Source organism: Nelumbo lutea, chromosome 1 (assembly GCF_056320005.1).
Source record: "Nelumbo lutea isolate HS-2025 chromosome 1, American lotus-T2T, whole genome shotgun sequence".
NCBI lineage: Eukaryota > Viridiplantae > Streptophyta > Magnoliopsida > Proteales > Nelumbonaceae > Nelumbo > Nelumbo lutea.
Window position 1 is genome coordinate 151662829 of NC_142684.1, and position 72089 is coordinate 151734917.

General features: G+C 39.1%; 3 protein-coding genes across 5 annotated transcripts; all 3 read right to left on the reverse strand.

The window, feature by feature from the left end:
- Nucleotides 1–2678: 2678 nt before the first annotated feature.
- Nucleotides 2679–35081, reverse strand: LOC148878396 (serine/threonine-protein phosphatase PP-X isozyme 2-like). Of its 3 annotated transcripts, XM_088954171.1 has the most exons (9): nucleotides 34621–35060; nucleotides 34355–34417; nucleotides 14066–14218; nucleotides 4503–4565; nucleotides 4330–4415; nucleotides 3841–3916; nucleotides 3494–3762; nucleotides 3333–3411; nucleotides 2679–3048 (listed from the first exon to the last, which is right to left on the reverse strand). In XM_088954171.1, exons 3-9 carry the CDS (start codon nucleotides 14183–14185, stop codon nucleotides 2998–3000), a joined length of 744 nt encoding a protein of 247 aa, XP_088810297.1. In that variant the 5' UTR covers nucleotides 14186–14218; nucleotides 34355–34417; nucleotides 34621–35060; the 3' UTR covers nucleotides 2679–2997. The 3 variants fall into 3 exon arrangements, with proteins under 3 accessions (XP_088810297.1, XP_088810277.1, XP_088810287.1); XM_088954151.1 differs by lacking the exon at nucleotides 34355–34417 and having other exon boundaries at nucleotides 34621–35081; XM_088954161.1 differs by lacking the exons at nucleotides 14066–14218; nucleotides 34355–34417 and having other exon boundaries at nucleotides 34621–34907.
- A 14562-nt stretch (nucleotides 35082–49643) lies between these two features.
- FTSZ1-1 (homolog of bacterial cytokinesis Z-ring protein FTSZ 1-1) lies at nucleotides 49644–56985 on the reverse strand. Its single transcript, XM_088954125.1, has 6 exons — nucleotides 56347–56985; nucleotides 56003–56102; nucleotides 55585–55814; nucleotides 51205–51372; nucleotides 50884–51117; nucleotides 49644–50141 (listed from the first exon to the last, which is right to left on the reverse strand). The coding sequence occupies exons 1-6, from the start codon at nucleotides 56611–56613 to the stop codon at nucleotides 49875–49877; spliced, it is 1266 nt and encodes a 421-aa protein (XP_088810251.1). The 5' UTR covers nucleotides 56614–56985; the 3' UTR covers nucleotides 49644–49874.
- Nucleotides 56986–68411: 11426 nt separating this feature from the next.
- Nucleotides 68412–69286, reverse strand: LOC148878398 (uncharacterized). The gene has a single exon (XM_088954186.1). The coding sequence runs from the start codon at nucleotides 69026–69028 to the stop codon at nucleotides 68702–68704; it is 327 nt and encodes a 108-aa protein (XP_088810312.1). The 5' UTR covers nucleotides 69029–69286; the 3' UTR covers nucleotides 68412–68701.
- Nucleotides 69287–72089: the final 2803 nt, after the last annotated feature.

Here is a 72089-nt window from a genome sequence, read left to right on the forward strand (position 1 = left end):
CTATATAAAGGCACCAACCGCAATGACACAGGGTACGCGTGATTTTTCTACTCTCTATCTCTCTAGCTCTCAAAACTTTTCAGCTCGCAACACAGTTTACTAACTTAAGCATCGGAGCGACCTCGCCAGGTTAAGCCACCCCGGGTTCTTTGATTCGCTGTCTTGTAGCTTGGTCCAGCTCGCTACACGACTAAGGTCTAGGTCATCTTCCAACTAGGAGCTTCCAGATTGCACATCATCAATTGGCGCCGTCTGTGGGAAACGCTACAAGAAGCTAAGTTCTAACACTCTAAAAAACTAAGTCCTTATTTTCTAGAAAGCTAAGATCTCACCTTTTAAAATTTTAAGTTTTCACTCTCTAATTTTCATTTTTTATGAACTAAAAAAAAGCATTTTTGAGAAGCACCAACATCTAGAACGAATATCAATTACTGGGGTGAAGAACATCTGTGATAAACATTGAGAACTCCCCTGTGACAATCAAACAAATTCAGGCCAAACCCAACCTTCCCAGTGCCCCAGATAAATATACCGCTACCGCATGTGAATGCCCCTCTCTTCATGGTAGAGCTATCAACAGTTCCCGCTGGGATTGAAGCATAGAAATTCTATGAGATGAAGCATGAATTTCCATATCTGAGCATGGGAGAAGCCCGATGTAGATAGCAACAAAACGACATCAACTCATCATCAATAGCAATCAGCCAAGACAAGGCCTCATCAGCCCTGTTTCCCGAGGTCACGTCTACAAGTCAAGTTCTTCGTGGCTCCAATAGGAGCCGATGGCCAACGAACTGCATGGATGCCCTTGCAGGTCGAGCCTTTCAAGGCTCCCATGCAAGTTGGTGACCTAAAGTCAGTAGTGCTGCCCCCACAGGTTGAGCTCCCAGTGGCTTCTTGTAGGAGTGGATGATCGGCGTCACTATGAGGTTGATGCAATGCAACCGTGGCCCCGAATTGCCGACTCACGCCGACAACTTTATGTATCAACAACCCTCACAAGGGGGCAGAACATGTACATTGTGGTCTCGCAAACACTCACACATGAAGATAATCCCACGGGGTAACGTAGAAGCAGTCATATGAGAAGTTACTACAGAATGACCACCCGCTTATGCCGAGAGGTCAAGCCACACATCGGCTAAATAGTATTATGAGAAGTGGACTATGAGTCGCTACCAGAGCCCAAGAGCCACGACGCCGAACAAATAGTGACCTCAGCGCTAAACATGAATAAGACCCAGTCGCCTCTTCGCCACAGGCAGAATAAAAAAATAGTTCGTGTTCAACCCCATCGGTGTGCAGACAGGTCGTGTACATACTGTTCCACTTTAGCCTCATCGGTGTGCAGAAGAAGAAAGAAAAAAAGAAAGAAAAAAAAAAGAAACAAAAGGAAGGAAGACTAATTTAGCACAAGAAAGAGAAACAAAAGAAAGACTAGACCATGATAGACGCAAACTTGGCCGGTCTCTTCATAGTAGACCTCCACTTCGGTTTCAAACTCCACATCAAATTCGCTAACTACTCTTTTGAGAACCAGCTTGAGGGACACTGCATCGAAGTCTACTTAGGTGGAGCAACCTGATAAAACAGTCACACAGAACTCCTTAAGAACGACATGATGAGTTTTGCTCTTGAAGTACTTAGTTGGATTGTAGAACCCCTTGATGGTCGCATCCCTAATAAGATAGATGTTCTCGGGGTACCTGTTCCAAATCTCCTCGAGCGGATGAATTTGCTCTTATGCCCCGATAATCAAGATTACAAGGCCCTGCGTATGATTGCAAACACTTGGACTCTTCCGACCTGAGGAGCAAATTGGATTGAAACCAACAACTACAAACTCATCAAACAATCCTTTTGCCGAGTTGCCTTCAACTCGGAAATGAGAGGCAATTGATGAGGGCAAATTTGGCCATCCAATAACCTCATGACACATGGCATCCCGAAACAACTGAACGACACCTAGATTCCACTTAAGCGATGATTTGGAGTCCCAAATCATAGTTCATCTTCGCCACGACCTGGCAATCTGCCTTTATCGTTGACTTGGTGACCTCGACACGAGGCACCTCTCGAGGGCTTGCCGATCTAACTGAGGACCAAGTAGTGACCTACGAGATGTGCTCACTGACAAATTTGGCATGTACACCCCGACACTCCCAGGTTTCTTTGAAATTGGCCCGTGTACCGAATGTTCCAGAGGATGGTCAACGTGCATAGCGATTACGTCCAAGGATTTCAGACCAATAATGCACGACCTCCTGAAAATCTTGGATGCAGTGCACAAAACTTACACCAAACAATGCCTATATAAAGGCACCAACCGCAATGACACAAAGTACGTGTGATTTCTACTCTCTAGCTCTCAGTTTTTCAACTCGCAACACAGTTTACTGACTTAAGCATTAGAGCAACCTCGCCAGGTTAGCCACCTCGGATTCTTTGATTCGTTGTCTTGCAAATTCACCTACCTTGCTGCCCAACTGAAAGCCAAATTATCCTCTAGCAGAGTAGTCATATCGTGCTACATCAGTTATTGTGCTGTTGATAACTTCCACATGCAAGTTTTCCCTATATTGCGCTGTTGATAAGGCACCTCCATTTGATGTACTTTGTCTACAGGATCGATGTGTAGGAGATCTGGGCTCCTTCCGTGCATATTTTCACATCCGAGAGGCAAGAGAAAAAGCTTCTTTTTTGTATAAATCTTGAATCTCCTAGCTCTGAGCTGAGAGGGACCGACTCTATATCAATGGCACAGACATGTAATGGAACATATTTTATACTCTTACAAGAAAACATTAAAAAAAGGGAAAAAGAAATTACAATCACAGTAAACCAAATCGAGGACCCAAAACTACCAAGTTGTTGGCCATTAAAGGAGCTGATGCTTTACAATGCCGATTGCCGACCCATCATATGTCGTTTTCTATCGTCTTTGTAAATCAATTTGTGCACTGGATGATTTAGAAGAAGAGCCTCTTAAGTGGGATCTCAAAGAAAGTAATCCGGTGCAGGTTTCTTGGAAGGAGCTCCTCTTGATTCCTGCAATCCATCCAAAATCTTTGAGTATGCTAAAATGCACGTTAACAAGTAGAAACTGGGAGTGCAATGCAACACTGAACTTTCTGTTCATTGGTTGAGGACTACCACCAATGTGATTGTTAGGTAGACTATTTGGCTGAACCTAACAGTCGAATGTCAACCATTTTCTGCATGTGAGCCAAAAGGCTAGCAGCCATGTACTTTTCATGCAGCTACCTTCGTTTATCTAAATAATAGTAAATGGCAAGTTAACGTATAGAAAGAAAAAGTTAATGTATACAAACATGTGGAGCTGCTTCAAACACCCGGAATTGCTTGTTCAAGTTCTCATCCAGTTCAAGAATTGCAGCCACATTACCACATCTAAACACATCCAAAAGTCAGATCGAACCACATCTAAATGAAAGGAAGCATAGCATAAAAGAGGACCTTAGTCACTATCTACCTGTAGCAGTAATTTGGAGCCGACCAGACTGTAACAATCTGGTTGTTAAACATCCATTTATATCCTTCCATAACCAACTGATGTGCACGGCATATGAAATCAATGTTATTTGAATGATTGAAGGAAGCGGCAACATTGCCTCCAAAAAGGTAACCGGCACCTCGAGGACTCAAACCCCAACCATCTACTATGTCTTCGGGATCTGACCATAGAAGGTCGCACATGGCACCATCATGGGGTACTTCCTGCTTCCTATCAATTGTTCTAATCTGGAAGAAGGGTTTTCATTAGTACTGCTTATAAACTTAAGTTAGATATTGACACATGTCCTATGTGGATTCTCTAACCTGATCTAATGTGGATATGGCGGGAGAGAGGCCACCGTGGACACTAAAAATCCTGTTCTCAATGAGAGCTGACAGACTGTAGGAAACCATCAAACAAATTCAAAACAAAAATGTAAGATGATACAACCGAAGAAAAAGTTAATATGGAAATGATAAAACCTAAGCACTTATTGATTTGATCTTACAAATAGTACTAAATGCACAGTACCACATGCAAACATGCATGTGGACGAGACTGTTGTCAGAGGGACCCTAACAAGAATTCCTCCTAGGCCAAAAAGAAATAATAGATTTAATAGGATGATCCTCACGAACTCATTTACTCGACATTTTTCCTGGATCACCCAATCCTATTTTTTATGATCATTTTTGGCCTTTTGAGTCTACCCCAGCATGTGCAGCTCAAGTCCCACAATGCATCTGATAAACCTACCTTACTTTTCCATCACCCACATTAACTGTACTTCTAATAAGGAAATGGAGACAAACCTTAAGTAATCAAATATATCTGTACAATATCTCCAGACATTCACAGAACCATATTTACGTAGGCACTCATCATAAAATCCATATACCTGGTAAGAAAGAATTAGCCAGTAAGATTGGGAAGCAGATGAGATTTCAGAACAAAAATCACCAATCAAGGAGGTGACGTTTTAAACCTGCGTGATCTGGCGACTCTCATGATTCCCTCTTATGAGTGTTATCCTATCTGGATACCTCACCTACAATAAGCACAGAACAATGTTTCTTTTGTTGAAAAATCAATAGAACCAAAATAATTTTTTTTTTTGACAAGTAATAGAAATTTATTGGTTAAAAATCACAAGTAAAAGGCTACATAGATCAAGCTCCCCATAATGAGGCACGAGATGCTGCCTCTAAACTACATCACACAGCTTACAGTTGAGCCCAAAAGAAATGGGTCCTATATACCCCTTGTTTGGCTAGAAAATCTGCCATCCCATTTGCTGATCTTCTTTGCCATTGAACTCTGACTGTTATATTAGTAGTTAAGCATTTGAACCTTCTTATAGCCCCCTATAGGGCCAAGCTACAGTTTCCGACTCAGCCATCCAATAACCAGTTTAGAGTCGCCCTCAATTAATAAATGTCCCACACCCAGATCCTTTGCAATCTCTGCCCCTTTAAGTACAGCTTGAGCTTCTGCATTAACCGAGTCTCCCTCACCTATAGGATCAGAAAATAAGGCTACAATCTAGCCCTTGGTATTTCTGAAGACTCCCCCAATTCTAGATGGCCCTGGGTTACCGATACTACTGCCATCAAATTTAATTTAATAACAACTTCTTCAGAAGGCCTCCACTCCACCAAAGGTTTGCTTCTTGCAGCAGAACTGTTGGAAACAAGCTCCCAATTCCTCCAGATGTCATCAAAGGAAAAAGGTGAGAAGAGGTCCAAAGACTTTACCCAATTTATAGCCCTATTTAGAATGCTTTCCCAAATACTAGTCTCATCCCTTTCCTTGTTGAAGATTCTAGCATTCCTTTCCTCCCAAACAGTCCACACTAGAGCAGCTATAGCGCACCTCCACAAGACTCTACCCCTTCTCTTTGGCCACCTGAAGGTTGATTGGTCAAAAAGACCATTGATCTGCACGGGCTCGGTTCACCTGCAACCAAAAAGACCAAAGAGCTTCTCCCAAATACCAGCAACAACAGAGCAAGATATCTGTTATCGATAAAAAAAAAACAAGGCAAGATATTAGTAAATGGTGGCAACTTTCTTCATTTGCTTTGCAAAGGGTACACCAGTTAGGGGAGATACAAAGACCAAGTCTTTTAACTTGCAAGACATCCAAGGTATTCAATTTTCCAAGAGATACTTCCCAACAAAGAGAACCCACTCTTGGAGGGATAGGTTTGGACCAAACTTCCTTGCTATAAAAAGGTTGGGGATCAGGAACTGAGAACAAGGAAGAAAAGAAGGAAGCACAAGGAGCCCGGATAGCTAGGAATCCAAATGTGACCATCAGGTTTGGAAGTATCCAAATAAACTAGATCCAAGGTTTTGAGGAGCAAAGCAACCTGATCATGCTCAAAGTCTCTCAAATCCCTCCTAAAACCCAAGTTCCAGCTGAGATCAGAAGAGATGGAAAAGGAAACAAAACTTTATCTCCATTACAAACATCATACCTGACCGAGTTCAAGAACAAGGGAAGAATATTACGGATGACCTTCCAAGGAGAACACAACATAGCCCACCGAGATAGACTAGCATCCTAACCATTACCTACACTTCCATGAATACTTTCTATAACCTTGGGTCAAAATTTGTTGCTTTCCAGAGGCCACCTCCACAACCATTTACCCGACAAAGCTGTAATTTTCTTCCTTAAGTTACCTAATCCCAAAACCCCCTGCTCTATCCTACACACTAGTTCCCACCTCACCACATGATCCTTTCTACCTTCCCCAGATTCCCAAGAAATCCCTCATAATTTTCTCTACCTTCACAACCTCCCTTTGTGGCATCCTAAAGATTGAGAGGAAATAAATATGAAGCTTTTCTGGAGTAACCTTTATTAATAAAATACAACCCCCAAGGGAGATATAATTTCTCTTCCAAGCTGCCAACTTCTTTGCGCACTGTTCTACTATGGGGTTCTAAAATCTTCCTTCCCTAGGATTATCTCCTAACAAAATCCCCAAATATTTCAAAGGCCAGCTAGAGGTGGGGCAACCTAAGTATTCTGCTACCTCATTCAAGATTCCTCCTGCTCCAAATTCAGACCCACTACACAACTCTTTTCAAAATTAATCTTCAAACAGCTTTATCACATATTTCTAGTTTCTTGCCTTCCATGGGTCTCCTATCTCACAGAAAATGATTGCATTCATCTGCGAACTATAGTGTGTTACAATAGTTCCCTCTCTACCTACCCTCCATCCTCTAATCAAATCCATAATATCAGCTCTCAAGCATCTTTTGACATTAAATAAAATCGAATAATGGCAAGTTTTCAAGCATCCTTCGACCCACCCACACCACCTCTCCCCAGAACCAAAATAATTATATTATATATGCACAAATGTACTTTTGCATAACTGACAGTAGGAGTATCTGAAAGACCACTGGCACAGATGACAAATAAACAATATCCTAGTAGACTGCAACCAACTTTTTTGTAGGTTGTCTTTTTTTTTTCTTTTGACTGCAATGTAGACCAAGTCAAGACATGAGAAATAGAAGATGCAACTCTCTCCCTCTCCCCCATCCCTTATATGATTTTCTTTTTCATATCCTTATTTTGAAGGATAACTAGAACAGCTTGTATCAATTGAATTAAATGGGATAAGCTCCATATACAAAGTACACAAATGTGGAAAATCAGTATCAAACATCATCTGGACAAAAAGCTACCCATCAAAAAGTGGGTATTAGTCTTTAAAATTCACCAAAATAGATTACCAAAAACAATAAGTGATTAGAATTTTAAAATTGATGAAATTCTTTGTTTTGCTTCTATCCTACAAATTACGATGATTAAGTTCCACTTAAATGCTTCGTGCACCGCAAAGGGGCATTCCATAGGAATTTTCCTATAGGATAAAACCACATGCTAGCAAAGCTATGATATTCATCAAAAAAAAAAAAAAGCTATGATCAACTTGGTGTGCCCAGGAACATATCAAATTACTCTGAAAGGCTATACCAGACATGAGAGTGAAGGTGGAAAACATAGTTGAGTCTTAGTATTCTTTTTCTTTATTTCTTTCTAAGTCTAGGGTCATAGTTTGGTGAATGGTAAAATCTTGGGCTGATGATCACGGGAAAATGAGTGAGCATGAAAGTGGTCAACTGGACACTTTGTGCCAAAAGAAGGCCAAATGTTTCCGCCCTACCCAGTCTACCCCTCCGAAGATGTTGTATATTTGAGACCATCATTGGGTAACCAGCCTACCCAGTCTACCCCTCCATTCATCTTCCGCATTTGCAGAAATATACTTTGTTGTATATTTCTGGTTTCATTGTGAGGAATGAGGACTGAGGATGGTGTTTCTAGTTTCTCTTGGATGGGTTTTTGGGTGGGGAAGAGGAAGATGAAAAGGGAAGGAGAAAATGAAAACAGGAATTAGAAACAGTCGGTTAGGGGGGGCGAGAAACTTGAGTAGACAAGATATGGAATAGCGTAGATCATAAATGCCTAATTGCCTAGCTGTAGGTAATTTATAGATTACAAGCTACAAATCTACAATTAATAATATATGTGTGTATCAATATATTATATATATTACATACATAAATATATAATATTATACATATATCAGTCGGTTCGGTTAACCAGAACTTTTGGTTCAGTTTACTCAGTTCGGCTTTTCAGTTTTTCATGAGCACCCTTACCCCCCACCCAATAACTTGGCTCCACCTCTGAATAAGGCGAAACAGGATTCATGTAGCTGACCCCATATAGTTGGGACAAGGCTTGGATGATGATAATTTATATTAATATCTCCTGAGAGTAATACTAATGGTACTAGCAATATCTTGTTCATCTATAAATAGGGCAAATTATAATAGAGGAAAGTAGATTGAATTGATGAAGAAAACTATAAGATGCAGGATGAAGAGGAACTGATATTAAAAGATATGTGCCAATTACTTAGGCCCCGTTTGGTTTGTGGGAATAGGGGTCTGGAATCGGAACCGGAATGGGCTATTCCGGTACTGTTTGGTTGGGCAGAATCGGAATCTCATTCCCATTCCTGCTGGAACGACATTCCCCCATTTGAGGGAATTGCCATTCCCTGCCCCTCCCTTGGGAATGAAATCCCATTCCTGTCTGAACCAAACAGACTATGGGAATAGACCAGTCCGATTCCGATTCCAACTGCGTACCTAACAGACCCTTAGGTCTCAACCTGAAGTAGAGAAGAGAACTGTTTTGGAATTGTCGCTTCTGTCTTGAATTTTATGCATCAAATCTTTCCTTTTGGAACAATTTTGATGTTATCAGAAAGATTATCTAATTACCATGCAACAGCCTAATACCATAAAATTCAGATATGAACTAAGCTAGTTATGACCGATTTATGGACAGACAACAAGTTTGCAAGAAAATCTCTGAACTATTTGAATCTTTAAATTAGAGTTTTGCTATCTTTTAGATTTATTTTAATTGGAATTATTTTTAAAGTTGCTTTTTTTCAATAGAAACTTGAGTAAAATTTTAATGGACCAAAAGTTGAATTTCAGAAATTCAGAAAAATTGTTACTAGGGTGGAGTTGAATTGAACTTAAGATAGAATTTGTTGGGAATTTCTTCTAAATAGAAAGATTATCATGTTAACATAATTTTTTTTTTATCAATAACACTTTCATTAACTCATCAATAGAATATTTACAATAGGAAGACAAACACGCTTATCTTCCAAGAAAAACAAAGAACCTCAAGAAAAGGAAAAAAAGAAAGAAAGAAAACACACTATAGTTACAGCTTAGCCCAAAACAGTGAGTCCCTTTCTGCCCCTCGTTTAGCTAAATCGTCAACTAGGGAGTTAGCTGATCTTTTAACCCAACGTATCTTAACTTCCATCTCCCGTACAAGCCACTTGAATTTCCTCCTCTCATTATTGTACTTCTATAAGCCATTGTGATCTTTAATCAGCCACCCCATCACTACCTATGAATCCCCTTCAATTAAGAGTTTCTTGATGTTCAACTCCTTAGCTTTCTAGACTTCTTCCATAACTGCAAAGATCTCAACTCTAAGGGAGTCACCCACTCCAATTGGGCCTGAGAACAATGGCAGAAATGACCCCATTTTCATCCCTAAAAACACCCCCAATCCCCGATTGTCCCGGATTTCCCCTGCTACACCCATCAAAGTTTAGTTTCACGAATCCACCAGGTGGAGGGGTCCAAGTCACACTCATAACTGACTTGGACTGTGTGCAACTTGCAATTTCACCCCACTTCCTCAACATGTCATCCACAGTGTAATCTGTGAAAAGCTCCAAAGATTTCAGCCACTGTACCACCCTAATATGAATGAAAGCCCTCAGATCTGCTACTCCTCTCTGAGCTTCGAAGATATCCTGGAGTTTCTTTCTTCCCAAAGTGTCCAACATATTGCAGCCCTTAGTCCTCTCCACGTTGTCCTTCCCCTTTTTATCTGCCACCTGAAAAAAGAAGGGGAAAAAAATGCCCTGCAAGTCTGATGGGGGATTCCAGCTACATCCAAATAGGGACAAAGCCATTCCCAAATTGACTCGCAAAATGGCAAGACACCAGTAGGTGAAAACCAATCTCCCCATCCGCTTTACAAAGAACACACCATTGAGGTGACAAACAAGTATTGGGTCTCTTCTTTTGGAGTAGATCACCAGTGTTGATTCTTTCCAGATAGACTTCCCAACAAAAACTACCAACCCTAGGAGGTATTACTCTGCACCAAACCTCATCAACAAGAAAAGGGGGGAAAGTAGGACTAGTGGACTGACTTAAGAATTTGAAGAAAGAAGCACAAGAAAAGATGTCGTTGGGGGTAGGTGTCCAAATTCTATAATCTGCCCTAGTGGGGTCTAAGACAACGTTATCAAGAAGTGCTAAAAGGCTCAAAATATTGTCAAAGTCTGAGTCCCTCAAATCCCTTCTTAGACCCAAGTTCCACCCAATCCCAGAAGTGGAAGAGGACGGAGTGGTGAAAGACGAGATTGGCTCATTTTTCAAATCAGAAAGAGCATACAAAGAAGGAAACTGATCCTTTAGAGGGGCACTCCCCACCTAGGTTTGTTCCAAAAAATTTATGGAGTTACCGGAATTCAAATCATACCCAAATCATACCTGATATTAGAGGAGAAAACTAGTAGAAGATCATGAATGGCTTTCCAAGGAGAATTGCTTGTGGTCCTAGCTCTGATTCCAGCGTCCCATCCATTATGCTCTAGCCCATGTATACTTGCTACTATTCTAGCCCATAGCTTCTCCTTCTCCAAAGGGAATCTCCACAACCGCTTTCCCAACAGAGTCATATTCCTTCTCCTAATATTCCCAAGCCCCAAACCACCACAGGTCTTACTCCTACAAACTATCTCCCAGCTAACTCTATAATCCCTCTTTTCCTCTCCCGGTTCCCACAAGAAATCTCTCATTATCTTCTCCAATCTATTAGCAACCTTCACTGGGATTTTAAACACCGACAGGAAAAAGATAGGTAAATTAGTAAGCGTGGCCTTAATAAGTGTAATTCTCCCACCAAGAGAGAGTAGTTCTTTTTCCATGAAACCAGTCTTTTTTCAAACCTTTCCACCACCAGGTTCCAAAAGCTCTCTCTCATGGGATTATTACCTAAAGGCAACCCTAAGTAGTTCAAAGGCCACCCCGAGACTTCACACCCCAGCACTTCAGCACTCTCCCTGATCTCTCCCTCCTCCAAATATGTTAACATAATTATCTTCCTTCTTTTCTATATTCTCTTTAACTCTTTGTTGTTTCCTCTAATACAACATGTAATTTCTATCTTTAATTTATTCCTATTATTCTTGCTACTGTTTTTCAGTAATATTTTCATATTCAGTAGTCAGCAAACTATATTTCTCTTCTTAAAACAAACTTTCTTCCTAAACCTCTAATTACCCGCTTCCAAACTTGTTATAGCACTTAATTCTCTATTTCCGTTCTACCAAACAATTGACCAGCACATATTTACACCTTTCATTTCTTTTCATGGATTCTTTTCCAAAGTTCACTTAAAATTCCTATATTACCACCATATTTTTCCCACTGCAAGGGGCCACTAACAAGTATGATAGCACAGGTCGAAGTTTGAGAGCGGTCACTTCATGTAAGAAAATGTCAAGCGTAAAACAGTGGGCTTGACCTAAAAATTGAAACAATTTTTTACTGAAAGTGATTGATCTGAGGCTTTTCAGCACTGCTCTATACCTTTATGTAGAAAAAAGATGAAAGGGATGGTAGGATCTATCGTATGGATGCCAAAACAGTTGCGGAATGAGTGGGTGAATTTCAAAAATTTCCTACCTTCCTTCCAATTGGGAATCACATTCCCTGATTTTATAATCATATTCAAGGATCCTACTTAAACCAAACCAAACTAGATTTGATCCAAAAGAGAAGGGAGTGATTATACCTGATTCAGAGAAATAATATCTCCCAAAATTGGTGTTCATGCCCAAAAAAGACACCAAGATCTACTCCTGTTGAAGATGACACAACAACTGTGGAACAGAACCAACAGAGTACGTCCTACGCATTGAATCCTTCACAAGAATCCTCTGGAAACAATGAACACAGAATTGAATCAGCCTTTCAGCAAAGACTGATATCAAGAACTCTTTCTTGATCTTTCCCTCATAGAGAAATCGAACTGGTGGTGGTTGACGGCGACTGATGGAGAAGAAAACTAGAGAAGAAAGTGGCGAACTGCATTTCTCCTCTAGGGTTTCTGAGATCTAATATTCAGAATGCAGATGTGTTCTCTGCGAATTTCTTTGGGTTCGAATTCTTGTAATTCCAATTAGGGTTTCCTCCAGTTGCTTAATGATTAAGAAAACCTCCTAATCATATCAAGAGTTGCCCTTATCCAAATCTGCATTTGGATTAGGACTCTTCTTAATCTTATCTGCAGATTAGATAAGCTTTTGGGCTCATCCTAATCTCAGATCTACCCCCTTTTTTGTGACTGGATCAAATCAGCCCAGTTCAAAATGGGCTTTAGGCCCATTAAGTAATAAGTGCTCAATAATCTTCCAAATTACTGCCCAGTTGGGCTTCTTTGTATGGCGTGGGACCCAAACATTGATCTACACATTAGCCACATGGGTTCAGTCCAACCTCTGTTACAAGGCCTAGCCGAATTCACTAGAAAGCCTAGTGAACCCCCTGAGCCCATCACATGGACCCTATGGGCCCAACACTTACACTAAGTGGTCCCTGGGCCAAGCCATCTTATAAAAACCCAGGGACTGTGAGCAGATGCAAGATTAACCCATCAGGTATTATCCTAAATAGCCTTACACTTAACCTCTCAACCCATAATGATCAAGCACTGCCCGACAAGAGAGGACCTCTCCCTCGGCTGCAAGGGACAGTGTTGCACTCTCTACTCATATGGATCCCAGGAATTAAAACCATTTGCAAACATTTTGAAATCATACATATCTATATATCATATATATAAATTTTGCAAAACAAAATTCCAACGAATGAAATCAACTGTCGATAGTTTGGTTTCCATCAGAGAGAGTGCATCCCCGATCATTATCTTTGTCCGACAAAGGGGCTGATTCCGTCACTATGATCACCCACTCAAATGAATTCTCAAACTGTCCCAACATACCCAGGTTTTGACCCCACCAAGGATTTCACTGATTGGCATATCAAAGACAGCCCAATCCGACACCTAGTGCAGTACCATAATCGGGTCTATGGGTCAAGTGTAACTTTCCAGTTTTGCCCATCAATCTCCATGGTCCAGAGCAATACTAGAAATCTGGTCCGGTTCAAGGGTTCAAGTAATCCTACATTGCGTGTGCCTTGGGTCTTACCCTAGCGGCTGAGACAAGCCACCCCAACAGTTGGCAGTACACCAGTGTCAGCCTTGGCAGGATAAATCTCCCCAGACTTATCCAACGGCTGTGAACATTTAAAACCAACGCAAGTCTCATTAAGTGTCCAGTTTTAGGGTCTTACACAGAAGTATACCACACAACATGAATAAAACATGTACTTTATTTATTTACATTAAATATCAAAAGTACATCTGAACTGATTGAAGCTAAGGGCATACAAAAACTGTCCAACAAAAGAAGGGAGTAACTACTTACATGTAGAGTACATTAATAATGGATTTTCACTATCATAATTTTCTTTGCAGCACATAAGCAAGGAACCCTGATCTTGATCATTAATTTGCTGGACCTGTCACTTGCTTACTGCAATTCATATCTTTAATCTTATAAAAGGAGTAAAAACACCAAACACAATCTTCTTTTAAGCACAATAGCAAGGGACTCTTGTCTTAATTATTAGTTTTCTGAATCTAGTATCTGTTTTACTGAAATTTGTAGCCTGAATCTCATAGAGGGGGTAAAGAGATTGGAGTTCAAGAAATGTCAGATACCAGCCATCGGTTATTGAACCAATCAGCTCTACCTAACAATGAACCCGTTAGAGGTTTATAATTCAAAACCTTATCAATGGTTTCAGACAAAAGACCTACAAGTGTATAAAGAAATCTGACCTTCAGGGCTAGTAGAAGCAGAAATGTCTCGACAGAGTAAAATCCTCTATCAACAAAATCTCCAAGAAACAAATAGTTTGTCTTTGGACAATCACCACCCACTTTGAATAGCTCCTTCATGTCATAAAATTGCCCATGGATGTCACCACATATCTGTAAAAAATACAGATGAACGTAACAAGCTAATTTTTAGTTATGTAAGCATTGAGATTGAAGAAAAAAAGCAATTATATCTGTTTAAGAACAAGGGCTCTCAAGCAGTTATCAAATATTTCCCATGTTTTTATAGTAATAACAAGATTAGCTTCTTTAATTGGCATATCAATAACAAAAAATTTGAATTGGGGAAATTAACAAGACAATCATCATTATCATCACCTAAGCCTTGTTCCAATTATATGGGGTCAACTACATGAATCCTGTTTCTCCATTCTCCTCTGTTCAGTGTCATATCCATTGTTTAAAGGAAATGAAGAAATGTGGACTATACCTAGAAGGATGGATGGTCCTATAATCCTATTGCAGATGTGCAAATGCACATATTAGGACCCACCTTCACTGGTATCCCATCTGGAGATTTTCCAAGTCGGCAGAATTAATCCAACTAATGATAAGCATCTGGTCTATATGCCCCACTCTAAACAGTTTTTCTCCAACAGTCTGAAAAGGCAAGTGGAAACAGTAATTTAATCAAAATGTTCATTGAGGTCAAATGTTCAGTTGGGACCGATTGAAAGAACCATAGGTGCATTTATAAGAAAGGTGTGGGATAGCTCAATGAACAGAACTTGTTTTGAATTCTGTTAAGATCCGATCATCTAAGAGATATGGATTCTTTGTCTCTAGTTCCTCCTGATTCAGAAATATTTCTAATAATAGAGTTTGCCTTACAAAAGTTTGAAACTCCAATCCTCAAGACCCAAAAAAGCTAAAGATCTATGCTTCATTGGGATTCTTAATTTAAGTTTAAAGTGTCTTTCGGAACAATTACCTTTAGAAAAGAGATTTTATTATGCGTTATGGTGAACCCAACCAAAGCAGGTAATTTTCTTCATCCGTCCAAAATCTTAATGGTAATAGCAGAAAACTTAACAGACCTCACAACTTATTTCAAACTCACCATTATATTCTGTGAGACCCTTAACACTATTGGTGAACCCAATAAAAACTAACCATAAATCTATATCTATATCTATTTATTAGAAGTACGAATGAGAGTGTGGAACTTTTGTTTGACTAAAACACCCCTATTTTTGTTCACCTCATTATTATTTTTTGGTAGATACAAATTCAATTGATTTCATTAGAAGCAGATGATAAATAGTCCGTCACAAGCATCCCAATATGAGGTGCGAGGTGCAGCCTCACTCATTAGTACAGAAACATCATAAAGTTACAAGTGGGCCCAGTACAACTGGTCCCTAGTTACTCCTTATTTAGCTAGAGAATCAGAAAAAGCATTTGCCTCCCACCCCACCCATTGTATAGTTACATCCATCTGCTGAGTTATCCATTTGAATTTCTTCATTTCATTTCTGTAAGCCCAAATCACTGAATCTGGGTTTTTTAGACAACCCACCACCACCTTGGAGTCCCCTTCTATCACCAAATTTTCCAATCCTAACTCTCTTGCAATCTGTACGCCTTGTAGGGCTGCGTACAATTCTGCCTTTAAGGAATCTCCATTCCCCACTGGTCCTAAGAAGAGTGCTCTTAAATTTCCTTCCTTGTTTCTGATGACCCCTCCTATCCAGCTGGTCCTGGGTTGCCTTGACTACTCCCATCGAAGTTTAGTTTCAGAAATCCTTCAAAGGGAGGAGTCCAATCAACCTTGCTTTAACCTTCTGCACTGAGATAGAAGCCACTAAAGGCCAACTCCTCCAAATATCGTCAAATGTGAAATTTTTTAATAGTTCCAATGCATGTATCCAATGTATAACCCTAGTCATTACACACTCCATAATTTGTCGTTTGCTCCTTTCTTTCTCTTGGAAGATTCTGGCATTTCTCTCTTCCCACAAGGTCCACACCACTGCTACTCTAGTGTACCTCCACATTACTCTTCCCCTCTTCTTTGGTAAAGCAAAGATAGATGGGTCAAACAACATTTTTATCTCCGTTGGCATATTCCACCTGCACCCAAACAAAGAGAAAAACCAATCCCATATATTTGTAGCAAATGAACAAGAAATTAGTAAATGGTAACAAGATTCACCATCAGATTTGCATAGAGTGCACCAATTCGGGGAAATACACAGAAAAGGCCTCTTCTTTTGCAAATAATCCAGTGTTAATTTTCCCAAGAGCCACTTCCCAACAGAAGGCCTGAATTTTAGGGGGAATCATCTGAAGCCACACTTCTTTCCAAGGAAATGACAGAGAGGAAAGGGACTGACAAAGAGCTTTAAAAAAGGAGGCACAAGAAAAGGAACCTTTAAAGCTTGGAAACCAATTTATTTTATCTGGACAAGAAAGCTCTAAGCAAACACTATCAAGAAGAAGGAGAATCCTTGACAGACAAGTTGCTTCCTCATCCCTCAAACCCCTTCAAAATCCGAGATCCCAATTAAGACTCAAAGGCAAAGAAGGAAGAACCAAAAAAGTTGAAATGACCTTATTTTTATACAATGAAATAGAATACAAAGAAGGAAACACCTCCTTTAAAGGCCGGTCACCAAGCCAAGTGTCTTCCCAAAATCGAATTAAATTCCCTGAGCCAACATCATACCTGATGTACCTGAGAAACTGAGGAGGAGGCTATGAATTGCTTTCCAAGGTGCTGCCAAGGTAGCCCTACACGATACACCAGCGTCCCAACCATTCTCCAATCTACCATGTATACTTGCCACTACTTCAACCCACAAATTTTCTCTCTCAAGAGGCCATCTCCATAACCATTTCCTTAACAGGGCTGTTTTCTTCTTCCTTACATTCCCTAGACCTAAACCACCTTCTTCCTTTCTTTTACACACAACCTCCCATTTTATTAAGTGGTCCTTTCTGGTCTCTCCCGGTTCCCAAAGGAAATCCCTCATAACTTTTTTCTAACTTTTCTTCTCTTGGTAGGATCCTAAAAACAAATAGGAAGTAGATGGGTAGGTTAGCCAAAGTTGATTTTATCAATGTGATCCTACCTCCCAAAGAGAATAACTTCTCTTCCAAGCAGCCAATCTCTTTTTACTTCTTTCTATAACTGGGTTCCGAAATCTACTTTCCTTCGGGTTTGCAGCTAGGGGAAGCCCTAGGTAGGTCAAAGGCCACGGGGTGATATGACATTCTAAGCAATTTTCTATCCTATGTAGGACCATCCCCTCCATATAATCCCTGCTATGCAACTCTTGTCCAAATTGATTTTCATATTTGACACTTTTTCAAACTTCTTGATTAGATTTTTCAATCTCCCGACTTTCCTGATGTCTCCTCCTTCACAGAAAATAATGATATCATATGCAAATTGGAGATGAGTAGTTGGAACATTGTCTCCTCCCATGTGATAAAAAAAAAAAAAACATTGTCTCCTCCTTCACCACATTCAATTTCCTCTAATTAGGTCTTATATTTGAGGTATTAACCCCCATTAGATTTCATTGAATCCTATTCTTGACTAAATACCCCTATTTTTGAATTTCGTTCATCTATAATTGTAAGGGTAGAAAATGTAATTTGAACTACGTTTCACCTCATTCATTTCCTTTTCATTAAATATCATATTTAAGGTATTAACTCCCATTCTCTCTCTCATGGAATTCTATATTTAAGCTATATTTTCTCACCAATAAATTTTATCAATTAGATATATACCCAATGCTTTTAGAAACATAAGTTTCATGTTTTCAAAAGCAACCTCAAAACAAAACCGTTCTTCCATCATAGTGGCAGACCTGGCAGTCAAGCAACTCAACCATCTAGGTCAAAATCGGTCTGTCCATGAATTCATAGATAAATAATTCTTTTTGAGAGAAAGGGTAAAGTATCTCATTAACAGAACTGAAATAGATACAGCCATGCCCACTGAGGAACTGAGCAAGGCAAAGCTTTGTACAACTCAAAAGAACCAAAAAAGTACATCATACAAAAAGATTTCTATACTCCAAAACAAAACTGTAAGGATAATTCTTTTTAAGACTTCCTCTGATCTCAACTGATTTTCAAAGAGTCTCTTGTTTCTTTCCGACCAGATTGACCACACCACAACCGCTGGCAACACCTTCCATACAATCTTACCTCTTCTCGACAGCCCCCTTAGACCCCGACCCCATAACAGATCCAATGCGTTCCTTCGGAGGCACGACTGAACTCCAAAGACCTCTAGCATTTTCATCAAAATTACCCAACTAAATCTGCAGTGCAGGAAGAGATGCTCCAACTTTTCAGAGTTGTTGCCACATAGGACACATCTGCTTGGTTCTACTACCCAACCTCTCTTTGTCAAATTGTCTGCTGTTAAGCACTTCCCTAAGACCGTCACCCATAGACAAAAGGAAACTTTTAGAAGAGCCACTGTCCTCCAAACGATTGGAGCAGGTGGCAACAAACAACGACAGAGGAAGCCGAGAAGAGGGCAGCAATGAAAACAACCGCAGAACAGGGCCAGCGTCAACGAGAGCAGCCAAAGTCGACTTCCCCATCTTCTCAGGCGGCAACCCAACTCCCTGGATTCTCAGAACCGAGCGGTACTTTGATTACCATGAGACACTTGGGCAAGACAGGGCGGCTCTGGCTTCTGCGCATCTTGAGGGGGAAGTGTTGAGCTGGGCTGGTTTCTAGTTATTGGGCCCATTTGTTTTTTATCCTTATTTTTAAGTTATTAAGTTAGGAAGTTGTTGGGCTTTAGGCCCATTAGTTTATGTTTTTAAGTTGTAACTGTTTAACTACTTTAGTAGCCGCCCTACTAAGGGCGTTCTTGTAATATCTCATTCTTTAAGTTAAGTATAAATTATAATGAGGGGTTGGTGGCTAGATCCAATTCAATTCTGGTTGACTTCCTACTCTTTTCTTCTCTACTACTGAAACTCTTCATCTTCTTCTTCTTTCTCTTCACAAGGAATTCATCTAAATCTGCAATTAGTAATTTCTACTTGGTATCAGAGCAGGACAAAGGTTCCTTGAGTTATTTTCTCATGCAGCCCTAGAACAGCCAACTACATGGTGATTTAAGAGGCTGATCGAAGATCTCAAGTAAGCCCAATTTTTGGATTTTTTAGTGGATCTGTTTGTGCCCTGTAGCTGGTCTAGGGTTTCTCATCAAAATCAGGAAAAACTAGAGAAAGGGGGTGAGTCTTGTTTCTATTGGACTCTTCAATTTTGACCTAGGAAGTAGCGCCCTAACTTTTTAGGGTTCCTTGGAGTTTTCTATAGGGGGCGATTCAAGTCTTGCCTGATTTAGAGGCTTTTGGAGAGTGGCTGCCTCTTCTCTCTCTTCTCCCGTCCCGCAGAAAAGGGATCTTTTGTGGGAGGATTATCTAGGGCACCAAAAAGGTGGTGTTGGTTCCAGAAGTGTTTCTGATCTTTTTGCGTATTACAGTTATTTTCTTTGCACCTTTTGAGAAGCATGGAGGGTTACGGAGTTGAAAATAAGCCCGGGAGTGAAATGGAACCAGTGAGAGGAGGTGTTGGAAACCTTTTCGGGACTAAGACCATTACTACAGTTAAGTTGGATGGTTCAAATTACTTAGAATGGTCACAATCTGCAAAGATGGCCATTGGTGCTCGTGGGAAATTAGGGTATATCACTGGTGAAGAAGTGAAACCCGAAACTAGCAACTCCCGATGGGTACAGGAGAATTATATGGTGATGACTTGGTTGTTTAATTCCATGTTGCCCCATATAAGTAAAAATCTTTTATGGGCAAATACAACTAAGGAAATAAGGGATGGGGTTGTAGAAACCTATTCACAGAGGGAGAATGTTACTAGGACTTATCAGTTGAGAAATCAGATTATTGCTACAAGGCAGGGAGATAGACCTACTGTAGCTTATTTTTCAGCCCTTAAAACCCCGTGGCAAGAAATTGACCATTTAGAGACATTTGCTTGGGAAACCACTAAGGATGCAGCTACCTATTTTTTTTTTATCAATAAGGATGCAGCTACCTATCAGAAACATCTAGAGAAGTATAGGGTGTTTGAATTTCTTGTTGGCTTTAATCCTGAGTATGATATTGCAAAACAACATCTTCTTTCCAGGGACAGTGTTACCCTCTCCCAAGCATATGCTTTTGTGTCAGGGGAGGAGTGCAGGAGAAATGTGATGATGAAAAATCTTGTTTTTGATCAGTCAGCCATGGTGAGTACTGTGAGACCTAAACAAGGTGGAGATTGGGGTGGCAGCGAAATCAATAAGGAAGATAAAAAATATTTGATCTGTGACTACTGTAAGAAGCCTAAACACACAAGAGATACTTGCTGGAAGCTTCACCCACATCTTGTGCCGAATAGACTAAAAAATAAGGGAAATGCTCACATGACAGTCACCGGTGACATTCCGGCCCCTCCTACAACAGCTGCTCTGGAGTCTGTTGCAGCTACTGCAGTAAGGACCGAACTTTAGAGGTATTGGCAGCTTCTAAACCGACGGGATACAGCCAGTTCTAATTCAACAATAGGCGGACAACAAGGTACAGGTGGTACTAGTGGAGTTCACTCTATTTCCTTTGCTCATATAGGTAGTTGACATGTCACTGTAAATTATGTTTCTACTTCAGGTAAGGTCCTTGGATTATAGATTCTGGAGCCTTAGAGCACATGACCCATGACTCTACTATTTTTTCCTCTTACCAGCTCTGTTCTAGCAGAGATAGGGTCTCCACAACTGATGGATCCCATGATCCCATTACTAGGAAGGGATTTATCAAGATTAGTGATTCCATTTCCCTTCCCGCTGTCTTTCATGTTCCAAGATTGAGCACTAATTTGTTATTTGTTAGTAGTTTGATTAAGAACCTGAACTGCTCAGTAATTTTTTCTCCTGGTCATTGTATCTTGCAGGATCTGGATTCAAAGAGGACGATTGGGAGTGGTCGTGAAGTGAATGGAATCTACCTCCTGGATGTGCTTCCTCCTCATCAGAGTCATCATGTCAACAATGATAGTGAGTCAGGGTCTGTGGGTCGGATTATGCTTTGGCATAACCGTTTGGGTCATTTGCCTTTTTCTTCTTTGAGTGTTTTATTTCCAAAACCTTTTGACTCTGTTAGTTTGTCAAGTCTGGAGTGTGAAGGTTGTCAACTTGGAAAGCATTGTAGACATTCATTTAAAGCTAGTAATAAAAGGTGTTCTTCTTTTGATGTTATTCATTCTGATGTGTGGAGACCTTACCATGTTCCTTCTATGGGAGGTTATCGATATTTTCTCTTATTTGTGGATGATTTCTCATGATACTCTTGGATTTACGTGATGAGATCCCGCGATGAAGTACCATCCTTGGTGAGGCAATTTCACCAGATGGTGCTAACACAGTTTGGAACAAGAACAAAGGTGTTCAGATCAGACAATGCCAGGGAATATTTTGAAAAACACCTTGCTCCATATCTGTTAGAATATGGTGTTGTCCATTAGAGCAGTTGTTCCTACAGTCCCCAGCAAAATGGAGTTGCAAGAAGCATGATGATCACATCTACAGTTCCAGTTTGGCTTTGGGGTGATGCAGTCCTCACAGCAATATATTTGATTAACAAAGTGCCCTCTCGTATACTTGGATTCAGCACCCCATTCAGCCTCTTTTTTACTAAGGGGGAGATGTTTCATATTCCTCTCAAGGTGTTTGGGTGTGTCGGCTTTGCACATATCCTTGGCCCTCACCGCTCGAAGCTTGATCCCAAGGCAAAGAAGTGTGTCTTCCTTGGATATGTAGAAAATCAGAAATGGTACTACTGCTATGATCTAGTCTCTGGGAGCCAGTATGTTACTATGGATGTCACCTTTTTTTAGTCCACATACTTTTTCTCAAAGAATCATTCTCAGTGGGAGTGTTTTGGGGAAGTGAGTCAGCAGTCTATTCTTGTGAGCCAGCAATCTATTCCTCTCCCAATTCCAGTCCCCGTGTCTACTCCTATGTCACCTACCGTACCACCTCCTTTGCGTCCTGCTTCTCAGCATTACTCACGACAGAGACTTTACAAGGAGGTTGATTCCACTACAATAGAACCCATATCACTTCCTGTTGGTTCCTTGGAGACTCCAAATTCAGCTGACATGGATTCAATTATTCCTCTTGATCCCTCTACTGTTTCAGCTCCCATTGATTCTACTAATCCTATTACAGATAACCTAGATCTTCCTATTGCTCTCAGAAAATGGAGGAGAAAGTGTACTGCTCATTGTATTTCACAGTACTTATCCTACAATGGACTTTCTCTTTCCTACCGTGCTTTTCTTTCCTCTCTTGACTCTGTGTCTATACCCAAGGGTGATAGTGAGGCTCTCTCCAAACCTAAGTGGAAGATAACTATGTAGGAAGAGATGGAAGCTTTAATTAAGAATCAGACATGGGACATTGTGGACCTACCAGAGGGCAAGGAGACTGTTGGATGCAGATGGGTTTACATAGTTAAATATAAGCCAGATGGAAGTATAGAAAGGTACAAGGCCAGACTTATTGCAAAAGGGTACACATAGACATATGGCATTGATTACTTGGAGACCTTTGCACCAGTTGCAAAGGTGACCTCTGTTTGGATACTTCTTTCTCTTGGTGCCACATACTCTTGGCCCCTGTTTGAACTTGATGTGAAGAATGCTTTCCTAAATGGGGATCTACAAGAGGAAATGTATATAGATCTTCCTGTTGGCTTCTACAGTGATGCTGAAAAGGGAAAGGTATGCGGGCTTAAGAAGTCACTTTATGGCTTGAAACAATCTCCCAGAGCATGGTTTGACAGATTCAAAAAGGCCTTGATTGCTTTTGGCTACACTCAAACTCAATTCGATCATACCTTGTTTGTGAAGCAAAGGGGATCTTTGGTGTCAATCCTAATTGTTTATGTGGATGATATTGTTGTCACAGGGAATGACCTAAGTGAGATTGATTGTCTAAAAAAGAATCTACATAAAGAATTTGAAATTAAGGATTTTGGAGAACTGAAATACTTCTTAGGCATTGAAGTTGCAAGATCAAAACATGGAATTTTTATCTCTCAAAGGAAGTATGTCTTGAATCTTCTTCAAGAAGCAAGGAAGCTTGGAACAAAGGCAATTAATACACTTATTGATCGGAATCACAGAATCAATGCATCAGAAGGTGAGCCAGTAAAGGACATTGGGAGATATCAGAGCCTTGTGGGTCAGCCGCTATACTTTTGTATGACAAGACCAGGCATTTCCTATGCAGTAAGTATGGTAAGTCAATACATACATGCTCCATGAGTCCAGCATTGGGAGGCTGTTGACAGGATTCTTGCTTATTTGAAGGGACACCCAGGCAGAGGCATATTGTTTACTGATCATGGACAGTTGAAACTAGAGGATTATACAGATGCAGATTGAGTAGGATGCCTTGATGACAGGAGATCCACTTCAAGAGTATGCACCCTTGTCGAGGGTAACCTTGTCTCAGGGAAGAGTAAGAAACAAACAATGGTGGCAAGATCAAGTGCTGAAACTGAATACAGGGCCATGGCACATGGAGTTTTAGAACTTCTCTGGATCCATTCCCTATTAGAAGAAATTGGTGTATAGGCAGAAGAACCTATGATGTTGTATTGTGATAACCAGGCAGTAATTAACATTGCCCATAACTTAGTCCAACATAACCGAACTAAGCACATTGAAGTAAATAGACATTTTATCAAAGAAATAGTAACTTATGGGGAAGTTTGTTTTCCATACATCGCTTCTTATATGCAACTCGCTGATGTTCTCACAAAAGGTGTTGCAAGGAACAAGCTGGAGCATGATCTACACAAGTTGGGAATGTGTGACATTTACTCCCAACTTGAGGGGGAGTGTTGAGTTGGACCAATTTCTAGTTATTGGGCTCATTTGTTTTTTATTCTTATTTTAAGTTATTAAGTTAGGAAGTTGTTGGGCTTTAGGCCCATAAGTTTATGTTTTTAAGTTATGGTTGTTCAGCTACTTTAGTAGCCGCCCTACTAAGGGCGTTCTTGTAATATCTCATTCTTTAAGTATAAATTATAATGAGGGGTTGGCGGCCAGATCTAATTCAATTCTGGTTGACTTCCTACTCTTTTCTTCTCCTCTTTTCTTCTCTACTACTGAAACTCTTCATCTTCTTCTTCTTTCTCTTCACAAGGAATTCATCTAAATCTGCAATCAGTAATTTCTACTGGAAGCTATCCTCTGGTTTCAATGGTACCGACGGGGGTACCCCCGTCAAACTTGGGCAGACTTCATTGACGCCATGAATATCTGTTTTAGATTGTCTGGGTTCAAAGGTCACGATGAGAGTTTGGCAAAGTTGTGGCAGGTGGGATCAGTTAAAAACTACCAGATGGAGTTCAAAAAGCTGGCCATGAGAGTCCAAGGGTGGACGAAGAAGGTGCTGGTGGGAAGCTTCGTCGGCAGCCTGAAAGAAGAACTATGACTGGAAGTGAAGGCGATGCAGCCCACTTCGGTCATAAATGCGGCAATGCTAGCAAGATTATATGAAGATAAGTTCGCTTGAGCAAGAAAGGTGCAATGGCCATGGGGTCCAAGAACCAGGACGACAACACCAAACAAGGAGGAAGGAATATTGGGCCCATGCCCATTGGTTCCCTTCAAACAGCTGATCTGGGCAGAGATGCAAGCCCGCAGAGACAAAGAACTCTGCTACAAGTGTGAAAAATTCAGGTCGGGGCATCGGTGCAAGAAACAACAAGCACTTCTCCTTCAAACGGATGTCGAAGAAGAAAGACGACCTCATCGGTTGTGGGGAATCTGACCCAGGGTGGGAAGTACAACCCAATGGGACGTCAAGTGTCAATCATCATAGACAGTGGCAGTACCCTTAACTTCATAACTCAAGTCTTGGTGGATAAAATGGGACTCCCGGTTCAACCAACAATGGCTTTTACGGTTCATGGGCTTACCACTAAAGGTTCAGGGTCACCAATTTTCGGTGGAGCGGACGTGGTGCTAAGCATTCAATGGTTAAGACAGCTAGGCCCCGTGATCTGTGATTAGGCCCATCTCACCATGGACTTCACATCAGGGAACTCCACAGTCCATCTACAAGGGCAAACATGCAAGGGTCCAAGGCCCATCAGTCTTGCAACATTAACAAAGCAAATGGAACACCCAGATCAGCCCGTATTCATGCACATGGACTCAAATTGGACCAGCCCATCTTTAGCTAACAGCAGTCCAAATGGGCCTGGAGACTTCCAAAGCTGCCTACAACAACTCCTTCAGTAATATGGCAGCATGTTTGAAGAACCCCAAGAACTTCCATCATGTCGGGAGCATGACGACCGCATCCCTCTCATGCCAGGAGCTGCCCCAACCAATGTAAGACCTTACCGACGCCCTTACTTTCAAAAATTTGAAATCGAGAAGCAAGTTCAAGATATGCCTAAGCAAGGAATAATACAGCCCAATTACAGCCCATTCTCTTCACAGGTATTATTAGTCAAAAATAAGGATGGGACATGGCACCTTTGTATTGATTACAGGGCCCTTAACAATATCACCATTAAAGACCGATTTCCAATACTGGTCATTGATGAGCTGCTTGATGAACTCAATCAAGCCACCATATTCTCAAAATTAGATTTACGAGCTAGGTATCATCAAATAAGGGTACATAGGGAGGATGTTCACAAGACAGCTTTCAGAACACATGATGGCCACTATGAGTTCCTGGTCATGCCATTGGGCTGACCAACGCTCCAACAACATTTCAAGCATTAATGAATGACATATTCCAGCCATATTTACGCAAGTTCATCCTTGTTTTCTTTGATGACATATTGGTCTATAACCCCAATTGGGAGGAACATCTGAATCATCTACAAGTCACCCTCGCAGCACTTAAGGCCCACCAATTGTTCACTAAAGAGTCCAAGTGCTCCTTTGGACAAAACCAAGTTCACTACTTGGGACATATTGTAGAAAATGGAATTGTAGCAGCCAACCCAGATAAAATCTCCAGTTTAATGGGCTGGCCGCAACCCAAAAGTGTGAAAGAATTGAGGACCTTCTTGGGCCTGACTGGGTACTATCGCTACTTCATCAAAAACTATCGCCTAATAGCTACCCCGTTGACCCAATTGCTGAAACAAGATGCTTTTCACTGGTCAACCCAGGCACATGCTTTTGAGCAATTGAGACAGGCGGTTGCAAGCCCTCCAACATTAGCACTGCCCGATTTCACAAAAGACTTCATCGTTGAATGTAATGCCTCCGGTCAAGGTGTTGGGGCTGTTCTCATGCAAGAGGGGCGACCACTAGCCTTTTTCAGCAAGGCCTTAACATCACAAAAGTGGGTCAAATCAATTTATGAACAAGAATTAATAGCAGTGGTCTTAGCAGTCCAATGTTGGCGATCCTACTTGCTCGGTAGACGGTTCATAATTCGGATCGACTATCAAAGTTGGAAGTTCTTATTGGAACAATCAGTCCTATTGCCGGAACAATAAAGATCGATATCCAAACTACTGGGGTACGACTACATAATTGAGTACAAGGTAGGGGCTGCTAACCGGGTGGTTGACGCCCTCTCACAGCATCCACAACCATTTCAGTTACTAGTATCTTCCCCAACATCTCCACTCCTGGATCAGCTTCAAAAAGAAGCCCAATCCCATATGGCGTTACAGCAGTTGAAGGCTCAAGTATTGGCAAATCCCTCACTGCACCCCGGGTATACCATCAAGGATGATCTACTCTTCTTCAAAGGACGCCTGGAAATCCCGACAGATTCTGCTCATCTCAAGAAGCTCCTAGAATTATTCCATGCCTTGCCCACAGGTGGCCACTCCGGCATTTTACGAACACAAAAACGCATTGCCACACAATTCCATTGGAAAGGCATGCGTACATCCATTCAGAACTTCATAGCCGGGTGTGCAGTATGCCAACAAAATAAGTTAGCCACTACAACACCAGCAGGCCTCTTGCAACCACTCCCAATACCAACCCAAGTCTGGGATGATATATCAATGGATTTCATCACGGGATTGCCCATTTCTGCCAGCAAAACAGTTATCCTTGTGGAAGTGGATAAATTGACGAAATACAACCATTTCCTACCTCTACCACACCCATTTACAGCAGTCACAGTTGCTGAATTGTTCCTCCGGGAAATTGTGCGCCTGCACGGGCTCCCCAACTCAATTGTGTCAGACAGGGACCTTATTTTTATGAGTTGTTTCTGGGCTGATCTTTTTCATCTGCACGGATTTAAACTTCAAGTCAATTAGCTACCACCCCCAATCTGATGGGTAGACGGAGGCGGTTAACAAAAGTCTCGAAGCATATCTAAGATGCTTCGTGGGAGATCAACCAAGACAATGGGTGAAGTGGATCCACTAGGTTAAATGGTGGTACAAGACCACTTTCCTCTACTTCCTTATGAAAAAGGGACCACCACAGTAGCGGCCTTAGAAGAACGGCTAACACAACAAGATAAGGTGTTAAAGGAACTAAGAAATCATCTCTTACAGGCACATCAATGGATGAATCACACCTATGATAAATGTTGAGTGGGTTGATTTATGTTGGGCCGATTTATGTTTAGTTTGTTTTCTTTTAAATTAAGAAGTTGTTGGGCCTTGGGCCCATTAGTCTTTTATTTTTAAAAGAATTGTAAATACTTAGTTGAGTTGCCGCCCTACTAGGGGCATCTTTGTAATATCCCATATTTAAGTTAATTATAAATAGAATGAGGGGCTGGCAGCTAGGGTTATGTATCACTATCCTAGTCGACCTTCTTCTCCTTTTCTTCCCTTTCCTCTGTCTATTGCTGAAACCCCCAACTTTCTCCTCTTCCTTTCACAAGAAACTTGGCTGAATCAGCACATAAGGCTTCCTCTCATGGCAGCATATCTGATTAACAGAGTGCCCTCTCGTGTACTCGGATTCAGGACCCAATTCAGCCTTCTTTTTCCTCAGGGGGAGATGTTTCATAATCCTCTAAGGGTGTTTGGGTGTGTCCGCTTTGCACATATTCTTGGCCCTTACCGTTCAAAGCTTGATCCCAAGGCAAAGAAATGTGTTTTCCTTGGATATGCAGAGAATCAGAAAGGGTATCGCTGCTATGATCCAGTCTCTGGGAACCGGTATGTTACTATGGATGTTACCTTTTTTGAATCTACGTACTTCTCAAAGGATCCTTCTTAGGGGGGGTGTTTTGGGGAAGTAAGTCAGCAATCTATCCCTCTCCCAGTTCCAATTCCTGTGTCTACTCCTATGCTTGACCACCACCCGATGTCACCCACCTTGCCACCTCCTTTGCGTTCCATTTCACAGCATTACTCACGACAGAGACTCCATAAGGCATTTGATTCCACTACAGCAGAACTCACACCACTTCCTGTCAATCCCTTGGAGACTCCAGATTCGGCTGATACGGATTCAGGTATTCCTCTTGATCTCACTATTTCAGTTCCCATTGATCCTACTAACACTGTTACAGATAACCTTGATCTCTCTATTGCTCTTAGAAAAGGGAAGAGAAAGTGCATTGCTCATTGTATTTCACAGTACTTATCCTACAGTGGACTTTCTCCTTCCTACCGTGCTTTTCTCTCTTCTCTTGATTCAGTGTCTATACCCAAGGGTGTTAATGAGGCTCTCTCCAAACCTGAGTGGAAGATAGCTATGCAAGAAGAGATGGAGGCTTTGATTAAGAATCAGACATGGGAGATTGTGGACCTATCAGAAGGCAAGGAGACAGTTGGATGCAGATGGGTTTACATAGTAAAGTATAAGGCAGATGGAAGTATAGAGAGGTACAAGGCAAGACTTGCTGCAAAAGGGTACACACAGACCTATGGCATTGATTATCTAGAGACATTTGCGCCAATGCAAAGATGACCTCTGTTCAGATACTCCTTTCTCTTGCTGCCTCATACTCTTGGCCCTTGTTTCAACTGAATGTAAAGAATGCTTTCCTAAATGGGGATCTGCAAGAAAAGGTGTATATGGATCTTCCAACTGGTTTTTATGATAATGCTGAAAAGGGAAAGGTATGCAAACTAAAGAAGTCACTATAAGGCTTGAAACAATCTCCCAGAGCATGGTTTGACAGATTCAGAAAGGCCCTGATTGTTTTTGGCTACACTCAAACTCAATCTAATCACACCTTGTTTGTGAAGCGCAGGGGATCTTTGGTGTCAATCCTAATTGTTTATGTGGATGACATTGTTGTCACTGGGAATGATCTGAGTGAGATTGATAGTCTAAAGAGGAACCTGCATAAGGAATTTGAGATTAAGGATCTTGGAGAACTAAAATACTTCTTAGGCATCGAAGTTGCAAGATCAAAACATGGAATTTTTATTTCTCAAAGGAAGTATGTCTTGGACCTTCTCCAAGAGACAGGGAAGCTTGGAACAAAGGCAACTAGCACCCCCATTGATCAGAACCATAGAATTAGTGCATCAGAAGGTGAACCAGTGAAGGACCTTGGGAGATACCAAAGACTTGTGGATCGGCTACTATACTTGTGTATGACAAGACCGAACATCTCCTATGCAGTAAGTGTAGTGAGTCAATACATGCATGCTCCACGAGATCAGCACTGGAAGGCAGTTGACCGAATCCTTGCATATTTGAAGGAACATCCAGGCAGAGGCATATTGTTTACTGATCATGGACAACTGAAGCTAGAGACCTATACAGATGCGGATTGGGCAGGATGCCTTGATGACAGAAGATCAACTTCAGGAGTGTACACCCTGGTTGGGGGTAACCTAGTCTCATGGAAGAGTAAAAAACAAACAGTTGTGGCAAGATCAAGTGCAAAAGCGGAATATAGGGCCATGGCACATGGAATTTCAGAACTTCTCTGGATCCATTCTTTGTTAGAAGAAATCGGTGTACAGGCAGAAAACCTATGATGCTATACTGCGATAACCAGGCAGCAATCAATATTGCCCATAATCCAGTCCAGCATGACCGAACTAAGCACATTGAAGTAGATAGACATTTTATCAGAGAAAGGGTAACTTCTGGAGAAGTTTGTCTTCCATACATTTCTCCTGATCTGCAGCTTGCTGATACAAAAGGTGTTGCGAAGATTAAGCTGGAACATGATCTACGCAAGTTGGGAATGTGTGACATCTATTCCCAACTTGAGGGGGAGTGTTGAGTGGGCTGATTTATGTTGGGCCGATTTATGTTTAGTTTGTTTTCTTTTAAATTAAGAAGTCGTTGGGCCTTGGGCCCATTAGTCTTTTATTTTTAAAAGAATTGTAAGTACTTAGTTAAGTTGCCGCCCTACTAGGGGCATCTTTGTAATATCCCATATTTAAGTTAATTATAAATAGAATGAGGGGCTGGCGGCTAGGGTTATGTATCACTATCCTAGTCGACCTTCTCCTTTTCTTCCCTTTCCTCTGTCTATTGCTAAAACCCCCAACTTTCTGCTCTTCCTTTCACAATAAGTTTGGCCGAATCAGCACATAAGGCTTCCTACTATAAATATCACAAGAATGTCCAATATGAAGTCGATGATTGGGTGTTTCTCAAATTACAACCTTTCAGACAGATTTCAGTTGCAAGCCGATAGTGGAACAAACTCAGCCTGCGCTATTTTGGACCATTTAAAATCCTTGAGAGAATAAGGTCAGTGGCATACAAGCTGGACCTCCCGGCAACATCAAAACTACACCCTGTATTCCATATCTCCTTACTGAAGAAAGGGCCGAAGCTAGGAATCATTACAAGTGCAGCCCTTCCCACATTTTCAGATGAAGGACAAATGCAGACAGAGCTAGCCCACATCATTAATTTCAAATGGGTGCATCGTGGCTGAAGAGTCATACCAGAAGCATTAGTTGTTTGGTCTAAACTCCCAGAAGAGGATGCAACCTGGGAATCTGTTATGGATGCATTCGTGGGAAAGTCTTATCGCCGCCGACAGCAGCAATAAGGAGGGGCCCACATGACAACTCATCAGGGGTCCACACTTATCTTGCCACGACAGCTCTTCTTGCCAACTCGCCACCTGCTTACCTTATCCCTTATCCCATCTATCCTTATCTTATCTTTTGTTCTTAGTAGGAGTTTTGTTTACCATTAGAAGTAGGAGTTTGATTTAAAGTTGGATTATCCTAGCCTAGTCAAATACAATAAGGACTTCCCTCTTGTAATCTCCTATTTAAGGAGCTGTGAATTGGAATAAAGTCATTCGGTTTTCAGTCTAGGAAAGAGTGAGGAGAGTTCAGGTGATCTCTTGGACAAATCACCCATTAGGTTACCACAATAAGGTCTGCATGCAGAGGGAAGGGCAAGGGGAAGCTAGAGGTTCTCCCCGTGGACCGACCCGTGACAAGATCCTATGCCCAGGCCCATAACAGAATCCTACTTGGATCTGCAATCAAATTTTCCCACATTAGACCTTGAGGGCAAGTTCGCTCTAAAGGAGGGAGGAATTGTAAAGCCTACTGGAACAGACCAACATAAAGCAGTTAATCGGTTTTACAAGAGGAGGCCACGTCAGCACACTCGGCAGTACCTTTTGGCAGAGAGGTTGAAAAAGGTACTGCCGAGTGTGATCTCTCAAAATCAGTTCGCATTTGTCCCCAGTCATCAAATGTTAGACAATGTCTTGGTAGCAAATGAATTAATTGATTCAAGGTTAAGGGAGGGAAATCTGGGCCTGATTTGTAAACTTGACCTTGAAAAGGCCTATGACAATGTCAATTGACCTTGGTGTCAATTGGCCTATGACAATAAATTTTGGGCAGATTTGGAGGAACTGGATAAAAGTCTGTGTCACTTCTCCCAAGTTTTCAGTCATCTTAAATGGCCAATATGTGGGTTTTTTTTTTTTAATTCTAAGGGGCTTAGACAAGGAGACCCTCTCTCCCCTCTATTGTTCACTTGTGTGATGGAAATACTTACAAATTTCATTCAAAAAACAGGGGAGGGGGTGGTGGAAGGGCTTTGAGGTGGTTCCAGGAGGGGAGAATGTTCAGGTACTACAATTCGCAGATGACACTTTATGTTTTATGGAAGCCAATGAGGATCACTTCAACTTATTAGTGGGAGTTCTAAGCTGGTTTGAAGTTGTGACGGGACTGAAAGTTAATTGGAGCAAAAGCTGTTTGATCCCAGTGGGATTTGGGAAAAGTGGAAAATGCAAAGGACTTGGTAGAGAGATTAGTTTGTTAGGTGGGGTTCCTTCCAACAAAGTATCTGGACTCCCTCTAGGAGCAAAATGCAATTCGGTAATGATCTGGGAACCAGTCTTAGAGCGGTTGGAATAGAAATTGGCAACTTGGAAGGCTAAATACTTGTCCTTGGCGGGCAGAATTGCCCTTTTAAAAAGCTCCTTATCCAAGTTGCTGGCATTTTATGTCTCCTTATTCCCAATTCCAAGTAAAGTAGCTCAAAGAATTGAGAGGCTGCAAAGGGACTTTCTATGGAAAGGTTGGGAGAAGGACATGAGGAAAATCCACTTGGTGAATCGGGATAAGGTGTGCTCTCCAAAAAGTAAAAGAGGTTTGGGTATTAAGCGAATGAGGACCTTCAATAAGGCTCTTCTTGGAAAATGGATCTGGAGGTTCGGGTTGGAAAGAAACTACTAGTGGAGGAAGTTAATGGCAACTAAATACAACACAGATAGAGGAGATTGGATTACCACTTCTCCCCCCTCCTTAGGATGCTCTGTATGGAGGAAAATAATGGGCATTCTCCCCATTTTCAATAGAGGTTTAAGCCCCAACCTTGGGAAGTGTGATAGGCTGTCCTTCTGGAAAGATCCACGGTGTGGAAACACTCCTCTTTCAGAGTTATTCCCACATCTATTTCAGTTATCTGATCATCAAGATGCAGTGGTTGCTGAATGTTTTGAGGTGGTGGGGAACTCAGTAGCCTGGTAACCTTCTTTCAAAAGGAACTTTCAGGATTGGGAAAATCCAGACCTGGCTGATCTACTCGAACTGCTCTCCCTTCAATCCCTAAATCTGCTTAAAGAAGACAGCTGATCCTGGACTTGGAGCACAGATGGCCTCTTCTCTGTCGAGTCATTTGCCACTCACCTGACAACAAGTGTTTCAGAAGACATGCCTGCTTCCAGAATCTGGAATCCAACCTCACCCTCAAAAACCAATGCTCTGGTGTGGGTTGCAACTCTAGACAGGTGTTTAACTAAAGCCCATCTATTTAAGAGAGGGGTTCATATTCAGGATCAGAGCTGTGTTATGTGGTCAAGAAGTGGAAGATAACAGTCATCTGTTTCTACACTGCTCAATATCTGCTAGAATTTGGAATCGTTTTCTCTGTTCGGTGGGTCTTGCTTTGTCAATGCCAGTTTCGGTGAAGGAGATGTTGTGAAGCTGGGGGTTACAGGGATTGTCGAAGCTTGCTTCAGCTGTGTGGATGTCCATTCCGACTGCAGTCATTAGTACCATTTGGGAAGAAAGGAACAAAAGACTATTTCAGAATATCTATAAGGATCCGGAAGACCTGATATCTATTTCTTTTGGAAAGTTGATTTCTTGGGTCTTGGCTTCGAAGGGAATTCAGGCTGCTCAGTTGGGGGCTAGGCTAAATTCAAGGAGCCTATGGCATCTGTAATCTTGTTATGTTTGGGTTGTTTCCCCATCTAAGGTGTTCCTTTGGGGGGCCTTTGTACTAGTATTTCTTATCAATAAGGTTTACCTTACCTTTTCTCAAAAAAAAAAGGGGGGGGGGGGACTGACAAACTAATTCAATTTATATAATCTTTCAGAACTTCTAGAACAACAATAATCGGAATAACAATAAAAAAAAAATAAGTTATTATATCTAAGATGAATCCAGGACTCACGTTAGTATCATCCCGGTTGGAAGAATATGAGTTTCTAAGTGCTAATGGTGGTATCAAGTGGAAATCATAGTAAAAGCGCATTATGATTCATGATAGCGTTAACTAAACAAGCACCACATAATAACGAAGCAGTCTTACAGTTATCTCATTGTGTAACAGGCGATTAGATGTAGATAAAACCATATCCATAAGGGTGAACTAGCAGGTTTTAGTTCGTCCTACGTGGAGTTTATAGTTAAAATTGTTAATCAAAAGGTTCCCCTTCATTGAACCCGGTTTTAAGTTTACAGATAGAACAGAAATCAGAAGATCTCAAATGACCTGGAAAAAAACAGTTCTATGCAAAGCAATAAATTGTGAGTTTGTAAGATAACCTTTCACAAACATAGAAACCCCAAACAACGCTTCCAACAGTGAAATCCAAAATCAGATCAAACCTAATTCAGAAATTTTTGGAAAACTAAGGGCCATCAGTCCATGTTCTCATTTAATCACCAGCTCAAAAAATAATAAAGATAGGAAAGAAAAAACAATATAAAAGAAACCTAAAAGAAAGGGGGGAAACTAGGGCAGATAGAACCACAAAGTGAATAAAAAAAAGGAGATGGAATTGAATTGAAATGGGTTAAGTATAGCATACAGTGACAGGTGCGTCGACTCTTTGAACATTACTCTGCTCAACGAGGATTTCCATGGCTTTAAGGCAGAGAGCCTTCACTTCGGATTCCTTCAGAGGTTCGCATTTCTTTAGCTGCTCTATTTGTCTGTCCAGGTCTGACATCTCTCCCTCCCTCTGCAGGAAAATTAAACCAACCGATCTGAAGTCCCCTCCGCTGCATCAAGAGGCCAGAGATCCTCTGCTCTACTATTCAACTGGAGGAGCACTTCAGCTTTTTTGCTTTTAGTTTTCTCCTCTTAATTCCTAGACTCGCACGAACAACGCACGTGGGACAAGACAAATTGAGGGAAGATCCTCGTGGGTTTGAACTTGGAAGGCCCAAGCAATGTTCGCTAGCATTTGGACCTGGTGGTGGTGGTGGTGGAATCTGGGCCTGGCTCAATGGAAATAAGATTAAACAGAAGCGACAGAGCTACATATTCTCGCCCTATAATTGTTCAGCAGTCATTTTTTGAGCTTCCGGGGTTTTCACCAAAAAATGGCTTATAGGCTGTTTGGGTGGGTCTATCTTGCAGAGCCAGAAGCCGCTTCGTGAAACTCCTTCCAAATGATGGGCTTTCCAAACTTGAGGGCTTTCATGAACCGGCTTCTGGCTTTACAAGATGGACCACATACAGACAGGCCATAAGCTATGTTCGCTGAAACATCAGGAAAGCACTGTCATTGACAGCTTCTTCAAAGCAGCTTAATCAAAGCTTCAGCTCTAGTGCTGTTTGTGAGGGCTTTCACATAGTGGCTTTTAGCATTACAAGTTGGTTTCCACCTAAATAGGATAAAATAAATTTGGTTAAAAATCCGGAAAGTCCAAAATAACTATGCTAAAAATTTGACTTTCCAATTAAACTTTATGCTCGTTTGGGAGGGCTTTTACACATTGGCTTCTGGCATTACATGAGCTGAGAAAACCCATAATGTTTGGTAAAAAGCCAGAAAGCCAAAAAGAAGCCTTACCTGAATTGAAAATTTGGTAGCTTCTCCAAAGTGACTCAGGCAACATAGCTCAATCAATGGAAAAAGCCCTAGCAGATGGGGTCTATTACTGACTTCTCTAAAGCAGCTCGATGAAGGCAATTCAATCAAAGCTTCAACCCTTTCAAACAGGCCCTTAGTTCTCAATGAACACAGAAAACCCTCCGCTCAAATTAAGTCATGAATTTGCTTTAAAATTCTTGAGAAGCTTCGTCTCTTAAATTCTAACAAGTTGAAGTTTATATGTTCAGGGTTCTACAATGATTGTGTGTGAATGACTTGTATGATTTTTCATGAGAGTTCAAATCAGCACTCCCCACAGGGGGGCATCCTATAAAGTCCCACAGTTCATCCCCGCTGTGTATTGGGAACATCTCCCAATGCTACCTCACCAGTCTCCACTTTGGGTACTTATTGGGAGATGTTCTTAATATACGGCGGGGATGTACTGTGGGACGTTGTAAGGCACCCCCTTGTGGGGGGCTGATCTCAACTCTTTTCATGAGACTACATTTGTTTCTCTATGAAATGAACTTAGAAGGCTCTGTTTGGGAAGAGTGCAATTACAAAGCTTATAAATGTCTAATATAAGGTTTTGCATTGATTATATTTGTATTTACACTCATCCAATTTGGAAAAATTACAAATACAAATATATACCATACAAATACAAGGTTTAAAATTCCAGAAGTAAGACTTTGTGAAAAGAAAACATATTTATATTTGTGCTTTTCATAAGGCACAGTTTGGAAAAAGTGCAAATACAAAATATGTACAATACGAAACCTTGTATATTATATTTCTAAAACAATGTATTTGCAATGTATATATTTGTATTTGCAGTCTATCCGAAAGGCTAAATATTTTTTAAATTGGAAATGTTTCCAACCTATTGACAGCGCAAACTCTGTTTTCTTATGGTTCAATTAGTTCTTGTTAATCCATTTTACGTTGATAAAAGTTTTTTCTAAATAATTTATTAGACTTTCAGTTTGGATCACCAAAATAAAATAAGAAATTTCAGTAAAACTAAAAAGCTTGGTTGAATTAAATATTTTTTGGACGAAACTTTTCAGCTAGAACTCAATAGAGGCCAGGCTAGCAGTCACAACATAGGGAAGTAAAGCTTCAGCCTTCAGCTCCTTTACCTAATCCCGAATAACTCCAAGTCAAAAGTCTGAGTCGTGATGGGCAAGGGCAAGGCTGTGTAACAAGCTCAACTATTTAATGTTTTCATTAACCCTAAAGAAAAAGCTATTCAATTTATAGACTCCAATTTTAAGGTTTTGAGGCTAAAAATCAATCTAATTAGACAAAATTTATTGATTAAAACATGGTTTTGAAAACTGAACTGATATTGGACCGAAACCGTTTTGACCACTGTTTAATTCTTAGGTCAAATAGTCGAACTATCCGATCCGAATCCCGATCAGACGGTTTTGGGTCTAAAATAAAACCCGGAGTCATAACTAGGAAATCCTAGTTCAATTAGACTGACGTAGGGGTGCTCACGGTTTGGGTGGATTTTTTTTTGTAAAATGAACCGATAGTACTGGTTTTTGGAAAACAGATAACCAGAACCAAATTGAAATCAATCGGTTGACCGGTTTAGCTAACTGATGGTTCAGTTTGTCAGTATTTTTATTTTTTTTACTCTATAAAATATTATATTTTAAATAATAAATATATATAACATGTGTTTATTAATTTATAATATATAATATACATAAATATATAAAAAAATATGTATACCGTTTGGTTCAATTAATCATCAATTTTTTAAATTGATTAATCAAAACCAAATTGGTACCTTTGATTTTTTAAAAACACCAAACTAAAACCGAACTGAATAGTTCAGTTAACCAATTTTTTGATCCATTCAATTTTCAAAACTTTTGAATTAAAATATGGGATGTTAAGTCTCGAAAGAGATCCATTTTTCGATGGTTAAAACATCTAATAAAGCTTATCTATGTTTTGGTCAACCTATTAGTTGTCCTATATATAGTTACATATTTGTTCAAAAAATATAAATATTTGTAGAGGGTAAAAGCAAAATGACTGACAAACCAGGTCATACCATGTTGCCTGCATGTAACAGTTCGATAACAGTCTGCCAAATGCTATTATGAATAATATATACGATTGGTGTATTCGTGGCACTCTATCGTTTGAGTAAATAAAATCTTTTATCACACACGCATGACATTGTCCATCGTATGAATTTGCTTTAAATAATTTTAATAAATATATATATATATATATATATATATATATATATGGGAAACAAGTGTTAATATTATATATCTCTCCACTGGCTCATGATAAATAAGTGTCAATATTCACTCTCCTTTCTCTGACCACTTCGACACACTTTTCTTTCCCTCCCAACTTTTCTGTCAATCTTCCCACTCTCTCTTTCTAATCACTTCCTCTGAAAACCGGGACTTTCATGGCTTCTTCTTCAAGCAAGAAAGTTGGTTAATGGTTTCTTCGAGCAAGAAAGTAGATCTAAAATCTACATAAATCTGTACAGTCTGTTCATAGCTTCTGGATTGTGTTAACGATGTTTGTATAGGACTGTCTAACAGGTCTACAATTTGGAGATGCTGCTGCTGCAAGCACCCAGCCAATTGACGAATATGGGGATGACCCAGAATCGCAACCTCAGCCAATTACTGAGCCAGAAGCTGGTTCTGACCAAAGAGCCCAACCCCATCAAGCGATACTACCGGAAGGCGGCCAACTTCCTAGAGGACAACTGGAAGCGAGTTTGGGTCCTAGCGCTCTGGGTTTCCATCTGCGTTGGCCTCTTCACATAGAAGTTCATCCAGTACCGGCGTTTTTTTCATCATTCTGTTCATTGGTGAACTTGGTAGTTAAACGAGGAAACTGGGGGCATTTCGGTAGTTTTAATTTTTGGCTTTTCTCTGTCAAGTGCGAATGGAAGAGACAAAGTAGAGATGGAAGGGATCATGATGTGTACAGAAGCTGAGATTTTGGTAAATCTCACAGTGATGATGATGTGTGTGTAAGGAGGACATTTGCATTGTTGGAATCTCTGTAATCTTTTTTTAGGTTTGAAGAAGGAGAAGAAGAGTGCGATATAAATGTGAACCAGGATTACAGTTTGCACCACCCGTTACTGTATTCAGCAACCAGTTGCAGTGGTTTGGAAAACCGAAAACAGGCTGGATGGTTTATTACGTATGGACGTGCTCAAAGAACATCATTTCATTGTCGAATGGATTGATGATTTGACGAGCGGTGGGACATTACTTTGACCACAAGTGAACCATGATGACGTTGACTACATCTCTTGATTCATAGAAGTTTCGTCGTGGAGATAATATGGAGGCCGGAAACAGTTGGATGCTGTAGTGATTTTGGTGATTTTGGGGTTACGTTGTTGGTGCTAATGATCATTATTAAGGGATGAGAGATTCATCATATGGATAGCTAAATCATATCAGGAAGGTACGGTAAAATTTCAAAAATTTATCTCTCTTCATGTGGGAATCATATTCTCTGTTTTAGAAAAATTGCATTTTTAAGAGTCAATCTTGAACCAAGAACCGAACTAGATATGAAATCAAAAGGTATGAGAGAAATAATAACTCCCAATGAAGGTATTCATGCCCAAGAATATCTCCAAAAACTGCTCCCACTGAAAATGTCACAGTGTAGAGTGGAGTAGAATCAATAGATGGTTCTTCACAAGAACCGAATCCTTCAGCAAGAATTCGATGGAGGGTATGTGAGTACGACTTCAGATCAATTTTTCTCCAAAAACTGATATCAAGAACACTTCTTGATCGCTCTTATCGATGGAGAACGAACTAGCAATGGTGGTAGTAGGAGGAGAAGGCAAGAGCAGAAGATGGTGCAGTCTTACTATAGCTTTCTTTCTCTCTTGTATTTGATATCAGATTGAGTGTATGGAGGCTCGCCCTCCTCATCCTTTTATAGCCTTAAAGGGAGCAGCTCTTAATCTTATTAGGAGTTTCCTAATTCAAATCATTATTTGAATCTCGACTCTCTTTAAGAGATAAGGATAAAGCCTTATCTTATCTATAGATTAAGATCAATCCTCCTAATCTTATTAGGAGTTTCCTAATCCAAATCATTATTTGGATTTGGACTCTCTGAGTGGATAGGGATAACTCTATAACTTATCTACTGATCTAAATCCTAGAACCGCCCCTCTTTAATTAATCAAATCAAACTAGTTCGACTCACTAACCTTCCAAACTGCTGCCCAGTTGGATTTCCTTGTATGGCGTGGGACCTAAACATTGATCTACACATCAGTCACATGGGTTTAGCCCAGCCTCTGTTACAAGGCCTGGCCAAATTCACTGTAGGACATAGTGAACCCCTGAGCCCATCACCATGGGCTCTTAATGGGCCCAACACTTACACTAAGTGGTCACTGGGTCAAGCCACCTTATAAAAACCCAAGGACTATGGGCAGGTGCAAGATTAGCCCATCAAGTATTACCCTCAATGGTCTTACACTTAACCTCTTAGCCCATAATGATCAAACACTGCCCGACAAGAGAGGACCTCGCCCTCGGTTGAAAGGAACAATGCTGCACTCTCTACTCACATGGATCCCGGGAATTAAAACCTTTTTGTAAACATTTTGAAATCGTAATATATATGTATATCTTTATATAAATATATGTTGCAAAACAAATTTCAACGATTGAAATCGGCTGGGCAAGTTTGGTTTCCATCAGAGAGAGTGCATCCCCGATCATTACCTTTGTCCAACAAAGGGGCTGATCCTGTCACTATGATCACCCACTCAGATGAATTCTCAGACTGTCCCAACATACCCAGGTTTTGACCCCCTCTAAGGATCTCACTGATTGACATATCAAAGACAGCCCAATCCGACACCTAGTGAAGTATCATAATCGAGTCTAGGGGTCAGGTGTAACATTCTAGTTTTGCCCATCAATCTCCAAGGTCAAGGCAATACTGAAATTCTGGTCCGGTTCAGGGTTCCAAGAAAACCCACACTGCATATACCTCAAGTCTCACCCTAGCAACTGAGACAAGCCACCCCAACCAACTTGGCAGCACATCAGTGTCAGCCTTGGCAGGATAAATCTTCCTAGATTTTATCCAACAACTATGAAGATTCTAAACTAACACGAGTCTCATATGTGTCTAGTTTAAGGGTATTACATAGAAACACACCACAATAACATGAATCAAAAATGAACTTTATTCATTTACATTAAATGTCATAAGGTACATCATTCTGAATGGAGCTAAAGGCATACACTGTCTAACACATTGCGTACATATTAACCCAGCCTTGGTTCAGAAGGAACAGACTCAGGCTTCCAAAACCCCTTAATAAGCTTATTGGTTTCAATGCCTTCTAGTACTCCCACCACCTGTTTGATGCGAGCGCTTGATTCGCGCCTTCAGGTTTGGCTATAAGACAGTGAAGATTTTGAAGGTAAGATCAAATCTCATAAAACCCAATATTATATTATCAATTGCAAGATATTACAATGGAGATTCATTAATTCCTTGTGCATACTTCTGTTCATTTTCAATTCCTCAGGTTGTCGACAATCCAGGATATGTGTTAGCACTCCATATGTCTAAACCCCAAGGATTTGAGTACAGAAGTGGGCAATATATCTTTGTCAACTGTTCCATTGTTTCTTCTTTGCAATGGTACACACATAATTGAGCAAAATTCTGTTTGGCTTCTACCATATAAAAATTCTGCAGCTGGTTGAAGTTATTGATGATCATGCTTTGTTTCTGCTATGTTCTTTCTTCAGGCATCCTTTCTCTATTACACAGCCCCCGGAGATGATTATTTGAGCATTCATATTCACACATTAGGTGACTGGACATCGCAGCTCAAAGCTGTATTTGCTTAGGTACATGATGCATGATCAATTCGATTGCATATTAACTCCTCCCTCTCTCTCTCTCTCTCTCTCTCTGTATGTGTGTGTTTTTAGCAAGCAATTAAATAATCTTTCATGTCTAAACACGTGTAGGTGTGTGGATCGACAGTTCGACCGCCCGGGTCAATGTATTGTTGACCGATTTAATGGTTTTTGGACAAGGATTGAGATTGGTGTCAAACAGAACTAGTTGCCTAGACAATTCCATGTTGAACGGTCCGACCATCTGGGTCAATGGTGGAACAAGAAAACAATGGAAGGACCTCTTTGTCTATGGTTTAGTCTATAAGCACATGTACCAAGAGGCAAATCAGGCAGTAGATTGGGTCGCCCACAAAATTCTCAAAGAATCCTTTTCTTCTTCTTCTTTGTCTCAACAATACTTGTCGAATTCTTTATATTATATTTTATATTTGTAAGAGTGATTTTTGGGGACGTGCTATTGTTTGACCAAAAACCGTTGGTTTGGTCAACAAACCACTAACTCAGGCGATCGGAATGTTCGAATCATCCAACATTTGTGGTTTATATATTTTTTTAATTTTTTAATTTTTATTTTTTTTGTCAGAATAAACCGTTCGTTCCATTAGAATAGTCAAATTGTTTGACCCAATAAACAGACATCTGACGGGTTAATTGTCCGATTCAGTTTTAAAAACCTGTCCTTGAAGTCAAGGCAACAAGCAATGATGCTCTTCATTCTCCAAAGAGGATCCACTGCTTCCTAAGACAATAAATCACCCATATCTGAGTCTCTCTCAATAATAATAGGAAAATCCTTAAAATTCAAGCGGCTCACGTCAATAACTTCCCCATTACTCTTCTTGCAATAGCTGCCACAAAACCTTGTATTCTGTATTTTCTTCTATGCATTTGCACTGTACTCTTTCTAAATTAAGCCTTAGAGTTATTTTGGTAAATTGATTTCTCAAAACTTTCATATTTCTATTATTCAAAGGTACCAGGAGATAAAAAGGCATTTTCTCCATCACCTCGCCGCCAAGATTACCATTTTTAGGATAGATCCTATTCCACCTATCACTAGGTTATTAATTATCTTCATCTTTCGGCCCTTCTAAAACCGAGATTAATGTCAACCAAACCAAACTTGTGTTTGCATAAACACAAATTTTGAAGATGTGGTTTACAACTTTACATCCTCCATCTCACCACATCTGTTACAAATGTCATCAATGCCAATTTGTGTGTGAGAGATAGATGTAAAATAACCATCCTAATTCCAATCAATCAATCAGTTGGGCGTTTGGAATATTCCATATTACTTTTTTCTGTTACTGGGAATAGAAGGAAACTACTTTTTTGCTCCCCGGGAATATAAAAAAACAGCTTAAAGTTTTCTTGGAGAGAGCATTGTTATAGGTGCCTAGGTGGGGTTGGGGGTTTGGAATTCCTTGGAGAGACCACCAACTGTTCTGAGTTGCCCATACACAATGTCACTTTGTCAAACCCAGAAAAGAGTGCTTCCTTCGGTCTTGTATATTCAGAAGAAACCAGAGAAAAACAAGGCAATAATTAATTTTGTTTAGCAAACAATGAATACACAAGTGCAAATGACATTGTATATCAGTATTACACACTGAGATGACAGATGCAAAACATATGGAAATGGTATATTGAATTAACTCTATAAATTTGTCTCTTTGCATCTAACACGAGCTAATATATGTATATTAACTGGAAACACTTTAGTTTTGCACCAAGAAAAAAAAAAGGAAAAGAAAAACTTGAAACATTTTCTAAATAACCTACGTTATTAGGCAGTTTCTAAGAAAAGCAACCTGCAACACAACAGAAACCAACAACCACGAAGCAAAAGCAGCACTTAAAACCTACCCAGACATCAAGCAATTGATTTAACAATGAAGCAGGGGGCCGGAGTTGAGAATAATTCTTCACAGCTAGAGCCTAGAGGAGCTATACACAGCAGTCAAATGAGCAGCTCCATTGCCCGAACGTAAAACTAAGGAAAACTTCACCTCTAACTCTTGACTGAGATGAAGGATATCTCTTATAAGGAAAAGTTAAAATCCTTGGGCCACTCATTTTATTTCCTTGAAAGGCCTAAAACCAGCTCAAGGCGATTCGATTCTAATAACTCTTCTAAAACCTAACAGTTTCACAAAAGAAAGACCTTCAAAAGCAGCAACTGCCTCCGCTTGGAAAGTTGAACTAGCTGAACACCTGCTACATTTAATTTCAAAGTAACGAAATTACTATCAGAACAGTTACGAATTACTACTTCAAAGAAAGAGCCATTTTCCTTTAGGAAACCTCCATCAATATTCATTTTGATTCAGCCTGATTCCGGAGGTCTGCAATGATCTCGAGATTCATTTGCATGCTGTTCGAGGATTCGGCCTCACTATTCTTTCCAGTTTCCATCCTTCACTTTTTTTTCTTTACCTTCACCTTAAAAAAGCTTCATCATACATACAGGGTGTTTGGAGAGAGAGAAGGAGATGGGTTTCCATCCGTTAGCGACCTCGGAAACCAAGATCATTGAGAAGGAAAACTTGGATTGGTACAGTGCCTAGATTAAGACTTTAAGAGGGTCCAATCAACTTTTCCAAAGCGACATTTCATAAAGGATCAGCACCCGACCTACAGATTGTGGATTTGGTGCAGCCGTGCAGGAGGGTCACTCAATTTGGGAGGATCCAATCACTAAGCTCCCTACCTGCTATGTGCGGAAGTGAATCCCTCGGTTACAAGGCAAAGTTGTTTATCGGATCTCCATACTTAATTTTATTTTATCATTTCTTCACCTGCACCAACAATATTAATGTACATGAAGTCTTCTGCAAATCAGAACTGAAAAACTTAATTTGCTCAACTAGTTACATAAGCAACGACTTCCATGGCTGTTGGAGCTTTAGTTGGGAAAATCAAATAAATACCAGTCATGATCCATTCACGCTTGAAAGCCAATAAAACGTCAGTCATATGCACTAAAAAGGGAAGCATAATTTATTTTCTTACTAAACAAGAAGCCACCATCTCAAGCCATAGAGTAAAATTTAATTACGTTTGAGGGGATATAGAATCATCTTACCATTTAGAGAGAGAGTGAGAGAGAGAGAGATTGAATCCCAACAGTTATTGTTTTTGCATCAACCCATGTTTTCCCACAGCTTTCTTGAGCCTAGTGCAAGCTTTTCTCATGCAAATGATGACTTCGCCCATGCTAAGTTCAAGAAAGCTGTGGAAAAATATGACTTGATCCATCTTCTTTTCATGACGTGAACAAATCCCCCAAAATCAATACAAACACAGCAGACAGCACTGAAAATCCTTTCATCTCCCAAAATGCTTTCTTAGCTTCGTGTTGAAAAGACAGAGATCATCAACCCTCCTACCAGAGAGAGAGATTTCATCAACCCTAAACCTAACGTGGTTCTAATATCATTATACAAATCGCTAACGACTAACGTCAAACGTTAGTTGCAGCATCGAAGCAAAACCTCTATATTCGTATGCATCATGAAACCCTAACGCGACCAAAAATGGCAAACACAGAAAAGGGAACATGAAAATCACACTGACGCTTACTGAAAATATAGGAAAAAACGATCACTGTGACTGCGGTGAGGATGTAAACCCTAGAAACAGAGAAGACCGTGTGAAGGGACGTAATACGTACCATGACTCAGAGAGAGAAGAGACATAGAATGGTCGATTAGATGGCTGACAAGACTGATACGGATGAGGTGTTTAAGCCTTAAGCGGAGTATGCATGGGCCGCTCGATCTCTTCACTTTACGGTCGTGATGTTGGAGAGAACAGAGAAAACACTGTGGAAGCTCTCACCCTATCTCGAGGGTAAACAGCGCAATCACCTGCTGTTCCCGCCATTAACGCTGGCAGGCTCGAGATAGGATTTCGTGATTGACTACAGACTACGGGGCTTTGCTTCCATTTTGTTGAGGAAAGATGATCGGTTGGTTCCAACTTCCAAGTGTGCTACGCCGGCGACACGTTCGTGAAGGTGACGGTGGGGAGCGCACTAGATACTGATAGAGATTCGTCTATCTATCCCACGCGCCCAGCGCCAGCGCCACGCCACCAGGCAGCGGCGGGATTTGTGCGTTGAGCCACGCTGCGCCACTGGTGAGAGCAGTTAGAATTTTATTGGTAATTAGCAGTTGGAATAATAGATAATTGTGTTGATTATGTGGGAACAGGGAGAAGGTATAGAGGAATTAAATGCCTAAATTTTAGGGCCAATAACGGCAATGCCTGCACGGTTTACGCCAAAAGATTTGAAAGAGGATCTTGAGACACGTAGCACGTGAATCTTGCCGGCATGGACCCACCTAGTTTTTGGTAAAATTTATTGAGACGGATCTGCTCCTCGCACTCGGGCGCCTCACATGCACATCCACCGTGCATTGGGAACATTTTCCGTGAATAATAATTTATAATTACGGGAGATGTTCCCTATGCATGGTAGGATGTATTTGTGAGGCGCGTGTGAGGCGCCTTAGGTAAGGAGCAGATATGGTCTCAAAATTGTTATCTTGCGCTGTGTTTGGTTTGAAGAAAAATATAGGGAAATGTAGGTAATGGTAGGAAAACGTTTATAAATCTTCTATAATTTTTTTTTATTTTTCTCTTCATTTTCCTACTTTTTCCTTCAAACCAAACATAGCCTAAACGTAGCCTAATTTCTTTCAAATATATATAATATCTTGTGACTCTTTTTATACTTCTTTCTTTCAAAATTTTAAAATATTTTATGAGGTGGGTGGTCTATACATTGGCACCCCACACAGAGTGCCCCATGAACGCCCCACAGCCCATCCAAACCATGCATTGGGAACATGGGTTGTGGTGAATTCATATCTCCGCCCCACAATGCCCCACAGCACATCTCCGTCGTGTATTGAGAACATCCCCTGATGATAACATTATAGGGACTGGTACTATCATCGGGAGATGTTCCCAATACATGACAGGGATGTCCTGTGGCATAGTTCCTTGTGGGGTGGAGATGTGATCTAGGTTGTGGCACGTTGGAATGTGAGCCTTGGCGGGCCATGCTTACTTGCCTGGAATCTCTCAAAAGGGAGAGTTCACATCTCCGCCCCACAACGCCCCACAGCACATCATCACCGCGTATTGGGAACATCTCCTGATGATGTCATCATCAGGACTAGTACTATCGTCGAGAGATGTTCCTAATACACGACAGGGGATGTGCTATAGGGCATTTTGGGGCGGAGATGTGATCTCCAAAATGGAAGCCTGACATGGTCCTTAGCCCCAATCCAAGTGGACTTGTGCAAAATTGGAAAAATAATAAAAAATTAAAATAAATAAATAAACAAGAAATTAAAAAATCTTAATATTTTATTTCATATGAATTTTAATGTATGCAATTGTTTACATATGAAATAATAAAATGAAATAAAAAATATATATAATTTTATTCAATATGATTTTTGATATATACATGACGCACTTTTTCGTGCCATATTGTGCTGATGTGTGAGTCTCAAAACCCAAGCCTGACATGACATAGGAAGGTTTGGGCCAACATTGGAGAGAGAGAGAGAGAGAGAGAGAGAGAATGCGCTAGTGTTAATATCTAGCACAGAAGGATCATAACTTGGAAGTTGAAACAATCTCCACTTTCTTTCAACCGATCAAATATAGAATATCAAATGGAACAAATTGGCTTTTCAATCTCTTTCTCGTTTTTTTTTTCATTAGTATTCAATTTCCTTTTATCTCTTCTCTCCTCCCCATGTTCTTCTTCTTCTTCTTGCCCAAAAGTGTTTGGGGAAAGTAGGATTTCAAGAATTTTAAATGAGTCAACATGTGATGTTTCATTGATGAAGGACAGTGGGTCAGCTCACAAAGTATATTTAAGTCTTTTTGAAAAACTAAGGGTATGTACATTTAAATCAATTTATGAAAAATCAAGGTATGTTTTATCTTGTACCTTTTTCTTTTGAATAAATAAGAAGAGGCTACACAAAATGGGGTTAGCATGCTTTCGAAAAAGAAAAAAGAAAAAAACTGCAAACAAATAGGTTGAATAGGATCTCTTAAAAAAAAATCTAAGAGTGGATATGAGGAATCCGGATCTAGTCCGGATCCAGTCCTGATTCAGTGTGCCTACCTAATCAGGACTGGATATGAGCTGAGCCAAGCTGAATATTAGTTGGCTCAATAGAAAAACATAAGGTTTGAGCTTGATAGTGAGCCAAGCTTTATATAAAAAATAAAAATTATATATATAATTATTTCTTATTATACATATAAAAATTAAAAATATTATATATAATACAAGTTTGATTAAGCTTATAAGCTTCATGAATTGAGTTTCATTAGACTTGAGCTTGAAACTCAATTTGGATCAAGTTGAGCTGAGCTTTTTACAAGGCGAGTTCATATGACTTATAAAAAGCTTAATCCTGTCCACCCTTATTTCTGTATTTGCACATCTCATACATGGTGGATCTCAAACTTTTAGTGAGATGTGCAGGCATATATCATTTTGAAAGCATGTTGGGATGAGACCCCAACTCTAATAGACCCAAAATCGACTCCATTACTAATTGGTCTTAATGTCTTATTGGGTGGGGATGACGCAAAAGTTCCTATCATAATTGTCATAAACAATGAGACAAGTATATAAAGTGTTGAGTATGGCAATTTCCACCTTACCCGGTGGCTATCCACCCATACTCGTCTTGACAAGGGCAACTTTTTCTTTTTCCTTTTGAAAAATGGATTTTGAAGTGGGGATAGGTTTTGGGATTTTACAACGGTACTAGTATACTAGGCTGGATCCAATTTTCCCTACTAAAATTTCTATAGTTATAATTAAATTAACAATATAACAAAGGATATATTTTAAGCTGGAATCCCTAAACCTTCCTCACCCAATAATAGGGGTGCAAATGAATTGGATCATGATCAGTTCTGATCCTGTTTTTGTCAAATTAGATAACAGGTATTGGATTTTCAAATTGGATAAAATAGGATCAAATTCAGATCACCCCTATCCAGTCCAGTCCAACCTATATGTGAGTGTTCACTTGTATTGCATTTTTTTGAAATTGAAAAATACTTATATTTTTTTTGTTTTTCTTTATATAAATTATTATATTTTTCTTTTAATAATTTATTAAAGTTTTAAAATTTCATAAATTAAATTGGATTGGATCATATTCGAATATCTGACTTCCTTAACAAATTCAGATTTGAATCATCTGTGAGATTCAATTGAATCTTCAGATCAGATTAAATCTAGCATATATTGTCGGATCAGATTCGGATATACCCCAATTCGAATCTGATATGATCCATTTGCATCCCTACCCAATAATCCTCACTCTTCATGCATAATGTATACATTTATTTTTACATGTTTCAATCAAATAATTGAAAATTTTGATGTTTATTTATGTTATTTTACCTATGTATTGTTTATATATGATAAAAAATTAGATGTGACTTTTGAAACTAACTTATGCGAAGAAGGTCAAGGTTCTAAATATCGATATGCCCAATATGCTGACAGGGGCATATCAGGCAGCATCAGTACTTTTTTTTTATTTTTTTTCAAAATCAGTTCAAAGGGACTGTTTAAGGTTGCTCTACCCCCTTGAACCAGTCAGAACCCCAATACACCTTCTGTAGGAGCATACCGGGGTGCTCCGGATACGATACGTATCAACTGATACGTGTTGATTTTTTGAACCTTGGAGAGGGTTTATATTTTGAAAATCTAACCAATTAGAGGTTTTGTTTGACAGGGTACAAATTGGGAGGTTTGGGGAGGGTCCCTCCCCGAGCCCAGTCCGTTGCCATCCCCAAATCAAATCGGGCTGGAAGACTCTACAAAAGCGGTCGTGCTCACTGACGGTATTAGACAAATAAGACGCTGAATCTCTGAAATTTCAATCGGAATAGACCCACCTGATATTTCTAATACATCAGTTTTGCTTGATTTAAACGATGATCAACACCACATCAGCATTTTAACTTTTTCAAACTCTATATTTCTCAGCTCCCCAAAAAACAGAAACTTATAATAACAAGTTTTTGAAGTGAAAAAACAGATGTTAGCAAATGGGTTCTGTTGACATGGCATGGAAGTAAAACTCAGAATGAATTCAACCCATTGTCCTCATCAGCCCTGTATTGACAATTTGACATTCTCTCTTAAGTCCTAAACATTATATGAAACAAAGGACACCTACCTAATCCATCCCACCCAAACAGCCACGTAGAAAATTCCTATACTTAAAAAAATAGAAAAGATGGCGAAGCTTAAAAGAATAGCTTTCGTGGAGGGCGTGATGCAACTGTTGATGATGATGCAGGCATCTTGAGAGGGAGAGGAAGTCCTTTACTTTCTTGGCTTGATGCTGCTTTCTCTACCAACTTAGCTGCCTTTGGGTCTGTCAACAGTTTTTTCTGAAATGACTGTGAGAATCCCGTTGCAATAATTGTCACATGAATCTCACCATTGTAACGATCATCAACAACAGCCCCAAATATTATGTTAGCAGAAGGATCGGCCAAGCTAGTAACAACCTGCAAATCCCATTCCAATTGAGATGAATTTGCACAAAAGGAATGAACAGAATATTAGAAAACCAACGTAGAGACAAATCCTAAAAAACTACTCAACGTAGAGACAAAATCCACATTTACCAGTCCAGGTATCTGCAGAATAAGAGAGATTCCAACTTACACAATGTACACAAGGAATAATAGTCTTTATAAGATGGCATTGTTTTCACAACAACTGGATTCACACTTTCCAAAAATCTATGTATTTAAATTTCTACAAACGCTAATCTTTTTTTTTCTTCTCCTTTCCACTGCAGGCAACTAACCGAACAGTAATGACTTTCTGATAAGAAAATGCTAGTGTTGATGGCAAGGAGTGTCATGGGCCTTAATTCCTTAAATCACACACAAAAAAAAAAAAAAAACAGAAAAAAACCAAATTGGGAATGTTTTGCAAATAAATGGGTTATGTGCAATTTCGTGTTATTTTGTAAAACACTACACATCATCATCATCATCATCATCACCATGAATTCTGTTTCAAACTTTCGATCAGGATCCGTGTCATGAGAGTTTCACTAGTTTAGTTCTTGCTGCCAACATGATGTAACCCTCCTTTATCTGGGCTTGGGACCAGCAGTGTAAGACAAGCTCACATTGGTGGAATGTATTTAATGGGAAAAAATAGCTAAAATTCTCAATCAAACCAATATGAGTGAAAGAAGATATAAGAGGAAAACAAGAGCATATGTTTGCTGAGCACCTGAGACACTCTATTTACTTCCTGCAAGGTTATGTCCTTCCCTCCAGTAATATTATACACAACTCCAGTAGCAGATTGGATTGATGATCCAATTAGAGGAGCCAAAGTTGCTTGCTCAGCTGCTTCTTCTGCACGGTTCTTGCTGGAGGAAACGCCTACTCCAAGCATTGCAGTTCCAGAGTCTTTCATGACTGCCTTCACATCTGCAAAATCCACATTTACCAGTCCAGGTATCTGCAGAATAAGGAAGTAAGATTCCAACTTACAGAATGTACACAAGGAAGTCTTCATAAGATGACATGGTTTTCATAAACCACTCACAGTGATGATGTCGGAAATTCCTTGGACTCCTTGGCGCAAAACATCATCTGCTAGAAGAAAAGCATCCTGGAGAGGTGTCTGTTCATCAGCAATATCCAACAAACGGTCATTTGGGATCACTATAAGAGTATCGACATTTCTTTGTAATTTCTCAATAGCCTCCAGTGCCTGAGTTAAGTGCAAATAAAAGACATTGTTAGCACATTGAAAGAAACTAGATTAAACGAATACTACTGCAATATTGAACTGTCCAATTCTCAGTATTATAACTGCAAAAGATGCACCCAATCAATTGGACAAACAAGGACATCTCTCAGGCAAAAAAAATGATAAATGAAGATGAGTGAGATCGTTCAAGCAAAAGGCTTGATTCTCTATTTTTTTTGATAAGTGACTTGATTCTCTAAATTCTGTTAATTAACTCACACAAAATGAAAGTGGCAGAAGGTTAGGATCTGATTTTAGTAACCCTGTGCATGGATAAAAATGGTTGGATAGTCGAGATTAACATTGGGCTCAAGTTAGGTTTCAGTCCCATTGAACATTTAACAAATTCCCAACCCGACCTGACCCAAGTTGCACCACCGTTAACAACCGAGATAAAAATATATCAAAGGGAGAAGAACGAGAGAGACATCATGGATCCATCAATTTCTTGTTTAGCCATGCAAATATAGAAGCACTTAGTGAATATAAGAGTTGAATGTTGTTAACTTAAGCCTTTTTTTATTGGTAACAAAGGATACTAATTATGTACAAAAAGAATGACATATGTGTGTCTCACACCCCTCATATTGGCCTAGCCCCTGTTAGCCATCCTTCTATTCACATATTACCAGCTTGGAAAATCACCTCCCAGTATAATTAATTTCTATTTACACCTTGTTTAGCCAACTCATCTTCCAAATTGTTGGCAGATCTGGTAATCCAACAAAAGATTGTATTCAGCTTGTCTTCCAAGTGCTTAATCTCCCACATAATGTGTCTGTATGTCCAGGAACAAGCGCTGTTAATTTTTAGCCACCTTAGTATCATATGACAGTCTCCTTCCACCAAAAGAAATATGAAGTTCAAAGCTTTAGGCAATCTCAAGCCTTCTAGAACATCAAAAAGTTCTGCAGTAGTAAAATCACCGAAGCCAATTAGCCCGGAAAATGGAGCCATAATGCCTCCACTTAAAGCCTTTAAGTTTATGGTGACTAAGAGGGAGTTAATGACTGTTGGTGATAAAATAGTCATAGTCATTAACTAATGCAGTTAGTGAAAGCAAGATGAATAAGAGGGACTTTATGAGCATTGATCTGAGTTTATGATTTAGTAAACTTTTTTCTTTCCAATCTCTATTTCATCTGTCTCTACTATTAGAGAGAAATAATAATAATCATTATCCAGTGCAAACTGTCCAAGTAAGGTGGCGTTTGATAAATCTGAAAAGTTAAAAAGGTATTGTGTCTGAAATCTGAAAAGAAGCATAGGCGCTTTTCTACTTTTTAGAAGCTCTGAATCCATAAGTTTGTTTGTGTTGGATCAATCCTTTACTATCTGAAATTCATTGATTTTACTATTTTACCCCTAGAACATACTATTTGGAAATGTTGAGTTCAATTCGCATTATCTCATAAAAAATAATTTTCAACTTCAAAAAATTATAGAAACAATACAAATAATAAATAACAAATTAAAAAAATAATTAATGACTATAAAAATATTAAAATAATTAACAATTTACACAAATAAAAATTAAATAATTTTTAGAAATTAATGAAATAATTAAAAATTACTAGTTAATAAAAACAATTAATAATTAATAAATAAAACAAGTAAAATTAATTATTATTATTACTCACCCTCTAGAGAGAGAGAACCACCGCCGCTGCAAGTTAAAGCAACAGTGGCGGGAAGACAGGGAGAGAGAGAGAGAGAGAGAGAGAGAGAGACGTCGCTGCAAGTTGCAGCAAGAGAGAGAGAGAACCGCCACTGCTGAGAGTTGTAGCAGTGGTGGTGGGAAGACGAGAGAGAGAGAGAGAGAGAGAGAGAGACGGGCCTGAGTTTTAAAATTTCAGATCTGAAAAAAAACTTTTCAGATCATATTTCAGATGCAACACCAAATAAGCATTGCATCTGAAAAGCAGATATTTCAGATTCAGACATCTGAAAAGTGTTATCAAACGCCACCTAAGATGAACAGGAAGGAGTTAATGAGTGTTGAACCGAATTTATGATTTTGTACTCTTTTTTCCATAATACTCTTATCTCCCCTCCTCCCTGGGCTTGAGTGTTTAATTAAACAACCACTGCACCTTTCAGAATTCTTTTTTGATCAGCAACTTTTAAGAAAAATTAGTGATGCAAATGTTAAGGGCCCACGAATAGGATCTCGTCACAGGTCGGTTACCGGGGAAAACCTCTTGTTTTCCCTTGTTTCTCCATTTTCTCGAGGAACCTATCTTTAGCACCTTAATGGTGATTTGTTAAAGAGATCACCAACTCTCCTCTGCTCTTTCTTGACTGAAATTTTCGATAATTTCATTGAATATCATCTGCTCCTTTAAATAGGAGATTACAAGAAGATAAGAGTCCTTCTTTAGGAAGACGTCCTAACAACATTTATTTTTAAATGCTATGGCCTAATTAATAGGAACACTGAATTTAGCTAAGAGATAAGATAGAAACAGATAAGATAAGAATACTGAATCTAGCTACAGATAAGATAGGAACGCTGAATCTAGCTAAGAGATAAGATAGGGACACTGAATCTAGCTAACAGATAAGATAGGAACACTGAATCTTGCGCCCATTACTGCTGTTGGAACACTGAATCTTGCGCCTATTACTGTTGCTGTTTGCGGCTGTATTTCTTCCCAATAAAAGCATCCACAACATGCAATTTAAATTTTCAATATATATTATGTTAAAATTAGATATTTTTTAGATGTAAATCAGAGGATATCATCGAAAACATCAGAAAAAGGGGGACATGTTTTGATAATTTCTCATAAGAACAAGAAAAATGATAATGTCCCAATGAAGATGCTCTGTTCTACTTAACACCAAGCTCAAAAAAATGGTATAAAGCAACAATGGAAAACTTAAAGTACTGTGGATTCCAGAATAAATTTATGTCTACCCAAATCCCATGCAAAAGAGTCTTAATGATGAAACTAAATAATTTGTGGTCAAGAATATCTAAAGGGGATTACTATTTCACTTGAATCAAAACATGTATTCTTTACAACCCAAAACTTCCTATAGGAGATTCCTCCATAGGGAACCAAATATGGTCACATTAGTCCTTCACCTACCTTAAACAAGAGTTGCTAGCCACATAGCAAAGAGATACCAGACTGACCTAGAATACCTTTTAACATACAACTGATCAAAAAAGAAAGAAGGGGGAAAACTTCTATCATACAAAGACAACACCCACATGCATGTGCATACACGTGTAGGACAACATTTCTGGCAGCCATATTATTATGCTGCATATGAAATTTAAGCATGCAATGATTGTACAAGTATGTAATTACGTGCAATAGGCTAAGGCTGGGAGTTCATTCGCTTTCCATATGGAAAAAATGCATTAAATCTAATGCTATCAAATTTCTTTAGACACAACTCCAGTCAAACATAAGACTTCTATAGCTGCTTAAAACTTTTTGTTGACCTTATATTTATGTCAAAAATACCTTTCATTCAGTTCAGTCCAAACACCCCATAAAATATAGACAGGAGTAATCTACATGAAATGTTGTCACAGTAAAGGCATCAAATAGGAAATGCAGACTAAAAAAATGCAGCCCATCATCTAGATGAGGCTCAAGATCTTCTAGACTCTTTGAATGCAAATCTGTTCTGGATCCCCATAGAGTAAATCCTGTAGCAGATTGTTTGGCTAAATCAGGAGCTCACAGGGAATTTTTACACCGAGAGAGTTATGCCTTTGTAATCTGTGTGCGAGCTTTCTTTTGTACATATTCTCATGTACCCTTATTTTGTTTAATGAAATTTGTTATCTTTCCTCTAAAAAAAAGAATGACCAAATATGAAACGCAATGAGGAATAAGTGGCCTATAGATTCTAAGTCCATTCTACAGATACATCAGGTATTGCCAAATTCCTTGAGATCAAGTGAACCACAATAAATATCTTTTGAACAGAGCCTACAGGAAGAAGGCCCCATTGAATGGAATAGCACAACATGAATAAGCATACTGGCATATGCATAAGTACGTATATTTGACCTTATTTTCCACCCAATTTGTGCGACTGAGTATGTATACAAGTTTTCTTAAACTTAAATGGATACAAATATGTAACATATTTAATAAATTAGTTGATAAACATACCATGAATTTAAAAGAAGACTAAACTGACACTTGCCTGAAGAGATCGTTTACGCCCTTCAAAGCTGAAAGGGTAGGTAACTACACCAACAGTTAGATAACCTGCTTCCTTTGATATCTGAGCAACAACTGGAGCAGCACCAGAACCTGTTCCCCCACCCATTCCTGCTGTGATGAAAACAAGATCTGATCCCTTGAGAGCATTAGCAATGGCCTCTTTTGATTCCTCTGCAGCCTGCTCCCCAAGAAGTGGATTCCCACCAGTACCTGCATCTCTATTAACCGCTTCAGATCAAGGGAATACAAAGCAATGACCATGGAGATCTAGAAAGAAAGAGGCTTGCTTTTATACTGTTGATTTACCAGAATATTTACAGAATATATAAACTGTCTAAAATATTCTTAAAAATAAGATATTTGAGAACTTCTTAGGTAAAAAATTGACAGTAACTGACCTAGTCCACGAGTCAAAAGCTCCCCAATTTGAAGTGGATTCTTGGCAGCAGACTGCAATAATGCCTGAGCATCGGTGTTTATGGCATAAAATTCAACACCCTAGTACCAAAAGCATGTGGCATTAAAATAAATAACTTGTTAAATTCTAGAAAAAAAGACGCGAGAGCAAACAACACCACAATCACGGGACAACAGGAACGGGTATCTTACATTTCTATGGACATGGAAAGAACAAAAGCAAAACAACAAAGAATGGGGAAATTTGAAAAAGAAAATGCAAAATTGAGAGAATTACTCAAACCCAACAAGAGAACCAAAGCAACACAAAATGCGAGAAACCTACCTGTAATCCGCTTCCAATCATCCGATTAACAGCATTGTTTCCCCCTCCACCAACACCCACTACCTTAATCTTGGCCGAATCCATGGCAGCAAATGCAGAAGAGCAGCAGACGCCAAAATCGCTTGGGCTCCATGACCTCCTTCGGCGAGCTCTAGGAGAGAATCCAATGTGAAAACCATTGTTGAAGAGCTTCTTCTGAAGGAACCCAACAGAAATCGAAGAAGATGAAGCCAACTGAGTAGGGCTTGTGAGGTGCAGCGTAGCCATGGGCTTAAAACACCTTTCCTTCTTTTCCTTTTTCCGTGTTTTTTACTCTCCTAGACCGAGTGAGAGTTGAGACTGGAGCAGTGAACTTTGAGGTTTGGTTTTCTTTGGGCTTTAGGACCGGAAAATGAGAGCAAGACGCTTGGTCCGATGTGGCCAAATGGGTGGTTACGTCACAGATCTGAACCGCTGGCCTGAGCATTTGGGCCGCAGATATTGACAAGAGTTTTATTGCAAACAACATTCGGCACAAACACTCTCCTCCAGTCAGTGAGTCCTGTGACCTGAGTCTGGATTGCGTGAAACCAGAACGCCACACAGGCGTAACACTCAGTAGGCCAGTAACCCACTCAGAAGTAGACACCTCGTTTCATTACATCAGGAAGTAAATAGTCATTTGCTATATAGATCTTGCTTGCAACAGAACGAAGGGTAAACTCCTGAAAACCCCTCTGAAAGACTGAACTAATGCGAGCTGTGCTATTTTAGCTCAGTTTTGCAAATACAAAAATATTGAAATATGCATAGGTTTCTTCTAAGCCTTGTATACAGTTTTTAAACTTTGTATTTACATTGGACATAATTATATCAGCAATCTTTTCAATCTTTAGAGCCTAAGGCCCAGTTTTGGAAATAATATAAAATACATAGGTTTACATTCTACATATTTGTATTTATATTTTTCTCAAATTCAGTAGTTTGGAAGGAGTACAAATACAAATATGTACAATACAAATATATACAAAATAATACAAAATATAAGCTTTTGCACTATACAAATTTATATTTATACTCCTTACAAGGCTCAATTTGGAAATAATACAAATACAAATAAATACAGTGTAAATACATATAACATAATATAAAATATAAGGTTTTGTATTTTATATATTTGTATTCTCACAAGGCTTAGTTTGGAAGGAGTACAAACATAAATATGTAGAGTATAAAACTTTGTATTTTGTATGTATTTATATTATACATATTTGTATTTATATTTGCTTTCAAACTGAGCCTAAATATTAATTTGAAAAAATATAAATATAAATATATACAATACAAGCACATACAAAATAATACAAAATATAAGGTTTTGCGTTGTACATATTTGTATTTGTATTTGCAGTTTTGCATTCTACACATTTGTAGAGCCCAAAACCTTATATTTTGTATGTATTTGCAGTTTTGCATTCTACATATTTGTATTTATACTCTTTCCAAATTGACCCTAAACTACAAAAAGTTTCAAATGCACCCCAAACTTTCAAGTGTATAACTTCTTCTTCAATCCCTTTGTGAGTATAATGGGTGGAAAATGATAATGTGTGCAGTGATAACCCCTAGTAGTTAGGCAATGTTTGGTTCAATTCTCATTCTTTTTCATTCTTACACAAGATGACATTTTAAAATGGAAAAGAATAGGTAAAAATAGGCAAAATGAGAAAATATTGTTATGAACCAAACACTTTTTTTCCTATAAATGAAATCATTTCAGACCGATAAGTGTCCTATGTTGCTCATTTTCATTCTTCAAAAAAAAAAAAAATTGTGCCAATATTCACAAACTGCCAACCTAGGTCTCCAATAGTCAATGTTTACCAATTGGCATAGATGTTTTGTAAAAGTACTTTCGCAAAAGTGGTTTTATAAAAGTACTTTTGTAAAAATGCTTTTATAAAAGTACTTTAGTAAAAGAGCTTTTGTAAAAGTACTTTCCTAAAAGTGTTTTTGTACTTTCATAAAAGTACTTTTGCAAAAGTACTTTTATAAAAGTTTCATAAAAGTTCTTTTATAAAAGTGCTTTTGTATCCACAAAAGTGCTTTTATAAAAGTACTTCCGTAAAAGTGTTTTTATAAAAGTACTTCGTAAAAGTGCTTTCGTAAGTGTTTTTATAAAATTACTTTCATAAAAGTGCTTTTATAAAAATACTTTCATAAAAGTGCTTTTATAAAAATACTTTCATAAAAGTACTTTTATAAAAGTTTCATAAAAGTGCTTTTATAAAAGTACTTCCGCAAAAGTGCTTTTATAAAAGTACTTCTATAAAAGTGTTTTTATAAAAGTACTTCGTAAAAGTGCTTTCGTAAGTGTTTTCATAAAATTACTTTCATAAAAGTATTTCCATAAAAGTGATTTTATAAAAGCACTGTAAAAGTATTTCTGTAAAAGTGTTTTCATAAGAGTGCTTCCATAAAAGTGTTTTCATGTAAAAGTACTTTTTTAAAAGTGCTTTCATAAAAGTATATTTGTAAAAGTGCTTTTACAAAAGTAAACATCTATGACAACAATTTTATAGGTAGAGTTTCCTCAAATAATGAAATGAACAAGATGGGGCATGATTATTTTTCATGCTGCATGCTAGTCAATTTTTGTGCCATGGGGTTGATTTTTCATTCTAAAAAGAATGTGACCGTGGGCAAAATTTTTTTAACCACACTCTAATGTTATTCATTTTTGCCCATTTTTGCCTAGAATGAGCAAGAATTAAGAGAATGAGGTCCATGGTAGTGAATCACACATGGCCTAAGCATATTTATCTTTCTCTAGAGCATTGTAACTAAATTCTTTTAATCTAATGAATTATATGACACCCCCTCAATAGTTGAGGGGATTTTTAGAGTTAACCCTAATATGAATTGCTAACATGTTTACTTCTAATTGAGGATTGTGTCACACATTTTGGTTGTGTTTGGCATACAACTATTATTTAAAGTTGTTTATAGTTGAAACATGCAACAACTTTAAAAAAGCATAGGTGGGAAGCTATTTGTGAAAATGTCAAATTGATGCTTTAGGTAGAAACATCAATATTACTAAATTTAGGAGTGTCTATTGGACTGGATTTGGTCCAATCCAATTTGGTCCACTATGAGTCTATTATAGATGGATTAGGTCCAATCCAATCCAATGAATACTTTGGACTATTTTGGATCGGTCCAATCCAATGTATGGACCATGTAATCTGTTCAAATTGGTTTTAATTTAAATCGGTTCCAACCCAAACCTGGCCCATTGACACCAATATTCTTATCTTCTATTAATGAATTGGATTTTGATTCAATCTGACCCAATCTATATATATCCGTTACACATGAACTAGGTCCAAATCCAATCCAATAAATACTTCGGACCATTAAGTCTAGATTGGTCCAATTCAATGTGTCTCATTGGCCCATCCAATCTATACAAATTGATTTTGATTTGGATGGATCCAATCCAAAACAAGTCCATTGACACCTTAGCACTAATCATTCTAAGTGAAGTGACTCTCATATATGATGTGACACCACTTATCTCTTAGCAATTTGTATTGATTAACTCAAAGCTTTTGCAACTACCAACCAAAATATTTGTTTCTAACAAATCAGAGTTTCTTGAAGCATGCAATGTTTATGTGATAAATGTGTTCCGAGAGAAGAGTTGATCAGGCATTCTTTTTTAACTTTGGAAACAAAAAAAAAAAATCTTATTAATGATCACTAGAGGGGAAAATGACCTGACCCTTAATATTGTCTTTCCCTTCTTTTCTCTACTTTTCCTTCAAACCAAACATAGCCTAAACGATACACTACAATAAAAGGCTTAAAACAAAAAAACAATGGCCGAAAATACTATAAAAGGCTTAAAACCTTTGTTTGGTTTTAAACACCTACCGACTTCTGTTTGTGTTGTAGGAGTCAAAGTAACTTCTTCCACATTGGACTTGCATGCATATATTTCTTGTTCTCCATCGTTATCCAACCTTGATTATGCTCTTCCTTTTTCATAGCTGAAATCTCTGGTTCTGAACTTTTTCTTGTAGAATGAACAACTTCTTTGTCACGAATTTGATTCTCCACATCTGGTATGAATGAACTATTTTTTTGAAGGAAGGACAATGGCGAATAACATGACACCAACGTGTTTGGATCTACAATAAGAAATTGCAGCGATGCATTGAAAACATTTTCCTTGTCCTTTTTATGGCAAGATGTACCTGATTTACGACTGCAATGTCTTTTTGAGATGTTGTTGGGATCAGATCCGGACTCAACACCCAACCTCCCGTCATTTGAAGTACAGACCGACCTAATGCAGATTTCTGAATTCTCATACAAAATTTATAAACATTTAAAAGATAAAAAATCCACACTTTATTTATATCTGCCAGTAAATTAGCATCAATTTAGAGTTGGCACCTACTCCAACTGCACTTTGGGCCAATAAAGTCTAAAACTAGGCTGAACGATCATTCTCCCTTGAAAATAATGTTCATGATTATGATTAAACTAAGAGGCTAAGACCTTTTTACGATTTTCAACTCTAACCTATATTGACCACTACTGTTGGACTTAGATTGGATGGGATAATCAAATCTATGAGTTTTATTTCCTAGCTGTTAATCAACTCGGGATTGTCATGCCATCTTTTGTTAGTTCATAATTAAGTTTAATTATCAAAAAAGAAAAAACTCAGTGTACAATCAAAATTTTTAGGCCCAAAATACAATTGAGGTAGGTGCCAAATTTGGAATTGATATCAATTCACGGGGGGCTTGGTGTATAGAATGGGGTTTTTGACATTTTGAATGTTTATAGCTCTGCAATGGAATTCAGAAATCTGAATTGGATCAATCCGTACTTTTCTGAAAAAAAAAAACTAGAGATAAGTGAACTACAATCCTCCTCAAAAATCTGAATTATAACCCCCTCCTAGTCCACTAATAACCTTTCCCTATAAATTGCATCCTACCTGTTAATTTGGCATCAATCCATGGGAAGGATTCAGTCCACCTCTAGAAATCTTAGCTCCACTCTAGGGGTGGACTGAACCATAAAAACCCCAAAAAACTATTAAAGTAAAGAGGAATACGGGAGTCCGGATGCCGTTGCAGACCATGAAGTCTCCAAGGAAACATGTAAGAGCAGGCACCCTTAATGAGAATTATTCCACACTGGGTCTCTGTTTTTCATTCAAATAAATAGTTGGTTTTCTACTAGAGAAGCTATAAATTAAACTGTGAAAGCTCTTCTATGACTTGATTAAGTTGCGAAGTCTTGTGAAATTCCGAAACGAATTTCTGACTTTGCTTGAAAATGAAATATCGATTCATTTTTAACGCTCAGGGAAGTATGACAAAGTATAGAATACATATTTCAAAATTCGGGATTGGTTGAAATTAATTGGCTTTGTTCATAGCTATCCTATCCTTAATAGATACTGAGAAATCATCCTTCTTTTTATCTTTTTCAGAAGTTGGCCTGGCGGTAAGAGAATCAATACTGCTCTAATTCAGCATCAAACAACAACAAGCAATCCTTAAAATGATAGCAACGGAAAATAAAAAAACCCCAGTGAAGAGCCTAGGACGACCCCAATGATGGGCGGTAATTGTTTTACTCTAAAAACATTCATGCATCACCAATAAATTTGTTGAATGTAAAATACTTGAAGAAAACTGGTAAAATGGAATAATATATATAACAACTGAAGAAAGAAAGAGAAGAATCAATTCAAACAGCGAGTAGTGATGACTAACGACTTTTTCTGAGTTGCGAGTAAATGCACTCCGGAAAAAAAACGTTGAAATCCATGACTAAGCTAGCTTCCTCTTCCAAACGCGTAGTGAACAAACGCTCTGTCTAAAAAAAAACCCTTTGCCGAAGAAAACCGGATCCGTAGCTTCCATATTTACAAAAACTTCATTTTCCTCTCATTCATTGCAACTTTGCAAGGAAATGGGTTCTGCTATTAAACAGGGTATCGCCAAGAAAATTCTAGTTTTCTTTTTTTTTTTTCTTGGACCAATTTTTAAACTCTAATCCACTTTAGGATACTTATGCTAAGTTTTTGGAGTACTTAAAAATAAATGCTTAGTCCAATAATCATTTTTTTTTATCAGCACCATAATAAGCACTTATTTGCATTTCAAAAATAAGCCCAAATAAGTAATTACTCCTTATTCCTTAGAGTATGCACGTATTTTAAGTACTTATTTCCTTTTCTGGCCTGTCTTGACCTGCTACATCATTTTAAAAATACCTATGCTACCTCTATTTTAAATAAGTGATTTTTTATCAAACGCTCACGAGTGTTTATTAGAATAAGCATTTATTTTTCAAATAAACATGCACAAATTTTGCCTTTAAAATATGTAAGAAAACATCATCACTTAAATTTTAAACAGTTTAAATGTATATATGGATCATACTAAAAAAATACACAACATAAATATCATATTATACAAGAAATATGTAACATATATACAAGAAGGAAAAAAAGTTTGTGCATAGTTTGGTATATATTGTGACAAAAAGCTTCTGTTAAACAGAGATGTACTACAAATTGTAAATGGTTTAGAGCAATATACAGACATATACATATAAATTAAATATAGCTTATCAATATGAAAATATAATTGTATTTAACTTTGTAAAACACATTTCAAAATAAAGCATTTTATATTTTAACATTGTATATTTTTTAATTGCTTTCTTAATTCTTATGCCATGCAGTCCCAAATTGGAATTAAATGTGAAAAGTTGGCCTAGGTACTTTTCCCTAGTTTTTTTTTTTTCTTTTTTGGGTAGAGAATTCATAGTTCACTCATATATGTTATTTGTTTGTTACATGGAGCACGTCCATTTGGTACTGTTGGATCTGAAACACATCTATAAAAGCTGTTACATAGTCGCATTCGAATTCAGGCTGTGTTTGGAGGAAGCAGCAACTATATTATGTGCATTTCCTACATTGTTTCCCCTGGATGAACAGTGAAGATTGAAGGACATCAACAGTGAAGAACAGAGGTATTATTCTTACTAATCTGAACCGAAACTTCCTTCATAATTTAAAAAGAAGCAGTTGCTTTATTTCTCCCGAAGGACTCATACATGGCTTTAATTCGTTCCCTTGAGCAAATCTAGAAAAGAAGGAAAAAAGAAAGACGCCAGTCGTCTTTGGACAAGAGACAGAGGAAAAAAAATATACAAATTAAAGAAAGATTTAACTTAAGCAGCAGCTTGGGCCAACTCCCGTTCCACAGCCTTCTTTAGGAAGCTGTCCTCTTCCAGGACCATTTGCACAGGCAAAAATCCGAGCCCATTTGCCATGGCGAGCATCATCCTCTTAGTCTCTGCTTTGAATTTCTCCTAATCAACTGCCTCATTGGAATCATCATCAAACTGGACAAAGAGAGAATGGTGGACAGCAGCGAGCTCATCTGGGTCTGTCTTGACATCGATGCCAAAGTGGGTCTCAAAGACCCTGAGGCTCTGAATCTCCTCCTTCATCTCTGCGTAGGACAGCAACCCATCGTGGTCTGTGTCAAGATAAGCAAAATGATCGTGAACTGAACCCTCAAAGACCTTTTCATCCTCTACAAAGTTGAGAATGGTGGCACCATCCAACAATTCTACACTCATTTTCTCTTCTAAATTTCTGTTACAAAAGCTGCTTACTAGCTCTAAGCCTTAAACCGAAGACCAAGTAGAAGATTCTTGTTCTTTAGTGAAAGGTGAGCTGGGTTTGAGTTTATTTATAGGTGTGGGCAAACAGAAGAACGCACTACTAAAAGTGGCGTATTTATGAGAATTGTTGCTCGTTGCTTCTCTTGGGTTGGTTTTAATTACCAATATATTGAAGAGAAAAAGTCTAAAACACGTCAAGTCCCTGCGCAAGCTCTAAAACAACAAAACCCACAGACTTCCATGATTCTATCCGCAGCCCGTTTGGGAGGGCTTTACCGCTGATTGAGTTTCTTTGACTGAACGGCTTCGAAGAAACACGGGAAAGTCAATTTCTCATCTTTAACATTTCACTTCTCCTTTGAGTTTGGGAAATTAATTAATTATATCTCTGTTTTGGTATTGTCTTAAAATATCCTTATTATTTTTTATAATTGATTAATTCTACCCGTACCGTAGCATTCCTTAATATTCTATCAAAATTAGTATAAATTAACACCACGTGATCTGTAATTTTTTTCTAAAACCCAATATCGCTTCTACCCCTTTCATCTCGATGAACACCAGCACCCCCTTCCTCCGACCTCTCTCTCTCTCCCAAAACCCTCTGCTCTCCACTATTCCATCATCCACCAGCACACTCCCGCATCTGGTCTTTCTCTCTCCCACAACCTCCACTCTCCCCTATTCCAATGTCCGCCTCTAGTCTCTCTCTCCTTCCTATTCTCTATTCTCGGACCCCCCCTCCTCTACCAACAACAATGCCACCTCCTAAAGCTTCTTGATGAGGGTGGATTTGGCCCTCCACTGACACGGTGACACATGGTACCTCGGAATAAATAGGTGATACCCGAAATCACTTAGGCAACAATTTGCCTTAACCAAGTTGATGGTGTCCGACCTTGCAGCCTGGCCCAGGCGCGACCTAGCGGCTTGGCCTAGGCGCAAACTAGCGACCTGGCAGCCTAGCCCATGCGTGACTTGGCGGCCTGGCACGGGAGCCGACCTGGCGGCCTGGCACAGGTGTCGACCTGGCGACTTGTGAGACGTGCTCACCGAAAAATTCGACATGCATATACTAACACTCCCACAATCCTTGGAAGTTGGCCCACGTGCCGAATGATCCGAAGGGTGGTCCATGTGCATGGAAATTACCTCAGGGAATCTCAGACCACTTAGACGACTTCTCGGAAATCTTGGATGCAATGCGTGAAGCCCACGCCAAACTATGCCTATATAAAGGCATTAATCCCAGTGACATAGGGGGGCAAGTAAGCATATTTTAGCTCTCATACTTTGTGATTTTTAGCTCGCAGTCTACTATGAGAGTACTGACTTAAGCGTTGAAGCGACCTCGCCAAGTTAGCCACCCCAGGTCCTCTAACATTGGTTCCTCGTAGGTCTCTAAAGAACAATGAAGCTCAACGATCAATCCAGCTCGCCACTAGCCAGTTCGGCACTCTGGTCAGCTTGTTACTCAATAGGCAGCTCGGCACTAATAGACAGCTCGACAACTAATAGGCAGCTCGATCCTCTGGTCAACTCGACACCTAATAGACAGTTCGGCACTCTGGTCAGCTCGTCACCTAACCTGCCTAGCTCAGCCCAGTCAACTCATCATCTAACCTGCCTAGCTTGGCCCAGTCAGTTCGGCACCTAACCTGCCCAGCTCGGCCCAGTTAACTCGGCACCTAATCTGCCCCCAACTTGGCCTGGCAGCTCGACATCCAGGTCCTCATCTAGCAAAATTTTACTTCGACCTCTGAGTTATCGGCCACTTGAAAGCAAATCAAATAACAAGGTACTTAGTACAAAAAATTGATTCATCACTTATTATTTCTAAAACTAAAAATTCGAATAATGAGAATTTGAAGGAAATCATAAAGGAAAGCGCGTAAAGTCTACTAAAAGGACAACGGGTTCGAAGAGGTTCTCTATACCCTCACTGGAGTCACTGATTCCATCAAAGGTGGGATTGGTTTGATCTTGAACGATGTTTCTGGGTTGACTTCAAAAGGATCGCCGGTTCGTATGTTGCAATGGGTTGTGAAAGATGTCGACTTCGACTCTATCGATGCTCTCTAGGTACTAATTCTACCACTATCTTTCCCATGTACCATTCCTCAACAGTGTCCATCCCTTGTAGTTTCTGCATAATGGATGACTAAAGCTGAAGATGGGTCAGTCATTTCGTCTTCATTCGAGGTTAAGCTTCACATCTTGATTGGTACACTTAAGGATATGGTGGAGAGATCACCACTTGTGATGTTCCTAGGAGGACTATGTAGGGAAAATGGGGAAAATAGGCTTTATCGTCTCCCTCCCGGAGAGACTTGGTAATGTGATGACCAACGCTTGATCCACATCAAGGGTGAAGGTTGGGTCCAGTATGCAAGAGACTTTGCCGGAAAGTGTCTAGGCAATGAAGTCCCCCCTTGATGGGCAAAATAGTCTTTTTATTCCTTCTGTCAATGGACACTAATGGTGAGGAAGATTTAGTTGATTGTCAAAAACCGTAGAGGTATTTTAAGACAATACCGAAATAGTAGGGGTATAGTTAGTCAATTTCCTAAACCTTGGGGTAATTTAAGAAATTTTCCCTTAAATTTATCCTGAACCTTTCACCTCGTAAGGAATTTACCATTAAGTCTTCGTTCTCTTTTTGGTAAATTACTTACCTGGGTAAATGCACTTACCCAAGTGTTTCCCAGGAAATATTTATCCAGGTAAGTGCATCTATATTGTTTTATTTCACATGTAAATAAGGTAATGACCATTTTAGTCATAAAAATCTAATATTAAAAGTGGCATTTTTGTTCCATTCAAGTGTCGACAGCTTTCTGCCTAGGTGGGAAATAGTGATACTCAGGAAAATAAATTTGCACTCTGGTTCACTTTTGCTTGTGTTTGGCAACATTACAACCCCATTTGGTATGTCATTTCACACGGGCTGTCAGCTTTTTAGAACCCCGACAGCCCATGTTTTGGTCTTTTTCCATTTGGTTGGGAAAAAATTTAGTTGTTGAAAGCTATAGCCCCGAAAAGATGCGGGAAGCCCATTTTTGGATATTTTAGGGAAGCTCCAAATTGAGATTTTCGCCTTTTTTTTTAACTCATCTTCGTGCATAAAGATGTGTAGACAAACGTACCTTAACCAAATGGTCTTTAAGCTATTAAGATCTTGATGCAAAAGCTCATATCATCATTTGACTATCAGAGCTTCTAGAAGATCTTTTAAAATAGACATGCCAAATGGCCCTTATATTCATGCGTTGACAAATGACATGCCAATGCATATTTACATTAATAATAAAATATAAAAGTACATCAATAAAAAAGGAATATATTTGCATTCAAGTGGGATTTTAATAAAAAAAACATATACTTTATTGGAATCCATATTTAAATGCTAAAAATCTATTTGGTAAGAAAATAAAATTTCTAGTGCAAAACTAATCTAGAACCGTTTTATACTCTACATATTTGCATTCACATTTATCTACATATTTTGTATTCTTTTTCAAACGCAGCCTTAAGATCGGGTATGACGGTCCTAAACCCAGTTTTGTCCGACTAAAGTATAATTTAAAAAATATCCCGTTACTGACAATTTTCACCTGACCCACTGCGTAGTCGCCCCTAATGTTTTTTTGGTTGAAAACGGGTTTTGGGTCAGGAATGAGTTTTGAGATTTTATAATCCGTATGGTATACGAAACCATCCGAACATAATCGGTCGAGTCATTGAACAGGAAGAGTAAATTTTGATGTTTATGTTAGTTTGATTGTTTATTGATGCAAATATAACAAGAAACTTTAATTAATTTAATTTTTGCATATAATAAGAAGCTTTTATTAAGTTTAATAATTTTATTAATTTTTGCAAATTTAAATGTTCTTAACTTTATAAGATACGGGTTCTAAACCCAACCCGCCAAGGGAGAATTTTGCAAATTCAAAAAATCCTCCCCGAACCCGCCCCGTTGCCCACCCTAAAGCGGCGGAGTGCAAGTGCGGTAGCAGGACAAAAGTAAAAGTGTAAACCCATTCAGAAGAGATCGTGATTTAGGCCAAGGCCACTTGGCGGCTTCTTTCAGTGGTGGTAGCAATGCACCGACAGTATAATATTATATTGGATACGCGAATCTCCCTTTGTGCCTCTCAAACAAAATATTCCTTCGCCATTTATAATTAATTCGAGCTTTTTTAAGTCATATCCCGTTGATAAAATGAAAAATCCATGGGGAAGCGGGTTTTCTTTTTCCCTTTTGTATTGAACTAAATTGCAGTTGGTGAAAGATTATATTTATACGGCTTACATTTTCCTTAATTAGTCAAACAATAACACTGTAAACATTTATGAAATCCCAACTTTAATTTCCCTTTCTTACTTATTTTTCATGAAACCAAACGCAGCTTTAACAAATAAGTGTCCTCAAGGATTCCAGCCACAACTCCTTTAACTTTCAAAAGAAAAAAAGAAAAAAAAAAGTGAGAAATGGAACAACCACTAATTAACCCCTCTCTCTCTCTCTCTCTCTCTCAAACAAACAGAAAGGATTAAAAGGAAGAAAGCCCATATATTATAGTCTGAGGAGTGACGATAGATAGGAAGTAGTTGTTGTACATGTAAAATTTAAGGTTAATTAAGAGTAAAGAGCACAGCTACATTTGCAGGGAGCCATGCATCTCTTACAGTCGGAGGGGCTGGGTTTGCTACCACGGCAGTCGCACCTTTTTACGCAGAGGGAGCGAGAAGTGCCATCCCACAAGCACGTAGCCATGCAACGGAGAATGGGTTCACACGATGGGCACTCGTACTTCATCCGCCCAACAATACAATCTCTACAGTTCTCTTTACCATTCTTAGAGGAGGGGCACGCCAGCAAGCAAGGAATGAAGGCCAAGCTCCACACCAACACCATCATCGTCGCCACATCCACCGGAATTCTTATTCGCTTCCGCCCATCCATTACTCCTCACATACAGGTGTACATGCAGATTAAGAAAATCAACTTACTCACCTTTCTCTTGTTAATTTGGGCCGGTGGTTCATTTATTTATAGAGCTCACCTCACCCCATGGCAATGGCATCGGCCACAATTCACATACACAACAGGGCTCATCAGCTCTCTATTAAATGATAGCATTAACTTTCATTTATGTGGAGTTTGGTTGGTCTTCTCTTCGTAATTCGGCATTTCTCGATATGTACAGCCAAATCTCAATTCCAACAGCTTCAAGTTCAACTGCATGTATGTGCTTACTTAATTAGAGACTTTTATAAGCGGTTGTAGTACCTGTGCCTTCGACCCTCGTGATTCGATAACAATCACACGTATCAATCAGGTGAACACTTGGCTCCCCTATTCTGTCCCACTTGTATCATACTCAATTGCCACTTATTAGCACTTCAAGCGCTTTTCCATTTTCGAGGTTCAACCAACAACCTGAAGCCTGACAAGGCTGAACCTGAACCCGAATTGTTCAAGTTCGATTCAATTCATCCTTCCACTTCATATTAATATTAAAAAGAAAAAACAATAAACAACCCATTCGATTGTGTTTTGATCGCTTTGGAGTGAATTGGGAATTGAATTCCCTTCTTTTCTGTCTCGTTTACTTAAGAATTGTACTATTGGAGGGCCAGGGGCTGGAATGTAATTGAAATATTGCTACTTGCTATATTAAAAGAAGATAATGATTATAAGTATTAAGTTTTAAAACTCATATAAAGATTTAGAAGACATCATCATGTGTTTGATTTTTAAATATTGTTTTAGCAAACATCTCATATAAAAAACACGATTATACAATCATAGTTCTGAGTTCTACTTCATAATTGTCATTTGTTTCACACCAAGAACTCTGAATTGACCCCCATAGTACGACAGTTTGGCCCGGGAACTGTCCAAGCAATCGGTTCCATTTTACCCCAAACTTGGTCCCTGGCAAAAAATCGTTGAAGCAGTCAACGACCCATTGAACCAGGCAGTTTAACCGTCGATCCACTCAATAGTTTTGGTCATTTTTTATTTTTAATTTTTGTTGTTAGAACGGGCCATCTGTTCAAACTAGATTGTTGAACCATTGACCTGGAAATCGATGGCTAGAACGGTTCTATTTCGGGGTCGTTTTTCCTAGGTGTCAATAGTTAGACGAAATAACTTTATAGTCGTAGTCACGGGAAGGGTGGACATTGCAAAGGATTCCAAAACCTTGAAAGATAAATCCAAAGTGACCTTAAACACATAAAAAAATTAGCGGTAAATCCACAAAATTGGAAAAAGCAAGGAAAAAAAACTAGGAAATTGAGTCCAAAGTTCCGCTTTGAGACGGATCTAAACATACATGCAACCGAAAAAAGAGAAAAAGTAGATTGTCCTGTAAAAAAAATTGCACAAGAAAACCCAAAGAAAAAACAAAATGGAAGAAATAAAATGGTGGTAAATCCTATACCGTTTTGGAGGATCTTGAAGAAGAAGACAAAAAAAAAAAAAGAAGATGAAGAAAAAAGGAATATACCACACACACTCGAATAAAGCCCATGGTAAAAAAACCTTTGAATAGTGAAAATCCAAAAGCACAAAAACCATGGATTTCGAACCGTCGTTGACTTAGACGGATGGACATTTTGGCCTAGGAACTGTCTAGGAAACCGGTTCCGTTTTACCCCAATCCCAGTCCCTAGCCAAAAACTGTTGAATCAATCAATAGCCCATTGACTCGAGAGGTTGAACCATTGACCCATTGACTCGTTCAATGGTTTTTGGCATTTTTATTTATTTATTTTTTAATTGGGAACCATCCAAGCAATCGGTTCCGTTTTATCCTAATCTCGGTCCCTGGCCAAAAAATCGTTGAATCGGTTAACAACCCATTGACCTGGGCAGTCGTACCGTCAACCCGTTCAATGGTTTTTGGTCTTTTTTTTTTGTTGTCAAAACGGGCCATCCATTCGAACCGAATAGTCACCCCGTTGACCCAAAAATCGGTGGCCAGAACAATTCCATTTTTAGGTCGTATGAGTCACACGCTCGAATGACATAATACGTATGGTACTGCTTAATGGGCCTCACACAAATTTTTTTCTTGTAATTTTGGTTGTCAGAACGGGTTATCCATTTTTTTTTAAGTGGGAACCGTCCAAGAAACCAGTTTTATTTTACCCCAATCCTAGTCTCTAGTAAAAAACCATTGAATCGGTCAATGAACCATTGACCCGAGTGGTCGAACCATCAACTCGTTGATCCATTCAATGGTTTTTGGCTGTTTTTTATTTTAAAAATTTTTGTTGTCAGAACGGGCTATCTGTTTGAACCGGACAGTCGAACTGTCGACCCAAAAACCAGTGGCTAGAATGGTTCCATTTTCGGGTCATATGAGTCACACGCTTGAATGACATAGCACGTATGATACTGTTTAGTGGACCTCTCACACTCAATTTTTTTGCCTGTAATTTTGTTGTCAGAATGGGTCATCTGTTCGAACCGGACGATTGAACCGTCAACTTGAAATCCGGTGGCCAGAACGGTTCCATAATTTTTTGTTGTTAGAACGGGTCATTTGTTAAAACCAAACGGTTAAACTGATGGCTAGAACGGTTCCGTTTTCGGCTCGTATTAGTCACACACTCGAATGACATAACACGTATGATACTACTTAATGGACCTCACACACACTTTTTTGCCTATAACTTTTGTTGTCAGAACGGACCATCTGTTCGAACCGGATGATCGAACTGTCGACTCGAAAACCAGTGGCCAGAACGGTTTCGTATTTTTTTCTTGTAATTTTTGTTGTTAGAACAAACCATCCGTTTGAATCGTCAGTTGTTAGAACATCATTAACAACGTTTATCAATAATAGTAAGTAATTATAATGTTTTATTAAATAATCATTAATGGTAGTTTTAATAATATTATTTAGTTATTTTTAATATAACAGTAACTATTAAATTCATAAATAGGATTTATTAACAATATTCATTAAATTAATAATTACCAAAATTAAATTAAATTATCAGTATTTATC

Excerpts from the sequence above, each read along its gene's own strand:
- LOC148878396 (XM_088954151.1), bottom strand. The coding sequence starts at position 34,761 with ATGTCAGACCTGGACAGACAAATAGAGCAGCTAAAGAAATGCGAACCT. Across the intron at positions 4,566-14,065 it reads TGCTTCTACTAGCCCTGAAG|GTGAGGTATCCAGATAGGAT; the intron begins GTCAGATTTCTT and ends TGCTTATTGTAG. Across the intron at positions 3,049-3,332 it reads TGTTTGAAGCAGCTCCACAT|GAATCAAGAGGAGCTCCTTC; the intron begins GTTTGTATACAT and ends GATGGATTGCAG.
- FTSZ1-1 (XM_088954125.1), bottom strand. The coding sequence starts at position 56,613 with ATGGCTACGCTGCACCTCACAAGCCCTACTCAGTTGGCTTCATCTTCT. Across the intron at positions 55,815-56,002 it reads GCTTTTGACTCGTGGACTAG|GTACTGGTGGGAATCCACTT; the intron begins GTCAGTTACTGT and ends ATAGAGATGCAG. Across the intron at positions 51,373-55,584 it reads GGCGTAAACGATCTCTTCAG|GCACTGGAGGCTATTGAGAA; the intron begins GCAAGTGTCAGT and ends CACTTAACTCAG.
- LOC148878398 (XM_088954186.1), bottom strand. The coding sequence starts at position 69,028 with ATGGATGGGCGGAAGCGAATAAGAATTCCGGTGGATGTGGCGACGATG.